General features: G+C 36.4%; 2 protein-coding genes across 3 annotated transcripts in view; one reads left to right on the top strand and one right to left on the bottom strand.

Annotated features, from left to right (window-relative positions):
• The first annotated feature begins 1,162 nt into the window (after nucleotides 1–1,162).
• Nucleotides 1,163–14,729, top strand: LOC138383871 (inactive caspase-12-like). The gene is given in 8 exon segments (XM_069468996.1): nucleotides 1,163–1,202; nucleotides 2,129–2,380; nucleotides 8,849–8,889; nucleotides 8,891–9,022; nucleotides 9,935–10,169; nucleotides 10,999–11,151; nucleotides 14,070–14,179; nucleotides 14,568–14,729. Coding segments are annotated over 8 exon segments (1,029 nt in total). The 5' UTR covers nucleotides 1,163–1,195; the 3' UTR covers nucleotides 14,667–14,729.
• Nucleotides 14,730–57,416: 42,687 nt separating this feature from the next.
• Nucleotides 57,417–72,089, bottom strand: part of LOC138383872 (caspase-13-like) — an 18,939-nt gene continuing 4,266 nt past the window's right edge. Inside the window, exons 2-9 of one of the 2 annotated variants that reach the window (XM_069468997.1) lie at nucleotides 70,075–70,332; nucleotides 66,308–66,417; nucleotides 65,372–65,545; nucleotides 63,965–64,199; nucleotides 62,774–62,953; nucleotides 61,251–61,360; nucleotides 59,634–59,737; nucleotides 57,417–57,948 (exon numbers count right to left, since the gene is read on the bottom strand). In XM_069468997.1, coding sequence (XP_069325098.1) covers nucleotides 59,639–59,737; nucleotides 61,251–61,360; nucleotides 62,774–62,953; nucleotides 63,965–64,199; nucleotides 65,372–65,545; nucleotides 66,308–66,417; nucleotides 70,075–70,332 — 1,166 coding nt within the window. In that variant the 3' untranslated portion in view covers nucleotides 57,417–57,948; nucleotides 59,634–59,638. The remainder of the gene's footprint in view (nucleotides 57,949–59,633; nucleotides 59,738–61,250; nucleotides 61,361–62,773; nucleotides 62,954–63,964; nucleotides 64,200–65,371; nucleotides 65,546–66,307; nucleotides 66,418–70,074; nucleotides 70,333–72,089) is intronic. The other variant, XM_069468998.1, reaches the window with a different exon arrangement.

Below are 72,089 nucleotides of genomic sequence, written 5' to 3' on the forward strand. Positions count from 1 at the left end.
GTTTATCAAAAAGGCACTTGCACTCAAATGTTTATAGCAGCATAATTCATAATCGCAATGATGTGAAAACAACCCAAGTGCCCATCAATACATGAGTGGATTAATAACATGTGGTGTATGTATACCATGGAGTACTAATCAGCCATAAAAAAATGGTGATCTAGTATCTTTTGTAACATCCTGGATGGAACTGGAGACCATTCTTCTAAGTGAAGTATCACAAGAATGGGAAAACAAACACAACATGTACTCAATAATAAATTGGTACTAATTGATCAACATTTACATGCACATATGGAAGTAAAATTCAATGCAAATCAAAAAGGTGAGAGAGAGGAGGAGTGGGTAAATTCACCCAGAATGGGTAAAATGCACACTATCTTGGTGAAGGGCATGATTGTAACTTTGACTCAAGCTACATAAATTATAGCAAACTATGTAACTAAAATGAGTGTACCCCCATAATGTTCTAAAATATATTTAAAAAAAGGAAAAAAAAAAAGAAAAAAGAAAAGAAGCTGGATGATGCTTTTCCATTTTATAAACTTCTCTGTTAACTGCAAACACATATCTAGTATTAAGAAAGAATTTAAGTGAAAGAGTCTCTTATATATTTATCAAGCAAAAATACATACTGCAGTCTCATGGATAAACAATACCCCAGTTGAGAAATAAGCAGAACTGGAGAACAAAAAGGAAAGACATTACTTATCTGGGTTTTTAAAGCAGTAACAGAAGTATCACCATTTGGCAGCCCTTAGCCAGCCTCTCTCCCTCCTTACCTTCCAAATTCACACTTCTGAGATTGAGCAGACATCAGTGAAGTGAAGACTTTCTGCTATTAGAAGCTGGTGGTGGCACAGAGACAAATAGGGGTTAATTTGATTTGTTATCAGTTTTAAAAATAGTCTGGAAGGCAATGCAAAGACTTGCATTTGAATGTGTATGCTTTCATTCTGATAACTTTGTTGTATCAAAGAGAAAAGACATGTTTTGCTTCCTGTTTTCCAAAGGAATGTAGTTACATATTAGGGCAGGGATTCTGATTCTCTTTTGGCAAAGAAAAAGAGAGTTTGAATCTCTGCAGTTTCCCACATAGGCAGTGTAAACAAGTTGGTCCACTGACAGGAGAGGAAGAGGGCTGTGGAGACAGCTTTCACTTTCAGATCTTCTGCCCCAGGGACTGAAAGCAGTCATGGCTGGTGAGTAGCTCCAGTTTTTCTGTTTATGACTGTATTTTGAGGGAGTTACAGTTCAGGAGAAAGGTGTCGAGGGGGTTTTCAAGAGATACAACTATTTTACTCTGGGGACAGAGGAAGATATGGGAGTACCACAATGAGCATGCAAATAAAGTATTATAGTTAATATGTAGCAGCTTCTTGAAGGAAAGACAAATGTAACAAATCTGGATCTATGTTCTTAAACTTTTCCTATGATTTTAGGCTTTTCCTTTAACTCATATTGAAATTTAACTCAGAAATTCTCACCCATTTTATGGATGTTCTATTGTCAGAGTGAGGAGCTCTGTAGTTGAGTAGAGTAACTTGCATTTCCTTCGTATTTCTGCTCTCTGTAAGACCTTTCATTTTCAGCAGCAAATGAATCAGCTGCAATTTGTGCTCTAAGTGTCTGCGTAACTGAGCTGGCCCCCGACAAATAGTAACAAAAATGTATATTTTGCAAGTGTAATGTGTTTATTTTACTGCTGTGCCTATCAAATATGTCTTTTTAAACTAATTATTGATAAAAGTGAAAAAGTGAAGGGATCACAAGTGATACAAGTACTAAACTAAGTCAGCTATCACTAAGTTCTTTGGTAAAATCGTTTCATTTCTCTAAAATTTTTCCCCATTTGTAAAAAAGGAGAGGGTTGGACAAGATAGGCGCTACACAAAGTGTGGTCCTTGAAACAGTGGTGTTGGCATCACCTGAAAAATTGGTAGAGTTCACAAAAGTTCATAGGCCCCATTCTGACCTATCAAATCAGAATTTCACGGAATGGGGTGCAGGAAGTTCTGCTGATTAGGCCTTCCAGGTGATGCTAATGCACACTAAAATTTGAGAACCACTAGCCTAGAATGGGACATCAAAGGTTCTGTCCATATCTAAGATCCTGTCATTCTCACAGCCAAGGGACCACCCAAAGAAGACCCAGTCAACAAGGTGAAGTTGATGGCCAGAAATGTGCTTGATGGCATTTTTGATGACTTGATGGAAAATAGTGTGTTAAACAGAGATGAGTTACGTAAATTAGGAGATGGTGTGAAGCTCATCATGAACAATGCTGAAAACCTGGTTGATGATATCACTGAGAAAACTCAAATGGCAGGCAAAATATTTATGGACCGCCTCTTCAAGCAAAAGATACCACTGAGTTTAAGTGAGTAGTAATGGCTGGCCCAAGGGCTAATAACTCCCTCTTTCTCAACTGTCATTATGCGGTTTTCTTTCTTCTTTATTTCTCCCGTTTGCAAGTGGAGAATAAATAATCCCCATCTCTAAGACCTTCATGACTATCTGTCTTATTTACCACCAAAATATACCCTGATCTACCCCAATTACTTTTACACTGCCACATACTAATATTTTCTTTTTTCTTTAACAGTTATTACCCTCAATCACTTCATAAAATTTACTTTTTCATTATGTTGTTATGTCTTCCTTTGCTGAGATATAAGCTCCATGAGGCAGGGATCTTTGTCTACTTTGTTCATGAATGTATCCCTATCACATAGAAATAACATTTGAGACATCATAGGTGCTCAGTAAATATTTGTTAAATGAATGAAAGGTTCTGGAGCCTTATTAAATTAAGCGATTGCCTTTACCTAGTCTGGGCTTCTCTTGTTATACAATGTGGACTCCATAGTCATTCCCAGTCATTCCTCTGCTTAGCTGTGGCTTAACCCCAGAAAGAAATGTCTGGAAATCAATATTCCTACTAAAAGAGGGCATAAGTAATTTGAGAGCTAATGGAACATAGGTGTTTCTTTCTCTCTAGAACATGAATTGGCACAATTTTTCTTTGAAAAGTAGTAAATATATCAAGCTTTGCAGACCATGTGGTCTCTGTCATGACTCAAACCTGCTATTGTTGCATGAAAGCAGTAATAGACAATAAGTACACAGTAAGTGTTGATGTACTTCAATAAAACTCTATTTACAAAAACAGGTGTCCAGTTGAGTTTGACCTGCAGGCCATAGTTTGCTGACCCCTACTCGGGAGTATAGTATATAAATGAGCATATTTCCAATTCTTACAACATCCCTTTAGAATTATTTCTGTTGTGGAAAGACTAACTTTTATACACAGATGTACTTTCCTTCCTCAGAATGAAAAATACTACTGGAGAAAAACCTTGATTAAAAATTTTTATTATTCCTTGAATCATGAAAGCAGAAAGATGACGAGCTCTTTTTCGTTTCATAGAAACTCTGCCTGCCTTTTCACTTAGCAGAAAGCTACAGTTCTCTGAAACAAACTTGGAGCTTAGAGAATGGGCCAAATCTCCATGCTTCATAGAGTAGTCCCAAGCTAAGCATGGTCATTTACTCACCAGTGCAAGGGGAAGAGCTAGAAGGGGGTATGTTCTAGAAGCTTATTAGTTCTGTTAACAAATCTGTTTTTCATATTATTTCAGCATATCCTTCTGAAAGTGAGGATGATGAATCTCAGGAAAACTCTGCATCATCTTCCTCTTCGACAGGTAACTGCCTCCAAACCTCAGATCACAATCAAAAACTCTTAGACCTCTGTTGACATGAGAAGGTATCCCAGTAAAGATCTAGAAAACCTGTGTTCTCAGTCAATTTTCATCTTTGGAAATGACCTTTAGAGTAGAGCATTGATTCTTACCTTTTTGTTCATTCCACCTCAAAATCTGAAGAAGAAAATGAAGAAAGTAGAGATGAAAAAAAGTGTGCATCAGCCCAGGCAATGGCTGTCTCTCCACCAGGTAAACTGCCACCAAACCAAGTGGTTCATAAGAATCCTCCAAACATCATTTGGGGCATAAGACAGCTCTACTGGGGGTGGGGTATGTTATAGTGGAAAGACCACTGCACTGAGGTTCAGACAGCACGCAAGCTTATCTCTCCCCTCTGCTTCTAATAAAGTCCCTCAAAAGTAAGGCTAGCACTTATATCCTTGCCCTTCAATTCTCCTCAGAATCCAGAAATGAAAGTGAAGATGAAGAAACTGAGCAGAGTGCTGGATTGTCTCAGGCATCAATTCTAGCACTGACAGGTAATTTCTATTCATGGACACATAATGACATTATTTGAGCTAAGGGAGATTTTAGAAAGGCCCTATGCTATGGAGTAGAAAGAGAACTGGAGTGAAGGCCAGGAAATCTATATATATTGACACCATCACTGCTACAGACTATGCTATGTGCTCTGATGTAAATATCCTCACCTTTCTCAGACTCATTTTTTTTTTTTTTTTTTTTTTTGAGGCAGAGTCTCACTCTGTTGCCCAGGCTAGAGTGAGTGCCGTGGCATCAGCTTAGCTCACAGCAACCTCAAACTCCTGAGCTTAAGCAATCCTTCTGCCTCAGCCTCCTGAGTAGCTGGGACTACAGACATGTGCTACCATGCCCGGCTAATTTTTATATATATATATATGTTTTTAGCTGTCCAGATCATTTCTTTCTATTTTTTTTAGTAGAGATGGGGTCTTGTTCTTGCTTAGGCTGGTCTTGAACGCCTGACCTCCAGCGATCCTCCCGCCTTGGCCTCCCAGAGTGCTAGGATTACAGGCATGAGCCACCATGCCCAGCATCAGACTCATATTTTTAAATGGGTTTAATAATATCTTTAAAATAACTTATAAAAAGACAAAGATATAAGAAACTACAAACTTCACAAAACAGAATAAGGATTTGGTTAAGCAAAGCACATGCAAAAGAAAAAAAGAAGAAAACAAAACAACTCAGTATGAGTCACACATACTATGTAGTCACCGAGGAAATTGATGAATTATTGGGCAACATTAAAAAACTGTAGTCGGTCTAGAAAGGGGGGTAGAGGTAATGTTGTCTTCTAAGTACCATATTTTCAAGTTTTGAAAAAGCATTACAAGGAATGAGAACCTTATAATCTTTTTTCATGGTTATATCGATTCAGCATATACTAATTGGAAACCTATTATATGTTGTTTTAATTACTGGGTTTATAGCAGTAAGCAAGATAGACAAAGGTCTTGCTCTTGTGGAGTTCACAGTATAGTTAGTGGGGGTAGATATATAATAAACATGTAAAAAAATAAATGCTATAATTTCAGAGAATGTATAAGAGAAAAGAGGATTAGGCCATAGAAAGAAATGTTGGGGGTGGGGTGGGGAGGGATTGATCAAGGGGAAGCAAGTGACAGGCTGCTTAGCTATGACCTCTCCATGGAGGTGCTATTTCAGTGCATACCTGAACTGTGGGAAAGGAGTTGTGCCAAACTCTAAGGCAAAAGAGTTCCACAGAAAGGGGAAATGAGAGCAAGGACTCTCAGACAGAAATGGTTGGTCTTGTTCTGTTAAGAGGGTCAGGGCCAATCTTACTGGAGAGTGGGAAATTAGAGGCAGTGTCATAGCAGGAGCTGTTTAGGAGTCAGACCCAGGCCATACTACTTAGAGCCTTTTAGCCAATGGGAAAGAATTTGGATTGTAATTGCAATGGAAAGTCTTCGAATTTTTTTTAAAGGCAACTGTTTTATTACAGTTGGCAATCTTTACACATTCCAGGCATGTCACCCAGCCTCTGCTAAGCCCAGCCCAGCCCAGCCATCTACGGTTAACATCCATCACCAAAACAAGTGCTTAAAGCTGGTATAAGTATTAAAGAATGCTTTCATGCAAGCTAAGTTTTTAATCCTAGCTCTACAATAAATTGACATTATACAAACAAAAGCAATGAGAAAAATAAGAAATTATCCTCTCTGGTTATGAATTTGGCACTCCCTTTTAGCAAAATGTAAATGAGGTAGTTCCAGCCGAGAATCTTTTCATCAGCCGTTAAGGTGAAAGAGAACTTTTAATCTCCCACTTTGCTTTCTCTGCCTCATTCTCTTTTTCCCTTTCTTCCCTTTTCTTGCCATCTGTTCTATTTTCTTTCCCATTGACATCTATTTCTCCTTTCTCTGTTTTTTCCCTCTTTCCTTCTGCTCTTTCTCTCTCCTTGCATTTACTTTCATCCCACCACACTGTCAATTCTTGCATCTATCTCCCTGTCAATGTTGAAATCATTACATGCCAATACAGCCAAGTAAATTGCAACTGCAAGGACATGACCTGATGTCTACAGCAAAAAATTTATAAATGATGAATTTTGCCTTCATTTATACTCCCTTAGAAGTTTTTAAGAAGAGGAGTGATAGGATAAGTGTAGGATCAGAAAGGCCAGTTGAAAGCTGTTTAAATATTTCAGTTAGGAGATAACAGCTTTTAAGCTGGGGTTATAGCAAAAGAGATGATGACAAGTGGTTAAATTTGGGATCTATTTTGGAGGCAGAATCAATGGAAACTAATTAATGGATTGAACATTGGATATGAAAAAGAGAAAGGAATCAAGGATGACACTAGGTTTTTGACTTGGCAACTAGGTGAATGGTACCATTTACTGAGTTGGAGAAAACTGGTGTACAGGAGAAACAGATTTCTAGAAGTGGACGAATATCAGGAGTTCTGCTTTGTACATTTAGTTTGAAGCATGTTACCTTCAAGGGTAGACATTCAATAGGCAGGTGGATATTCAACTGAAGAATTCACAATCAGGGCTGGGAATAAATCTTGGGATTCATTAGCATGTGGACAATATTTAAGATGATGAGGCCAGAAGATGACAGCTGGGCGAAAGTGCTAATAGAGAATAACAGAGTGTGCAGTATAGAACAACCTGATTTTTGGAGAGATGGCAGAAGAAGAACCAGCAATGAAGACAGAGGGATTTAGGAAGCATGGCTGGAAAGTGCAGCATCCCAGAAGCCTAGAAAATGTCTTCAAGAAGGAGGATGTGTGCCACCATGTGAAATGCTAAGAAAGCCACAGATGGTCAGTGGTAGCCTTGGTAACACATATTTTATTTAAGTGGTGAGAATAACAGCCAGATTGGATTGCACGCAAGGAAAGCAAGATGGAAATAGTGAAAACAGACAGTGGTTTTCAGCAATTGTGTAAGAAGTGAAGCAGAGAAATGTGACAGTAGCTGGAAAGGAGACAGGACCACAGGGAGGGTTTTTAAAGCGTGATTGGTATTAAGGAAGGCCGATATGCCAATGGGGATAACGTGGTAGTGAGAGAGTAGAAAATCGATGATGTCGAACATGGAGATGAATAAATTCCTGAGTAAAATCCTGTAGGTGATAGGGGATGGAATTCAGAGCATAAGTAGAGGCGTTTCTCTTAGATAGACAGGAGGAAGGACACATCTTTCTTTGTATAATAGTAGGAGGGAGAGTAGAACAGGTGAGTAGAGATGTGGGTAAATTTATGGATTTTGTGATTAAAAGATTAAATACTTCTTATGTAAAAATATTATAAGAAAAAGAAGTCTTGTTGCCCTAAGGGAAAACACAAGAACCAGGGGGTACCTGGTAGCTATTTTCAAGTATTTGAAGATATCCTTTCATTAACAGCAGTTATAAACTTTTAATCTTGCCAGATACCATTCTAGATACTGGGAATACAAAGATGAAAGACATCTTCCCTATCCTAATTCAGCCTCCAGTACAATAAACATAATTAATACACAACACAATAATTGTTTATATGGGGGTATTTACATAAAAGAATAGAAACATAGGGAAAGTCATAATGAAGTCATGGAAGAATTCATGGGGCTCTTATCAGGAAAGGTATTAGATGTTTTCTGTATGGTCTTGATGTAGGAAATACAAACCAATGCCTAGAATGTACAGACTTTATGATACAAAGAACTATCCAAGAATGCCTTCGAATATGTAACTTCCCAATAAATGGAGAGAGTGGTTATAATGAGATGTTGTAAGTGGTGTTCAAATATCTGAGTAGTGATTTGACTAGGCTCGATGAAAATTAGGCTTCCTTCCAAATCTGAGATTCTGTGTTTATGTTACTCTAATGTGTTGGATCTGAATGATTAGTCAATGCTGTGAGCACTAACAAAAACATAGAAAATTATGGCGGGGTCAGTAAGAAGCAGAAAGAAAAAGGCGGCTACCCATTTTTTCGATATGAAATAATTTTCTAATTTAATTAAACTTTTCAATATAATGGCAGTATGCATTCCTGAGTAATGATAGCCCAGCCAAGAGATTTGCATGATTGCAAGCCAGCAGGTATTATTGCTTCTTCTTTTTTTTTTTTTTTCTCTTTTAGCTCCTCAGGAAACCCAGTGTGTCCAACTCAACAAGCTGAAGCTTTGCCCTCGTGATCATTTTCATAAACTGAAGACAAAAAAGGCAGATGAGGTGATATGCTTTGGAATAGGGAGACACAAGAGTAGCCATTCAGACAAGACATTGGAGACTCACTAGAACATTTTAGTTCTTTGTCACAAATGCCTTAAGATCAGGACAAAGGGCCTAAGATGTTATCTAATCAAATGGTCTTCACATTACCTTTCCTGTTTCTTCAATCCCATCCTGGAACACATGCTAACCTCTTCTCCACCACCTAACCAAAGCCAAATTCCTAGAGTGAACACTCAGATCTAATATGTATTTTCAGTCTGGGATTTTGTCTCTTTCCTCATGAGGGTATATTTCTATTCTCAAGCTTTCTGTTCATCAACTCTATAATTATGCTGGTTTGTTTTGTATGAACTTTGGAGGCAAAAGGGAGGGTCCTGGGGCAAATCATTCTGTGTCTGTTAATTGTAGATATATCCAGTGATGGAGAAGGAAGGCCGAACACGCCTGGCCCTCATCATCTGCAACAAAGAATTCACCTATCTACCTAATCGATATGGTTCTGAAATTGACCTTTTGGGGATGCAAGACCTGCTAGAAAACCTTGGCTACTCAGTGATTGTAAAAGAGAATCTCACAGCTCAGGTAATGGCCCCAGAGAGAGAGGCAAACTTCTTTACCTTTTAAACAATTCTCAACATCTTTCTTGGCAGCAGCAAGAACAAATTATATGATATTACAGGAATTATATTTGCTCCAGAGTAGAATCTCCTGTAGTTCAGCCTTCTTCAATGCAAAGAAAATCTCATAGCAAAGATTTAGAGAAATTCTATATAGCTGTATTTTATTAGAAATGTAGGGCCTTTCTGAAGTTCTCAATGTGGAAGATGTCTATTACTTGACGGTCTGGCCTAGACAAAAGCCCTGGACACCGAAATTGCCTGATACCTATGGAATGAGCTTGTGAGACTTTTATAATATCAATATCATGTGTCTAAATGCAAAGGCAGGTATATGGTTAAAAAAAAAAAAAAATCACCCACACACATAGCAAGAAAAAGTTTTGATTTTAGCTCTGCTCTGGGTGGCTTTAGACAAACCACTTTAAACCTAACTTTCTGCTGTTCGGGTGAAGGAATTTGGTGTTTCTAATTTTTGTAAATAGAAAAGTATCTGTTTCTCTCTCTCTCCCTCTCTCTCTCTCTTTTTTAAAATCTTACAGGAACCCACTGTAAAACAGATTAAAGCAACATGGTCCGATTGGCATCTTGCCATCTCACTCACCCTTCATTTTACTCCATCTCTCAGCGTCTTCAGAAATCTAAGGTTCTGTTGGAAACCACTGGGCTAGATGCTACATGAAAACCCTACTAACTTTCATATTCTATACATCTAAATGTTCTGGTTTTATGTCACAACGCTATTTCTCTTGTAATTCCATTTAGTCCAAATCACCTGATTCCTCAGTGCCAGTTCATTTTTGTGAACTTCATCTGCTATTTGAGTACAAACTATGTATGGAGAGTTCCTCGGTAGTGACTCTAGAATCTCTTTCAGCAAATGGAAACAGAACTAAAGGAGTTTGCTGCCCGGCTAGAGCACCAGTCCTCAGATAGTACATTCCTGGTATTTATGTCACACGGCATCCTGGATGGAATCTGTGGGATACAGCACAGAATCCCTGAGCCAGATGTTCTTCCAGATGACACCATCTTCACAATTTTCAACAACCGTAACTGCCGGAGTCTGAAAGACAAACCCAAGGTCATCATCATGCAGGCCTGCCGAGGCAGTGAGTCTCGCATTAGAAAGTTATGTCTCAATTTGGGGATCCAAAGGAGATGGGGATCCATCTAGATTTGCCTCAGGCTTGTCCGTTTTGCCTCCAAAGTTCATACAGAACAGGCTAGCATAATTATAAATTGGGTGAACAGAAAGCTTGAGAATAGAAATACACCCTCATGTACTTTTTCTGCTACTGGCCTGGTGTTTAGCCATAATTTTCCCAGGGATGGGTGAAGGAAACAACATTTTAGTATCACTTTTAGGTCCATCCAGCCCTGAAAAAACAACAACAACAACAAAAAAATATTGTCTATACCATTTCTTTTAAAAAATGAGAAGTAGCCTAGAATAATGAGAAACGTCCCAAACAATAGGGACTATGTTGTCAACATGGTTATTCTAAACTTAGGTGGTCTCTGTATTGTTCCCTATCAGTATAGTTTTTCTAATAGTAAGATGCTTACATTTTTAATGAATGCCATTAAATGTACTGCAGTAGTCCCCAACCTTTTTGGAATCAAGGATAGGTTTCATGAAAGACAGTTTTTCCACAGACAGAGAGGTGGGGTGGGAGGCAGAGCTTGGGCAGTGATGCTAGCAATGGGGAGTGGCTGTAAATACAGATGAAACTTCACTCCCTGGGCCACCCCTCACCTCCTGCTCTGCCGCCCATTCCTAACAGGCCATGGGCTGGTACTGGTCTGCAGCCCAGAGGTTGGGGACCACAGTACTAAAGTAAAGGTATGATGGTAAAAGAGACATGCTGTATGTATGTGTGCATGTGTGCCTGTGTGTGTAAATACCACACCTTCCATAAGACATGACATCTCTCCCAGGAGGTATCGGGATGGTTTGGGTGGCGGCTGACTCAGGAGAAGCTCCTGCAGATACACACGGCCAGGTCCTGCAGCAGCGCTGTGTCTGGAATGACGCTATTACAAAGGCCCACGTGGAGAAGGACTTCATTGCTTTCAAATCTTCAACACCACGTAAGTGAGTTCAGAGAGGAGAATTTCTAAATCATTTATTAGTCTCTAGATAACAGGTTTGGCTATGATTATGTCACGGATAGGAGCATTTCTTCTCCAGTGGTGGTATATTTTAGGTGGAGCAGAGATTTAAAATAGTGAGATTTTCATGATTAGAAAGCTATAAATCTTGATTTGGGAGAAGCTTTCAAAGTGAGCAGAAATTTGGTGAGGATCTTGACTTGAAATAATCTAACTACAAATAATGAAGAGTTTTTTGTTTCATTTTTAAAATATTTCACAGAAATGCATTATTTTTTCACTATTTGGCCCCCAGATCACCTACTAGCAATTAAACAAGCCAACCAGTGAAACTATTATGCTTGCTCCATGTAACCTAGTACCTCTCAGCCTGTTTTTTGAATCTAGTCTTAGGAACTTTGTTAACATTTAAATGCCTACCTTTAGGATTGTGCATCCAATGATTAAGAATCTATCCTTCTTTGGCCAGAAACTTATAGTAGCAGGTAGAAATAGAGAATATTCTTAATCATTCATGGTCAATCCAGTAGAAAATCTCTTTAACAGTCATCCACAATACTGTTCTATCAATGGTTTAGATAACAAGAGAAATTTTAAAAACATAGTTTGCATAATTCCCCCAGTTCTAAGTGTTTTTGTGTAGTAAATACAAACTTTAATGTGCATAGAAATCACTGGGGGTGGGGGGCAGGTATTAAAATGTAGACTTCTTATTCAGTAGTCTGAGGTGGGTCCTGAGATTCTGCCTTTCTGAAAAGCTCCGTGGTGATGCCAGTGCTGCTGGTGCATGGCTGCATGTGAGTACTAGGGACCAGAGGACTCTCTTGAGTCTAGCCTAGGGAAGAGGAAAAAGGCCATGTAGGCAACTCCCACTCCGCAACTAGAATAACTCCACTTCTATTCATTTTATATATTGGAGATTTAATAAGATTTTATTTGAAAGAAGAGTGCTACACTTTTAGCTGTTAAAGGAAGTTAAAAAGGCATATAAGGCCTGACTTTGATTGTTTAATTTAGTTGAGGAATACAGTCTACCTCTATGCAAAATTCTTGCTTTCCCTTTTTTGTAATATACATAATTGTGTGCTAGGACTGGGCTAGGTGCAGGGCATATTATGCACAATTAAAGAAGTTACTGAACCTTATGGAGTTTATAGTCAGGCCAGGAAGGCAGAAGTTAATTGGGAGGAAAAACACAGGCACAATATAACTGAAATAAATAATGATCGTCAATTGTGATAAAAGCTTTAAAGAAAAATTTGTACTCACATTTGAAAAACGAAGGAGTTAACCAGGTCAAGGGAAGGAGAGGAACATTCTAGGCAGGAAAAGCAGTGTGCATGGAGGACCTGAAGACAGAAAGGAGTATAGAAGAGAGGGCCAGGTGGCTGGAGCACACAGCCAGGAGGGACCCCAGGAGGGGGCTGGAGGGCCAGAACATCTGAGGCCTCATATGATCCTTCACACTAATAGTACTAGGAAATTCTGGTAAGATTTAAGCAATGAAATGATAAGATTTTCATTTTTAAATGATCACTCTAGGGAATGGATTATAGTACAGCAAAAGCGGATATAGGGAGATAGGTTAAGATACCTTTGCAATATTATAGGCCCTAGGTGATAATGATAGTCTTGGGATGAGGTTAGCCATTGAATCCAAGAAATAATTACTTTATAAAATTAATATGATCTGGTGGTTTGGTAGATATGGTAGGTGAACCAGAAGGGATGATAAAGGTGACTCTAGTGTGCAAGTGGGTGATTGTGGTACAGTCATTAAAATGGATATCCCATGGGAAGGTTTGGGATGCCTTTGGCACATTTCAAGATTAAATGAAGAGTACAGGGTTGCACAGTTGTATTTTTCAGAGGAAAGATCTGCATTAGAGACAGAATTTTGGGAGACTCTGACCTAAGAATGATATTTAATATGCTAAAAATATATGAAATCACCTAGGAATTAAGATTAGTGTCAGAAAGTGTTCTAAAGCCGAGGTTGGAGGAACTCTAGAGTTCAATATCAGATATAGAAACATTAACCAGCAAATCTTCAGACACAGAAACATCATTAGCCATACAAAGTAAAGTCAGAGAATAAGAAGAACTGGGAGTATGTGTTCTCAGAATTACCAGTGAAGCAAGTTGGACTTCCAAGCAATTTATGATGGGAATGAGAGATCAGGTGAAGGTGAGGACTGATGAAAGACCATTAGTTGTACTGAGTTGGAAGACATGGTGACCTTGGGGAGAGCCATTTAGTAAAGCTGGTGTCAGAGGTAGGAGGGAGAAACCAGACAGGAGTGAACAGGATAGGAGGAAATGGGATAGTGAGTATAGACAAATTTGAAAATTTTGACTGTAAAAAGAAAGGAGAATTATGAAGCCAGCTAAAGATAAAGTGGGAATGAGAATAGTATTACTCATTTTTTTTTTAATGATGGAAGAGACTTGATCACATTGACATGCTAAAGACAAGTAGTCATTCAAAAATGTTTTATACAACATAAAAGTAAATGAAAAAAATTATGATATGAAACAAGTTTGCATAAGAGGAGGCCTAGAATCAAGGAATGTCATGAGGCAGATTCTTTTTTTCTTTTTCTATTATGTAGTTAGTGCTGAAATGACTTTGCTCTTTTCTACCACTTGCGATCCTAGAAGCCATAACTTTAGTCTTGCTTGCTAAAAATGTCAAGGGAATTTATGATTGAGGGTCCCTGATGATTTTCTCTGGGCCTGATACGGAAACCTGAATTACTATCTTTCTTCAGCTTTGGGTTTTGGCTCTTCCTTGAAAGCACTAAGATCAGAATTTGTTCCAGAAATATGGCCCTGGGAGTCTTCCACACTTATACAGAGGCCACATCCCCCAATATTTTGATACCTTTTATTTGCAGATAATATTTCTTGGAGGCTTGACTTAAATGGATCACTCTTCATTTCCCAACTTATCTACTACTTCAAAGAGTATTCTTGGTGTCATCATTTAGAGGAAATTTTTCGAAAGGTAGGGATATCCTTTTCAATTTTATGCCCCAGAAAGCTTTGTAGCATCATTAGCAAACTTTTGTAGGGAATCCTAAAGCTCGTAAGTCATCTTAATGCTCCTTCCTGTACTCCAAGTTTATTTTAAGAGAAAATGTTCTGAAATACTACATAGAAACTGTGTGGACTTTCCCAATAACATGATTCTGATAGCTTTGCTCACCCAGTGAATTCTTTTTAGGGTACTAACTCATTTGTGTATGTGCTATACCCGATGAAAAACTAAAAATATCTTCTGTTTATGCTACTTAGCTATAGCCTTAGTATACACTATGAATTTTCTCCCTCCTGAGAAAGGAGTCCAGATTTTCCTTTTAGAAAATCTCTAAAGGCTTTCTTTACTACTTCAGGTTCAACATTCATTCGAGACCCCAAATATACTAACCCAGATGCCGACCATTGAAAGAGTATCCATGACACGATATTTCTACCTCTTCCCTGGGAATTAAAACTCATTAGAAGGACCGCAGGTAAATGAATCTATCATAGAAGTAGGTGTGGGTATTCCCTGCTCAGAGTCTGTACAGAGAGTCTGCATAGAATGGAGGATAATGATGGAATGCTGGCTGTCCATTAGTTACTGAGGCTCATGTTATCTGCCTTTTCTTAGTGGCCCTCAGTGAAACCCTGGTGTAATTTGACTTCAGCCATAGTATAATGGGTGTATCACAAATGGCAAGTTCAGTGGTAGCCAGCTGGAAAATGCTTTAGTTCTAATTTCCTTCAAGGACCTGCTCAGTGAGTGGAGAATATTTCCTTCTGATGCATGCATAACATAAAATAATTGGAAATGTTAGGTATATCTGGTATATTTGTCCTCCTCACCAAAAAGGCAGTTTTTCTGAGTCGTATCCTTCCCTGTTTATGATGAGGCTTGCCTGTACCACAGTGTCAGCCAGCCTACTACCTGCTGAATCTATGCTGAGGCAATGAGGCCCTAATACAGATCTTCCCATTTGGGGATGACAGGTCCATTGCCCTTGTATAAAGGTATTTCTCACAATAGAGATTAGTTCTACTTATATCTTACCACTAATAGCCCAATTATTCATGTTCTCTTATCTCTACTTTTTCTAGGATAATGGAGGCATTGTGGTCTCTATGAATCTGCTATTTTTAAAAAGTTAATTTTTGATCAAGAGTATTCTTATACCAAACTTTTCAACTGCCCACCCTCCACAAACACAAGACCAAAATAACTCCCATATTGTTACTGAATTAATGCTTAATAAAATCTTTTAAAAATATGCTTGTTTTCTCATTTTTTCCTAAAAGTCATATTCATTGCAGAAAAATAATTAAGTATAAAAAGCATAGAAAAGAGAGAACTTTTAATGAATAATGATTGTTAACTCTTTTGAAACTCTGTAAAAAACTCATTTTTATATAGCTTATTCATTTTGTATATGCAATTTTGTCTTTTTTCTTTTATTATTTTATGATAACCATTACTACTAGTAATAAAAATGTCCTAAATATAATTTTTTAATTTATAATATCAATCAGGCATATATAGTACATTCTATTTGACCTTTACTCTACTTTTAAATGTTGTTTTCAATGCTTGTTTCCTATACACCATGTGATGAGGGATATATTTATGCTTTGTCTTTTGTCTAGGCTTAGGTGTATTTTCTTAGAATGTGTTCCTAAAAGTGGAATTACTGGATGCAAGTGTAAATACTTTATATCTTTTGATAAATTATTGTAAAAATTTTATGCCAAATTATATGCATATAAGAAATTTAAGATAATGACTAATAGGTAGAAAAACGTCTTAAAACTGTTACTAATTTAATTGGTAAAAGTAGTCAATTTCATTGGCATATCTTTTGTTGTTGACATCATCGATTGGACTTTCTAACTTCTTTATTAGCTAGTTTTTGTGTGAATTATTATTTTTCTATTTTATTTCAAGTTCTATATGGTTTCCTAATCAATTATATAAATTTTTATATATATGAATCATATTTCCTCATGATCATATGACATTTTTTAGTTGTTCAATATTAAATTTTGTGTATGATATTCTATGACATGTGGAATGTTCAGATTTTCAGTAATGGAATCTGTTTTCATTTCCTTCTGTGTTTGCTTCTAATTTTTTAAGTTTAAATATTGTATTACCACCTTTAATTTCTTACAATTAATTTTACAGTATTTTAAAATACCTTATCCTTCTATACATTGTATAGATTTACCTTTCTCTAAAGGATATAAATTTGTGGTGAACTGTGAGATGAGGATATTATTGATTTTTTCCAATGGATTATCAATTGTCAAAAATATAGCACTTGAATCAAGCTTCTTTTTCTTACTAATTGTAACATTGCCTTTAACATTAATTTAGGATGTGTTATGGGCTGTTTTTAGAGAATAGATAATAAAGATACTAAACTCTTGTATCTACTTTAGGAAATTTTTTACTACAATGGATCGAAACCCACTCAAAGTAGCTTCACAAAAAATTGACATAAGCATACAACAGGGAATCTGATATTCCTCCATGGTAGAAAACAAAAAATAACTGGAAATATGATCTAGAAAATAGAAAATCAGGTAATCATTTTCTCTAAGTAGCATCTTCATTGTGTAATGACTCCTTCTGTTAAACCCTACATTTAAAAATTACTAATTGTGATATTTCCACTAAATTAGTTAACTTCTCTGATACTAGTTTCCAGGAATGAAGTGGGTGCACTAAAACCCGACTCATATTGAGCAGGTGCAATATTATGTGCATGTACTGCCTCCCTATTTCATAGCCTGTCACATAGTGGGCAACTGTTTGTGGTAGAAATCATTAATGTTACATGCATTGCTTTATCTGTAAGGGCTTATGGTCTATTGTACTGTTAAAACTATCATTTGATAATCTTCATTAGTTCTCTCTTGTTCACTCTTTCCTTATTTTCTCTCATATAGTACATGCTTCCAGGTGAATTGTATTACTAGAATGATTTTATAAGTGTTCTGATAATTAAAGTGTGGCCTTAATAGGAACTAAGTATGTACACTTGATTATCTAGAAACACGTTTTATCAATTCATTGAGTCATATATTATTTTATTTTGTATCTTTAAACAAACATTTTTTTTCTAACCTCCTCAACTTTTAGGATAAGGATATTCCTAGACATATTACATTTTATTACTATTTAGTTTGAGAATATTTTTCCTCCATAGTTTCTGATTATTGTTGTGAGAGTACAGCAAATAAAAATGACAGGTTCCCTTGATTCTTAAATATGTATAAAACTTGTGTTTAGCAGCTTTATTGAACATTCACTGATCTGGAGAACTTTTGACTTGTTTTATCTCTTGAAAATTATATATGTAAAATTTAATATCTGCAAATTATAGATTTGTTTCTTCCTCACCAATATTCACTGTATTTGTTTTATATTCATAAAGTTTTATATTTATCATATCTCTAGATAAAGTAGCCAATTAAAATAATGATAGTGGTCATTCTAATTTATTTTAATATGAATGCCTCTAGTATTTCATTATTAAATATATGTCCTGTTGATTTAAACTAGTTTTTTTAATAATAATAAAATATATATTTACATTGCTATTTTTCAAATGGTTTGTCTTCCTTTCAGGGATGAATGTTATTTGAAGCCCCCATGTAGAATAGAATAGAAGAAATGGAAAGTATAATCTTTATATCTGTACTATTGATATGGTTATATTAATAAGTGGTCTAATATCAAGCAGTGATTATACTCTTAGTATGACATGTTATGTAGATTATTTATTCTATACTTGAAATAATTCTGCTAATATTTGACTTAGAAATCCCATATTTTTATTTATAGATGGGATTCTTATCTATCTTGATTTCTTTTTTCTTAACAAATAGTTATCAATTATTTCATGCTTGATAGAGGAAGGAAAATAAATTCCAGAACCAAATAGTATGCACTCATTTGAGGAAAATAGAGAATAATGACCCAGCAATTTTGTTGTCTGTTTTAGTAATGAAACTTGTTCATAGAATATTTGTAATAGTAGAGTAGTTTTCAGTGAATTACAAGTAATGTTTTTTATGAACCTTAAAATCTCTTAAAATGTTTTATACCTGAGTTCTCTTATAAGTTCAGTTATATATACATATGAAAGCCAGTCTAAATTTATACATAGGTAGTAACTTAAAAACTATCAAAATGTTTGTTTTTTAAATTACCAGTATATGTGTGCATATGTATATTCACTGTTTAAACTTTCAATCTAGATGAAGGCCTAGTTATGCAAAAACTAAAACCTCTTTATTTTGTTTTAATCTTAAGAGCATTAGAAGTTATGTAAAAATATCCAATTAGAACTGAAAGTTATAAAGAGGGAAGTGAAAATCACACAAGATGATTTATGTTCTCTAATTTCCATCTTGCTATCTCTCTCTTTCTCCCCATATACAAATTTGCAAATATATTTAGAAACATATTGTACAAGCTATGTTATGACCTGCTTCATAATTTTTCTTAAAAATAATCCCCTTAGGATTAAAGAGAATAAGAGATATGTGAAGAATCAGTGATATAAACAGTGTAAGTTCAAAAGTCTTGGGAAAGACAGTCTAGGGCAGAGGTGGGGGTTCCCTTATGTCTGCACCCCAGGCTGTCCTTTCTGTCACTCTGTGAGTGTCTTCCTTTCAAAGGTCACCTCTTGGTTCCAGATGGCTGCTGGAGCTCCAGCCATTGCCATCATTAAAAACACACTAGCCAGCAAGAAGAAAGAAGAGAAGAAAAAGCGCATTCCCCACCCTTTCAGGGAACCATTAATGCTTATAAGCCATTAACCAGAATTTAGTCACAGCACAACTCTCAGGTATAATGAGGGTGAGAAAGAAAATGTTTACTGCATGTTGCCACTTGCCTAGCTAAAAATTGTCAATTCTATTAGGAACAGGAAAGAACAATATTGGATCTCAACCGGCTGTGTCTGCTGGTCATTGCTGCCATATTATTATAATAATTGTTGCTTAATATTCCTTGTAAAGAACATACTAGGTTGATTTTACTAATTTAGGGAATTTCCAAATTTATTTTCTTAAGAACTATTATTTAATATAATAAAAATTCCCTGTACATATATATTTAAGTTTCTGTCTGAAAATATTATTGGAATCAACTCTCAGATCTGAAATTACAGTGTCAAAACCATTACAATTTAAATTTTCTATGTAAGGTATTGTTCAGCAAATTGTCCAAATGGGCATTCCCCATGAGCAGAATATGATAAGGCTTATTCCTCTATATTTTTACCAATGCGATGTATAATCAATCTTGTTAATTTGTCAAGCCAAAAACAAAATCACTTTAATCTTGCTTCTTTGCTTTATAAATCAGTTAAGCATCCTTCCGTATGCTTATTGGTCACTGTATGCAAGTTAAATATTAGCTGGGGTCTCCACTTGCCCACAGGTTCTACATAGGGTTGCCTTAGACTTAGAGGAACTGATTCCTGGGCTACCTCTCTGGCTTCAAACCCCATCAGTCTGTTCCTCTTACCTGAAAAGCACATTCTCATGTCAGAATTTGCTGCCCTGTCCCCTGAAATGATGCCCCTTCTCATTGCCATCCTCACATGACTTGCCCCTGTACTTGTGTCAGCCTTTATTGGCAAAATCTAACAGGAAATTAACTGACCAAGGAAAAAATACGATTTGCAGAATTCCAGCCCCAACATTCAACAGTGGAGTGTGGGAAGGGCGAAACTGAAGTTGATAAATAATAGTTTAATAACTGGTAGAGTACACTGCTGTGTCCCATGTAGCTTGTTAAATCATACTGCTTAGTGCCACAGTAGCATTATCACAAAACCAAAATCAGGTTGTTCATACCTGCATTATTCAGGATTTTATCAGAAAAGGAGAACCACCTGGAAACTGGTTAAATGGCCTACGTGAGGCTGATGTTTCCGTGTCTACGGCTGGAGCCTGACATTCACAGGGTAAGCTAAAGGTAAGTGAAGGGGGACTTGATGTGAAGGAAGCAAGATAAGCCGAAACCTGTGAGAATCAGCTAGAAACCAAGAGAGTGGACTCGTACCAGTCTATCACTGTTTCCACGCCTCCAGCTTTGGAGATGGATGTGTCCCTCAAGAGAAGCTAATGCGTAACTCATAACTGGAGCTTTAAATATTCATCTGACTCAGGAGTCAAAGAAGCTGAAGGAGAAACTCTGCTGGGCCAGGGGGAGCTTTGGGCCTGGCTGTTTTGCCAGGCCAGTCAGGTGAGGCGCAGCGCACCTGAGTGCAAAGTGGCTCATGTCCTTCTCTGGCCTTCCATGTCTAAAAAGAACATGGCTGCTGCTTCACTACCACCTTCCAAATCTCATGAAAAACCTCTCTTGTGGCCCAAGCTAAACCTGGAACTGCAGGCAAGGCAGTTCTGAGAAACCTAGTTCCAGTTTAGTTAAGTTGACACAATAAAAAACTAAAATAGTGGCCTGCATATACTATACTATAAATATATATGTATATATACTCAAATATATTGATTCATTGACTTCACTTATCCCTTTTATATTCTCTTTCTAGATGAAGTCATACAATTTCATGGTATTTAATACAATCTATTAGTATATGTCGATATATTCCCAACTTTGTAAATATTTGATAGATTTGTCTTCTAAGTTTCACATTAATATTTAACTAACTGTCAACTGAATATCTTTTTTGGGGACATAATTCCAAAATTGAATTTGCATTATTATGCTCCTCCACTCCCCATTTTATTCCTTTTTCATTCTTCCCACACTTTCTTAGTAAGTGATAGCTACACAAACTAGAAACCTGGGAGTTATCCTTGATATCTTTCTCTCCTGCAAACCCCACATAAAGTCAGATGGCTAATTGTGTTAATTGTTTCTCAATTTCATGCATTTCTCCACATCCTGTATTGTCAGCCTCGGCCAAGGCACTATTATCTCTTACTTGGACTATGACAAACTTTTCTTATTTCCTCTAAAAAATGCAAATTCTCCTTTTTGATAGTGGGAAATATTGGGGAATAGAAAGAATAAATTTTGTGATATGACACTGATCAAATTAGATGGATCAGCTAATGATATTCTGCAATAGGCATTTGCTGTATTGTTGAGAATATTCAATTCTGCTGTAGAAGACAAGAAAACAGGATGGATGGAATTGATAAGAAGTGCTAAACATAGATAATAATATGTTAGAAAGTAAGCATATGAGATATAGGCAAAACTCATAGAATAGGTTCTGTATACATAATGAATAAGAAGTAACTTATGAATTCATATGATTTGGTAAGTGTAGATATTAAGCTGGCAACCTGTAAGACAGCCAAAGATAAAATAAATAAAAAATGTAATGGGATAAAAATATGCTGCTTACAGATGCAAATGATGAAAAGACATCATACTGATGCCACCTCTAGACTGAGAATTTTATCACACCTCAAGTGGCTACCACTTGTTGACACCCAGTATGGTCCTATTCTGGTCCTACATCTGCTCTACCCAAGAAATGCAAATAAGACCAAAGGCTGCTAAACACGTGAATTGACAGCTAATCTTGCAACAAGCACACTTCCCCTGCATCTGTCTGAAAGAACAGATTTTTGTTCTTGGCTCAGGATAGCTTCCCTGACTCTCCTTTGCTCAGACCTTAACTCTGGTCCTCATCACTGAACCATCGCCTGTGAAGGCTGATGCAGGAAGAGAGAAGCAGCATTTGTGAACATTGTGAACCCCAGGACTCAAGGAGTGTGGTCCTTTCTTCCTGCTTGCACCTATCTAAGTGTATTATCTTACCCCATTTCATTCTGTTTATTTCTTGTTCAGTGTTTTAATCAATTTAGTAAGCCATATGCTTTTGTTATTTTAATCGAGTCTAAAGTCTTTTCTGTTACTTGACCTCTGGGATAGCTCACCAGTTAGTGCTTCTAACCAAATTCACGGTAATTTCTTACATAACAACATTCTCAGCTAACATAGCGGCCTTTTTGTCTTTAAAGACGACCTGGGAAGGAGGCAAATGCTTCTCAGCGTCAGAATACCAAGGCTATTATTTTTCAAGTCAGGTCAAAGTCTAATTTATAAGATAAATTTACATTCCTTAATGAGAGTAAAATATGTGTCCTTTCGAGGAAATATAATGTACTTGGAACTGGTGTGTTTGCCCTTAAGTAATTTAGGAACAAATTCACCTTTAGTCTTTACTGGTGGAGAGAAGGAAGAAAACTCTCTCACTCAAAGGAATAGAACCTCTGGCTTTTATCACAGTTAAAAAGTGTGGGCAGAAGAAAGCCTTCATTGCCATCCAACTGAAGTCTAAGGAACCAGACTTTGAAAAGCTCAAGAAGGAAAAGAGAGACTGGAACTCTTATGGGAGTTTAAGTTTCTGGAGGAAGGCAAGTAGGAGAAATGAGGTTGTTAAAGGCAGGCCTTCAGAAGATGATTTGAATTTTGGAGATAAAGATAAATTATATAAGTAACTGAAACCTACATAAAACACACACGCTGTTCTTAAACTAGTGTGCACATGGGCTTGCATACCCATACACACACATACACAGAGGCATGAGAGCAGGAAGGCACACCTCTCTTCTCTCTTGCTTTTTAATATGCTTTCATAACTCTGATTCTCAAAACTGTTTAATCCTTCAGCAGAACAGCGTGACTTTGGTCTGACATGCTAATCTCAGGAAAATAACACCCCCATTTTCTAATCATTTCAGAATTAGAAAGAGAAAGTATTGACCTTCTGAGATATAGGAAAAACCAAAGTGTTCTAGTCTTACACACTCAACCAGTCATTCAACACACTTATGACACCACATGTGTGGGGTTCTTTCCCCACACGCCAAGAGATTCTCCAGTGAACACCAGCTAGATGTCCTAGAATTTGATTTAATTCTGACACTATCCATCTGGATAGTATCAGATCCTAGAGCTTAAGGGCTCATTCCCAAAAGACTGCCCCCTACTGCAGAGACCAATCACAAGTAGTATGTTGTCACCTATACTTCTGACTGACAGCTTGCAAATCAAGGCCCACACTACTCCATTCTTGGGTCCAATTAATTTGCTAGAGTGGCTCACAGAACTCAGAGAAACACTTTACTTAGGTTTACCACTTTACTAACAATGTGTATTATAAAGCATACAAGTGAACAACATGATGAAGAGATACATAGGGTGAGATGGTAGGGCCCTGAGCACAGAAACTTCTGTCCCTATGGAGTTAGGGTGTGCTATCCTCCCAGAACCCAGATGTGTTCACCAATTTGGAAGCTCCTGAACCCGTAGTCCAAGGATTTTTATGGAACCTTCATCATATATACATGATTGATTATTAACTCCATTTCCAGCCCCTCTCTGCTCTCTGGAGAACAAGGGTGGGGATAAAAGCTCCAAGCTTATGTAATAATCATGATTTGGTCTTTCTGTTGACAAGCCCCCATCCAAAAGCCCACCAAGTCACCTCATTAGGACAAAAGACATTCCTATCATTCAGGAAATTCCAAAGGATTTAGGAGCACTATGTCAGGAACCAGAGTCAAAGACCAAATACTATTAATAGAATAAAAGATGCACCTACTACCTCTATCAGCAAGGGAATTAGGATCTCTGACTCAGGAACCAGGGCAGAGAACTTAGGAGCTCTGTGTCAGGGACAGGGGTCAGAGACCAATATGTACGTTTCTCATTATTTCACAGACAATTTCCCTATCTGAAGAAAACTATAGAAGAGAAGATGTCCCCTGACCATGAGAAAGCAGGAGACCAAATTACCTAATTTTTTTTTCTTCATTGGGCAGCAAGTGATATCTTCAAAGGATAGCAAGTGACAGAGAGGAGAAAGTCTGCTAAAGTCATTAATATTAGATACCCCCATCTCTTTTGCATTTCCCCATCCCCATCCTTGCCTCTAATTCATTCTTCCAACAACAGCCTGAGTAATCTTAGACTAGAATGCAAAGTCCTTAACCGGCCCTCCTGACCTCTTTAACTTCATTTTACACCGTTTATGTTCTATGAACCATACTCAGCAAAGCGATTTCTCACCTTAGGGCCTCCACATGCTCACAGGTAGTTTTCTCGGCTTGAAATGCAGTAACCTTCATTTCACTGTCCATTGGGCTAACTCATATGTCTCCTTTATCCAACATCTTAAGAGGTACTTCCTCACAGAGGACATCTCTGACCCCCAATATAAACTGAATGCCCTGTTATTTACTGCCATAAAAATGAAATTTTTTCCTCCTTCAGTGCATTTTTCACAATTTGTAATTATATATTTACCTATGTGGTTTTTTGATTAACGTCTGTCCTTCCCTAAAACTATAAGCTCCATTGGGGTACAGGCCATGCCTATTTTATTTCCATATGCACATCACCTACAGGAGTATATAAAACAAAATTGGCACTCAGAAATATCTATGAAATGGGAAAAATTCCCAGCTAAGGTGTATGTTCTCAAAAAGCATGTGGATCCATCATATTCAGTATACTAGAGATTAGGTCAGGTGGAAAAGAAATCAAATTATTTACAGATAAGAATTTAAATATCTTTTATGATTCAAGTTCAAAGTGTTTTATCTTCATGCCAAAGTACTAGATACACGTCAACAGATGCATATATACCATGATGCTTTCAAGAGTGTTAAATATTGATCAGGACTTCTAAAATAATAAAAAAGTTGTGATCGGAGAGATTTATTCCATGTCTCTTCAAGCCTATTTGAACCCACACAAAAAATCTTATGATAATGAGATTTAAACCCTCCAGAATGAAGTTCCAAAAGCAGAACTTGAAACATTCATTTCCATTCAAATCACTAGATGACCCTTCAGTCAATTCTGCACTGCCAGGGAGAGATGCCGATGACATGCAGAAAATTTTCAGACTCTTGTCTTCTACAATGATTTGATATAAGCTATGCCTGCCTTTGAAGGTGTTTAAAACCTGTCATGTTGGACATGATAACTATAAAACCTCATGAAAGACTCAGAAATATTTTCAAGTTCTGCTTTCTTTTAGAGTCAGTAGAACCTGTAATAATTATGTTAATTTTATTCTAACACATCTGGCTTCAGAAATAAAAGAAATCCACCCATGACCCAAGACCATAACCCACTACCCTCAAGACAAAAGATGTCCTATGCATAAAGTGGGTGTTATTTGTATCCTTTAGCTACATTTTCGTTTGTCAATTTCAAAACTAGCAAAGTGATATTATGCATATTTTAAGATTATTGGTTTTTATTTATCTACTATCAGAGTATAGATCTACCTAAGGGATAAATTTAGGTAAGGCACATTGTCTACTGTTCGGATTTGTGGCCAATAATTATGTTCCTCTCCTGCTGAATTTTGAATCACCTAAGAAGTTCACACACTATTCAAATAGATAGAAATAAAAATAGTGCTTTAATACTGATTATATCAGTGACCTAATACGATTTTAAATACCTTTTTCCTTAAAGTGAGATACCCTCCCGCAATGGCACTCTCCTCCCTGCTGCATTCACAGACCTTAATGTGGTAAAATTATTTCGTGAGGGAGAAAAGAATAAATGCAGTAATTCTCACTTATCTGCAGGGTTTTTTTAATTTTATATTTTATTTTGGAGACAGAATCTTGCCCTGTTGCCCAGGCTAGAGTGCCGTGGCATCAGCCTAGCTCACAGCAACCTCAAACTCCTGGGCTCAAGCGATCCTCCTGCCTCATCCTCCCAAGTAGCTGGGACTACAGGCATGTGCCACCATGCTCGGCTAATTTTTTCTATATATTTTTAGTTATACAGCTAATTTCTTTCTATTTTTTTTTTTTTTTTTAGTAAAGACGGGGTCTCGTTCTTCCTCAGGCTGGTCTCGAATTCCTGCGCTCAAGCAATCCTCCCACCTCGGCTTCCCAGAGTGGTAGGATTACAGGCGTGAGCCACCTGAGCCACTGCGCCAGGCCCTTGTCTGTAGTTTTGCCCTTTACAGTTTCATTTACCCAAAGTCTGAGAGAGAGACTGTATTCACATACATTTTATATTGTCATAATTGTTCTATTTTATTATTAGCTATTATTGTTAATCTCTTATTGTGCCTAATTGTTAAATTAAACTTTATCATTGTTCCTAATTATTAAATTAAACTTTATCATACATATGTATGTATAGAGAAAAGCATAGTGTATTTAGGGTTTGGCACTACCATGGCTTCAAGAATTCACCAGGGATCATGGAACATAACCCCAGAAGAGGAAAAGGGAACTTGTGTACTTTCTAAGCACATGCCACTCCAAAACAGGCGAGGAAGAGGCCAAAATAATTATATGCGGTATGTTCTAACGTCACAAATTAGATAAATTACTTTGCTTCCCATTGTGAAGGGTGACAGAAGGACAGAAGAAAGGGCAGAAGCCCCCTCCTAGTGTCATGTCTCCCGGTTAGTGGAACAGGGGCTTCCTTTGTAGGCCAGGGTAGAAATTCAGGAAGAAGGACCATAGTTCTTTTTCACAATTTGTAATTATACATTTACCTATGTAGTTTTTTGATTAATGTCTGTCCTTCCCTAAAACTATAAGCTCCACTGGGGTACAGGCCATGCCTATTTTATTTCCATATGCACAGCACCTATCAGAGTATATGAAACAAAATTGGCACTTGGAAATATCTATGGAATGGGAAAAATTCCCAGCTAAAAATGTAAACAACATTTTTCTCTTTTCCTAGCTATCTCTTTCTCCTCAGCTTATGGTTTAAACATTTCTTTCTATTACAAGCTTCCCTGAGCACACAGATAAGTCTATGTCACTTTACCTAAATCCATGGATTGCTACCTACTGCTGTTTAAGAAGAAAGTAAATGGGGAAAACGTAACATTTAAAATTTAAAGGATTGTAAATTATATGAAGAAGGAAAAAATTGTATAGCACCCTATACACACAGTTAAAGAAAGTTAAATAATGGTTTTTAAATTTTACAGTATTAAAGGAAAACATAAAGGTGCAAAAAAGCAACACAAGCAATCTTTGTTACATACAAGAAAGTAATATACATATACATTTTATATATTAATATGTATATAAAGAGAACAAGATTTCCTGACTACAGTGTATATTAAGAAAAGCAATTTAGTCTCTCATACTTTTTTAAACAATATGATCTATAACTGTAATAATTCTTGCTTTTCATCACAGTTATCAATGGTTTGAAAGTAGCTATGTTTGGGCCTGAAACATTACTAGGCTTTTTTTGTTTATATTTGTACCTACATCTGGTTAGACAGATGAGTGTCCAGTTGAGGGATCAAGTTATCACAGAAAAGAGAGGTATATTAGTTGATTAACAAGTTAAAATTAAGACAGAAATATTCAGATATATATTTATATGATATTATATATAATATACTCTAATTATATATAGTAGAGTAATTATAATGTACTCTAATTATATATAATTAGAGTAGTTCCCCCTGGTTCCTGACTAATAATCTTTTGGTCTCTATGGATTTTCCTATTCTGGACATTTCATGTAAATGGAACCACACAATATGTGGCCTTTTGGGTCTAGCTTCTTTCATTAAGTATAAGATTTCCAAGGTTCTTCCATTTTGTTAGCATGTATCAGTACTTCATTCCTTTTTTTAATGACCAAATAATATTCCATTGTATGGCTATAACACAATTCCTTTATCTGTTAATCAATTAATGGCCATTTGGATTGTTTTCACTCTTTGGCTATTGTGAGTAATGCTGCTATGAGCATCCATGTGCAAATGTTTGTTTCACTTGAATTTATGTTTTCAAATTGAGCCTACTTGTTCACTTCTCTTGGAAATACCTAGAAGTTGAAATGCTGGGTTATATGATAATTCTATGTTTAATTTTTTAATTAGTCTATTGCTTGTACCAACTGTTATCACTTGTCCCAGCCAGCAGAAAATATTACATTTACCTTTAAAAGTGTTTTTATTGTTATTATTATTTAATTTCACAAATGCCACTAGGTAGCCTCCTTAGCCCTGGGAGAATTCTGAGTTAGGCAAAATAAAGACAAGCTCTTTGAGCCAGGCCTTCAAGGAGTCACCAATAGGTCAAAATAAACAATCACAATTCTTTGAAAATAAGGTCTACTCTGCACCCTCTGGGCCCACGTACCTGTACTGGGAATGTAGGCTGGTGTCTTCAAGGCCACTGCCATGGAGGGGAGCAGGAATGGGATGGAGGTAAATTATTAATAAAATTCTACAAAGCTCTCTTACTGAGATTCAGCTGTTTTGTTCTGAATTCAGAACTTCTCTGGTTGCAGGAGGCTTTTGATTCGTTTCTAGAATTGCAAAAATGTTGATTCTGAAAGTTTTTGGCAGTTTATTCATTGCCTTGTTCAAGGGATAGAATTTTGAAGTTCCTTACTCTGCCATTTTCAATAACATTGATTTCCTGTTCATATTTTTGTAACTTCTTATGAATCTATAATTGTATTAAAATGAAAAGTAAAAATAAACTGGGTCTTCCATATATATTATGAATTACTGAATAAACATGAGATAAAAAGAAATAAAATGCTAATAACTAAGAAATAACTACTATTTAAAAATTACTTATTTTTGCATCCTTCCAACAATCAAAATAATAAACTTGAAGTATTGCGTCCCTTTTCTTAAAAATTTTGGTATGGTATGGTAACACAAAAACATTAATTGTTAGTAATTTTTGTTAATTTAATGTGGATTTATTTTACTCTTTCCTCAATATTATAAAACATGAAGTGTTAGTTGCTATCTTCAAAGTTACGTAAGCAGGGCTTCAATCCAAATGCAAAAAGTATAGTTTTGTGTGTGTCTTTTTTTTAAATCTCTGGAGATGGCAATTAAAAAAAAAGTAGGGCATACATTTTTAAAGGTAAAAATAGGTAAAACAATTTGAACAATTAACTCAGCTGCTTGTCAGTATGTTTTTATTTTATTTCTTTTTGAGACAGTGTTGTTTTCTATATTTGTATGAGAAATATTTAAATTGTAGTTTCTCTAAAGAGGCATTTATTTCAAGTGTGTAGTAAGTGCTGATTCTGCAATTATTGCTAATTGGAGAATTTCCAAATTGCCTGAAGTGTTGAGAGCCTCATGATTTTGTCGTTATTCCTTTCTCCTTTACACTTCAAATTTGTGGAATGCTAAACTAAAATTAAGCTTTCAACTACATAATACTACTGCTAAACTTTCTATGCTTTGCAGTCCAGCCACTATAAACTTAACAGTAAGACTTTGCATCTCAATGACTCCTCTATGCCAGTTAGCTGGAATCATGTAAAGATTATTTGTGTACTAAATTTTCCTGTCCCCAAAACAAACAAACAAAAACCAGTTTTCACTTAAAGTATGAATTTAAAATATACATTTGAAAATTAAATCACAATACATATTTTATTAGGGAAAAGATATTTACTTTATGTAAGTCATTTATTTTCACAGATTCAATTATATTTGTAATATTTTATGGTAATTAAAATAACATTGAAAATAAATCATAGTAATTAATATCCTTTCCCTAATTTCATGGAGAATCAAATGAGAAGAAATGATGCTGATGAAAGTCAACTTATTGTATAAAATTCCCAAGAATAGCAAAGACAAGTCGTTGCAGCAAAGATGGAAACTTGATAAAGATTACAGGGTTTTCCTTTACTTAGAGAATATTTGAGATTTTCTCTTTATTATCACAAGTTGGCACAGCCCTACTTACATAAAATGTAGCCAGATGATATAGCTACCTCAAATTCAAAAGCAATTTATTATCTTATACTAGTAAATAGCTTTATTTAATCCTCAATCTTTTTGCAGAAGTAAATGTAGTAATAATTAGGCTATTTTAATATTAATTCTATTTATTAAGAGAACTGTATGAGATATTGAAGGATAGGGAAAAGAACAATAAATGGTATGTCTCATCACATAACCTGGAATTTAATAGAATATTTACATATGAAAACATAAAATCTAAGGTAAAATGAAATTTCGTAAGTGAGAACTCTATGCAATGAGGCAGGACTTTTTGTTTGCTTGTTTGTTTTGCTTTTTTAAAAATACTTCATTCCCTTCTATATTCCAGGTGCCTGGCATTTACTGAGTAGATACTTGATAGATGATTGTTTAATGAATGAGGTGCCATGGTGGAAACAGTCATTTGGGAAAGGTTTTATTCCCCATGTCCTTTCTTTCCCATATGCACTGACTACACCTCTGCGTGGAATGGCCATGTGATGTGCTTCCCTGCTCCCTTTTAGCTTGGATAGCTTCTTACTACCATCTTGGTCTGAATGTTAACTTATTATTTCCTAGTAAAAGCCTTTTCTGATACTCCTAATTCTCGTATAGTACATCTGGGTATCATCACCTTCATGTCCCCTATCATAGCATTTATCACTCTGTATTTTAATTGTTGCTTAATGGTATATCTCACTGTTAGACTAAAAGCACAAGGCACACAATGTCCATTCATCCCTGAATTGATTACTAGCATAATTCCTAAAACAGAATGTAGGCTCAGTAAAGATTTGTTGAACAGATAGATACATTAGTGACAAATAAATGAATAAATGAATAAAATATTTTTATATTCTCTAATCTGTATAAAAGACATAAAATACACATATATGAGCAATTAGTGTAAAAAGTACAGATATATTTATTTATTTATTAAAAAAATTGGAAACCTTATATTTATGAGATATTCTGCTATGTGCCACATATAAAATGACAAAAAAGAAAGAGGTTAATTCTTTCTTTTCTAAAATATAAAGATCAGTTATTAAGTACTGGCCCACAATGTGCTTATGAAACAGTGCCTTTCACTCTTTCATGTATATTAGGGAAATCTACTCTCTATTGTGAGCAACACTTTTTTTTTTTTTTTTTTTTTTTTAACTTAAAGCCATCATTAAAGCAGGAAAGTCCTCCTTGGCATCGCCCCTCCCCCCCCAAAAAAAATATACACTATGAATATTAGTGTGAAAGAAAGGTATTAATAAAGATTTTTTTACCTTTTAGGGTACACAAAAGAGTTTATTTCACACATCACAAAGCATTATGTTCCAAACATTACCACTGGATATTTCTTAACTAATCAATCTTTTAGACTTGATCTTTTCTTTGGGCATTTAATATTCTTCCTGCCCTTTCTTAACAGAACAATTTGTCTCTGTATCAGTTCATTCAGGGCTAGATTCCTGGATTTTCTGAGCATGCCTATTAAATGTGTTAACAAGAAAATGCTTATGAAATATTCAGAAAGGCTGATATATCTACTGCCACTGTCTGATGTCCAATCTGTCAGGAACAGAGACCACTGTTGAGCTCTTAATATAGCACTATCTCTAGAGAACACAAATGTTGGTTACATTGAATCCCTTCTACTCTGGAAGGGACAAGGAGTCATCATGATTGGAATCAACGTATCTTTTTGGTTAAGTTTGCTTTTCCTACTCACATTACCTTAGGATTTACTGCATTGAGTTTCACCTTCTTCCTTAGCTCAGCCCTGTTTTCCTTGTCACTTACATCTCTTATTTCCAAAGAATATTCCTCCATAAACTTCCTGCAATTCAATTTACATATCAGAGTGTACTTTCCACCTAACCCAAACTATGTTAGGCTATATGTATGTATAGACTATAAGGCACCATATTAATAAAAAAAAAATGAATCATAAAATAGTTTTGTAGTAACATGGAAATGCCTGGAATATAAGTACTACTATATATAAGAAAGAGAAAATATGAATAAACTAGAGAAAATTACATGATTCTGCCTACAATGGGGGTGATGGGAAAGGTAGAGGAACAAAACAAAAATGAAACTGAAAATGTATAGATTTAGTATAATCTATTTGGCTAAAAAAATACCACTTTTAAGACAAATGCTGTTGTAATATTAGAGATAAGTAAGGGAAGGTTGATACACATATTATAGATAGTATCTTTAGGTTTTTTCATTTTTTTATAAATTAAGCTATGTCACAAATGACTCTATGGAACATATTCAGCAATTATCTATTTCAAAACTTAAAAAGATTCAGAGTCTTTATGGTATATTTTAGTCTGATTGCATTGTAGATTGACGATCCAAGATAGAATTTTGAATAAAATGAAATCAAAATAGTTAATGTCAACTAAAAAAAACCTTAACTTTAAAGATATCTTAAATCATTAACATTTTATTACCCAATGCTTAATCCAAAAGTCCATTTATATTTTTTAGTCAAAAGTGAGCTAAAATACCTATATATGTAAATTTGCTTCTAGGTATGCATATATATAGAGGGAAAAATGCTTCATTCATCCAATCATTAAACAAATGATTACCTAGTGCTTAGGTGAATATAGTTACTATATAATATTTACTAAGTATATTTTATGTTCCAGGCAAATTGCTAATAGATTTGTATACATTATCCTAGTTCACAGAATGCACTATCCTATATTGCAAAGTAAGTCTTTTTATCTAAGTTTCAAATAAAGAAACCAAGGTTTAGAAAGTATATGGAACTTTTTCAATGTCACATAGCTGAAAAGGCTTGAGCTGGGATTGAAATCCTGCCTCTGGAGCCTAACCTAAAGTAAATGTCAATAAGGCATGTAATCACCTGATTAAGTGAGCAAAATAGAATGTGATAGGCATATAAAGTAGACACAGGGTCAAGGAAGTTTGGAAGACAGAGACCAATTTTGTTTTCCTAAACTGGTAGTTGAAGGGTATGCTCACTGAAAAATTTAAAAAAAAATTTAATTGAGTACTTGAGAAATTTATCATACAGAAGAAGGCCTATGAATATGCATGCTCACACATAGATAAAATATACTATCTTAACCTAGTCTAACACAAATCCTGTTTTTACATTAATATCAGCTTTGGCTGGTTGAACTACACTCAAGTTTGAAAAGTCAAATGAGTTGATCAACTTGATTTTAGGGGCAGTTCAGGGGCTGATTTCACATGTTAGATCGATTAAAACTAATACAGTCCCAAAATAAAGTTTTATGTTTGAAAGTGTTACAAGATAACATTGGACCTATTTTCTTTTTCATTGTTTTTGTCCCATTCCTCCCATTCAATAAACTAGGCAGGCACCTTGCTTTCTAGTTGCTAAGGAGGTTTGTGGCAAGGTTTCTTGTCTTTGGCTTCCAAAAGCTAGAGAAAATACAGAAAGAAAGAGAAATATTTTAGACATTAAAATCTCCCCCATGGCTGAAAGAATAGGGGGAGGAGAACTGTGAGCATCAGAGAGTTGACGACTGCTTCTTTTAGAGGCTGCAGGATGTGGAAGACCACAAAGAAAATGTTGTGGTGTGCCAATACACGCAGTTGCAGCCTGGAACTCCCTGCCTCATCAGAGATCCTGTGTCTCCATAGGACACAGTAGAAGAGTGGCAGCTCTGATATGACTGGGCAGGCTGGGACGATGGGATTACTAGCAACACTCAATGCAAACAGAGACCAATTGTCAGGATACCCCCAATACCCTGGCTCCAGATAAGACCACAGAACTTCACCATACCTTAAAGGCTGGAATGGCGGGGTACAGTCCAAAGAGTAAGTTTAATTTTCACCTAATTTTGTGGAATCGTGTTTAAAGTAAAAAATGTTAATTTATAAGAAACTAAAAAATTTTGTGTAAATAAGAAAGTTGTGCCTCTTTCATGTACAGATACATAAAAGTAACTGAATAATGACTAATGCATTTCTATTTCTAAATCAAAGAAATTAAGAATAAAAGTCATTGTATAATTATCAAGTTTTATATTTCAAACTATATTTTATATAATATTTATAAGATTCACTCGCTTGTGTTTTTTCTGCTCCAGTAGTTGTGATTTTCTTCATCCATCTGTCTCTCTCCAGTTTTGGAGGTCAGTGGTTTGCCCTATGGCCTCACTTCTCTGACAGATCTGAGAAGAGTTGTGGATTTATTGGTTTGTTCAGTTTTTTTACCTATTGTTAGAATAAAGACTTCCAAATTCCTTACATGCTAGACTGGAAACTAAAGGTCCACATTGTGATTTGAAAGAAAACAAAAACACTTATGTTCAAGTAGGACAGTAGAATCTCTGAGAGAGCAATTCTGTTCTACAATATTCTGTTGGAGTCTCTCAGTTCAGACAAGAATCTTTTTACTTCTCTAATGTTCTCTTCCTTTTCTATGACTTTCAGCCTGGGTTTTGTTACCAGTCATTGTCTCTTCACTTCCAAAGCAAAGACAGCAGATGTCATTGGCCTGCTTAAATATTAATTTTTCTAATCTTTGAGCCAGGTCAGATTTTGATGCATCTTGCTCTCTCTGCCATTTTATAAGATATCTGAAATTGTTCTGAGCTTGCTGAAAATTTCAGCTTCAAAGAGTTTTTCTTTAACAATAGCCATTTTTTTCCTATGTAAGGACAGACAGCATGACTCTTTGAAATCGAAGAAGATGACATACATACTTTATAGTGTTTTGGTAAAACTCTCTAACTCATCTCCAGGGTGTCTACATGACAGGGTTTTACCTTGAAAAGATGTCCACAGACTTACATATTCATTTTGCTCTGCTTATTCACTAAAATTCACTAACAACTTGGAATCAAGTTTATTTCTCTCTATAAGTACATATCTCAAAAAGGAGTGCCTAAGAAAGGCATTACTCCACATCTTACCAGATCTCCTTCAAACTGGATTATCTTTTTTTCTTTCAGTTAATGACACCATTATTGTATTTTCATCTGTACTGCATATCCTATCATCAAACAAAAAAGTGCTTGTTCTGTCCTACCTTGTTTTGGCTGCTCCTACAGGACCTCTGAATGATTTGCTTGTATTTGTTTACATGCCTTTCTCTCTAAATAATTTTTGAATGCCAGAAAGAACAGCAAACATCACTTCCTATTCATTTTTATCTTCATGATCTCTGGCATATTGTTATTGAACAAATAACTTGAATAACACTTAGTTTTGTGACTTTGGGAAAGATATTTAACTGTATTAGCCCTCAGATTCCTCCTTGTAAACTAAGGACAAAAATGCCTTCTCAGCTTATCTCATAGAGTTTAAAGATTAAATAAAATAAATTATGGGAAGATGCTATTTTAATTATAAAATATTATACAGATGTGAGTGGTATAAGAATTAAAGAAACATGTAAATCGATTCAAATTACCTATGTTGCTACTTTTCTTTGCCAGAAGGAAATTTTATCAACTAAGCTACTAAAAAAGAAGAAAAAGAAAAAAGAAAAAGTTTAACTAGGGAGATTCACTATTAAGTGATAAAACTAAATTAAGTTACATGCCTAACAGTACGTAGATATAAATTATAGTTCCATTATTCTGAATTGTGCATTTAGACAAATATATAGAAAGACGTTCAACAAGTGCCGGTGCACTTTCAGGTGAGGATTGTAGTCATTTTTTTTTTACATTTTTATATTATTTATATTTTGATAGTGCAAATTGATCATTTTACAGATACAGAAAAATAAGTTTCAAAAAGAAAAAATACTTAGGGAAAAAATCTGGTTCCCTTTGATACATTCCTTTCTTACCTCTTATTCATTCCTCAGAACTCTGCATTCTACTTCATAGCACTTTATGAAATACTCTCATAAAGATACCAATGGTTATTTAGTTACCAAATGTAATATACTTTTTTAACCTCTTTCAAATTACCAAACACCCCTGAGCTATGTAACTACTCCCTTTCTCTAAAATCATTTTTTACCATTGGTCTCAGGGGCATATCTTTCTTCTTGCATTCTTTTGCTTATCCAAATGATCATTCAACTGCCCTCTCTTTAGCTGACTTTCCTTCCTCAGTGTTGTTAAAATATAATTGTCAGAAGGGGATAAAATTGTAACTCTCATACAGATATAAAAATAAACACATTTTACAATCCACTCATTTAGTGTGTTACCAGACACATGGTTCAAAAGAGAATTTAAAAACAGGCACATTTAAAGATCAGGAATATTGAAATAAATATGTAAATAGAGGCAAAACTGGTTTTAACGCAGGGTGGAAGTGAAGATTATTGAATCTTTACTGGACTTTGCATGTCTATTAGTGACCTACAATTTATAAAGTGTTGTAAAATATCTCAGGCCATGAAAGACTGGAATTAAGTAATTCCTTGAAGGATGTGCTATTGTAGACAATGTATAGTTTTCTGTTGAAACATATGTTTTTCCTACAGTCTCCCTTTATATATCATTGTTTCCCTAAATTCTGACCTTTTCTTTTCTCATTCTACTTATATCCTCTGCTTGTACATGTTTAGTTTATATATGTTAACAAATTACCCAGATTTTCCTTTTTTAGAAGCACAAAGGAGCTGGTTTGATGGCCATTCAACTTCTTATGTTAATTTTTATTACAATAATAAGGCTTTACACTTGCGTGGCAATTTCAACATTTTGAAATCCTATCACATCCCTTATTTCATTTAATGCTCACATAAACCTACACCCTAGAAGAAGTTAGCATTTTGCAAACTGGGTTAATATATTTGCTCAAAATATTATGTGACTTACCCAAAGTATTAGTGGTATATTGAGGTTTAGAGGTCAGATCTTCGGATGCTGGAAAATGGTGGATTTGGGGTGACCTCCTAGCCCTCTGCTCCCGGAGTAAGGGGTGAAGAACGCAGACAGCTATACACGAGTGGATCGCTCTCCCACAAGAACAGCATCCTGAATCTGCAGAGAAGCAGTGAGGGACAAGCAGCGCTGGAAAAAAACAAAGGTGAATTGGAGAATGGACCGCAAAGTCTGGAGAGCACAAGATATACAATAGGGACTAGAGCGTGGGATGGCCAGGCCCATCCGCAGGCCAGGGCAGTGTGATCTGACCCACAGGAGGACTCTGCCTCCACCGACCTCCACACCCACTCAGGCAGGGAAGCGCCTGAAGTCAGTGCGAAGCTGTGGCACAGGATGACAGGCTACCTGAAGAGACATTAGCGGGAAACATTTGGAACTCTCCAGTGCTCTGTGCTAGGTCCGCACTGGGAGGGGGAGACACTGGTCTCAGTGGACACTTCCCAGGTCCTCAGGAGGAGTTTGGAGACAGGCATCTCGCCTCTGGGGGTCACCGGGACCAGAACAAAGGAGGTGAACGCCAAAAGGGAGGCTCTGCCCCTGGAAACCCCTGAAGATTCGGCTGCCACAGGGAGGGACAGAGAGTGCAGGACCCTCTACTGGACTGACATGAGACAGTGAGTCAGGGAAGCAGTGGGGACAGCCTGCCAACCCCAGCACCCACTGCCCCTTTCCCCAGCAGTCACTACCAGTGCTGGCTCTCTGTGGGAGAGCAGCCGCCATTTTGGGGGTCCATAGCCTAGAAACGCCCTGGCGTTTTTCGGTTCTGGGCACCGCCCATTCCCCAGCCCAGCACAGCAAGCTCAGGAAATGGTCTCAGGCAACGCCCCTGTCCCGCCTGGCAGAGCAGGCCCCGCCCTTGGAGGAGGAGAGTAACAAGAAAAGTCGCTTTCTGAACATTCCTACCCGAACACGCTGCTTCCCTTTTTGCTCCCGTAGAACAAACTCCGCCCTTGGAGCTGCGGAGTAAGGAAAGAAACCGCTTTCTGAGCTGAGACCCGCTGTGGCCTCAGGCGGATCCCCTGCCTCCGCCCCGCCACTTGTCTTTCAGGCCAGCAAGAAGGGCCCCACCACTGGAGGTGCGGAGTGAGGAGATGGGCCGCTTTCCGGGCTGCGTCTCAGGGTGGCCTCAGGCAGGCTCCTCCCGGCCCAGCTGCTTGTATTTCCCGCCAACAAGACAAACCCCGCCCTTGGATGGGCGGAGTAATGAGAGAAGCTGCTTCCTGGTCTGAGACACACAGTGGCCTCAGGTGGGGCCCTCCCCCAGCCAGGCGGCTTGACTTTCTCTCCCGCAGGGCAGACAGTGCCCTTGGAGGACGGGAGACACAGGAGAAGACGTTTTGTGGGCTGGGACACGTGGCCCTCTCAGGCACCTCCCCTCCCCCTGCCTGGTAGGGCAGACTCCATCCTTGGAGGCAAGGAGAAGGGAGGAAAGTCGCTTTCTCTGTGCGACTGGTGTGAATCTGTGGGACCTTGGAACTAAGCAAAAGGGGCAGATTGTTGATTCTGTCCAGCAGGTTGGTTTTGATCATCTCATGAGAACATAACACTAGGGGTCACCCTTGGTGCCCAGGCTGCTGCCAGCTTTGGGGCTTGTGGACTGGGAAGGAAAATCCTGGCCAGAGTCCTCAGCAGTTGCACCAATTGACAACCCCCACCTGGAGCTGTCTCACAAGTGTGGCCAAAGAGCCCTGAATAACATACTAGCAGCTCTCCCCTAGCAGCAGATCAAGCTACCACAGAAGTATACACTGTCAGGCTTGCAGGTACCTGTTGCTCTTACTCCACTTAAAGTGGCAACAGGGCTCAAGAAACCCCTGGAGTGACAAGACATTTCCCAAAGGTTGGGGCACTTGTATACCCCATTCAGGGGCTTAGAGCCCAACACAAAGGCATTGTAATACCTTAATAATCAACTCCTCCATGCAAACTACAAGCAACAACAGAGAAGGTAACCCCATAGCTCAACACAGTGCCTTCCATCTCAAACTACTGGAGGGCAGTGGAGTCGCACACACAAGAGGGATTCACCACCTGGGAGCTTAAGCAAGGGGTCCAAACTCACTAATCTCCTTTGGCAAGAGGTGAAGACAACAGGCCAGAGATAACCCAAAAGGCCAAAACACCTCTAAGCCAATACAGGACCAGAGCGCATCTCCCCAGTACTGTGAAGGAACGTCCCTTTGGAGACTTGGAGATAAGGCAATAAACCAGCCCCAGCACCCCCAGTTCTCAACAAAGTAGCCTGATGAGAAAGAATCAGTGAAAGAACAAAGGAAACATGAAAGACCAGTGAGAAAAGTCATCCCCAAAAGAAAACATTCGATCTCCATCAATAGATATCAACTTACATCATATGATTAAACTCACAGAGGAAGAATTCTGAATATGGATTGTAAGAAAACTCAGGGGAATTGAAGAGAAAATAGAAACCCAACATAAAGTAGCCACAAGAACAATACAGGAAATGAATGAAAAATTCTCTAAAGAAATTGAAATACTATGAAAACAACAAAGAGAAATTTTGGAAATGAAAGACACATTTAGGGAACTACTAAAAAACACAGTGGAAAGCCTCAAGAACAGAATGGATCACGCAGAAGAAAGAATCTCAGAGCTTGAAGATAATGCCTATGTTCTAAACAAATTGGATGAAGAAAAAGAACAGAGAAACAAGAGACAAGACCAAAACATACAAGAAATGCAGGATTAAGTAAGGAAGCCAAATATAAGAATCATAGGCATCCCAGAGAGAGAAGAAGAAAATACACAAGGGCGGGAAAACTTATTTCGTAGAATACTGGAAGAAAATATGCCTGGCCTTGCCAGAAATCTAGATCTCCAGATACAAGAAGCACACAGAACTCCTGGGAGACTCAATGTAAAAAGGCAATCACCACATCACATAGTTATTAGGCTGACCAAAGTAAACACGAAAGAAGCAATCTATTGAGCAGTGAGGCAAAAACAGCAGATAACCTACAAAGGAACTGGAAAAGGAAGAGCAAATCAAGTCCAAAGCTAGCAGAAGATAAGAAATAGCTAAGATCAGAGCAGAACTAAATGAAATTGAGAATAAAAGAACTTTACAGAAGATCAACAAAACCAACAGGTGGTTTTTTGAAAAGATAAACAAAACTGACAGTTCTCTTGCTAGATTGACAAGATCTCGAAGGGAAAGGACTCTAATAAACTCAACTAGAAATGAAAAAGTAGAGGTGACAACAGACACCATGGAAATATAAAACATTATCTTTGAATACTATAAAAACCTATATGCCCCAAAACTACATACTGTGGAGGGAATGGACAAATTCCTGGAAACATACAACCTCCGTAAGTTCACCAGGAGGAAATAGAATTTCTGAATAGACCAATATCAAGCACAGAAATTGGACCAGCAATTAAAAACCTTCCAAAAAGGAAAAGTCCCAGACCAGATGAGTTCAATTCTGAGTTACCAAACATACAAAGAAAAACTCAAATCTATGCTACAGAAATTATTACATAACATTGAGAAAGATGGTATCCTCCCCAAATCATTCTACAAAGCCAATATCACCTTGATACCAAAGCCAAGAAAGGACACACAAAACAATAGAAAACTACAGACCAATATCCCTCATGAATATAGATGCAAAAATCCTCAACAAAATTTTAGCAAATCCAATGCAACAGCATATCAAAAAAATAATTCGGGGGGGAGGGGAAAAAAATAATTCACCATGACCAGGGGGGCTTAATCCCAGAGATGCAAGCCTAGTTCAACATATGCAAATCTATAAGTGTAATTCACCTCATAAATAAAAGCAAGAAGAAAGACCATATTATTCTTTCAATAGATGCAGAAAAAGCATTTGACAAAGTCCAGCACACTTTTATGATAAAAACTCTGAACAAAATAGGCATAGACGGGGCATACCTTAAAATTATTAAGGCCATATATGATAAACCCACAGTCAATATCATACTGAATGGGGAAAAATTGAAACCATTCTCGTTTAGAATAGGAACCAGACAAGGTTGCCCACTAACTCCACTTCTATTCAACATAATGCTAGAAGTCCTTGCTAGAGCAATTAGATAAGAGAGGAGAATTAAGATAATCCAAAAGCAGGCAGAAGAGATCAAACTATCACTCTTTGCTGATGGTATGATATTATATCTAGGAAACCCTAAAGATTCAACCAAGAGACTCCTGGAATTGATAGATGAATTCAGTAAAGTCTCAGGATACAAAATCAGTACACACAAATCAGAAGCATTCATATATGCCAATAACAGTCAAGCCGAAAATCAAATAAAAAATGCAATACCTTTTACAATAGCCTCAAACAAAATTAAATATCTAGGAATATATTTAATGAAAGAGGTGAGAGACATATACAGGGAAAACTGAAACACAGAGAAAACTATGAAACACTAAGAAAAGGAGTTTTAGAAGATGTAAACAGATAGAAAAATCTACCTTGCTCATGGATTGGCAGAATCAACATTGTTAAAGGCCGGGCGCGGTGGCTCACGCCTGTAATCCTAGCACTCTGGGAGGCCGAGGCAGGTGGATTGCTCAAGGTCAGGAGTTCGAGACCAGCCTGAGCGAGACCCCGTCTCTACTAAAAACAGAAAGACATTATATGGACACCTAAAAATCTATATAGAAAAAATTAGCCGGGCATAGTGGCGCATGCCTGTAGTCCCAGCTACTCGGGAGGCTGAGGCAGTAGGATCGCTTGAGCCCAGGAGTTTGAGGTTGCTGTGAGCTAAGCTGACGCCACGGCACTCACTCTAGCCTGGGCAACAAAGTGAGACTCTGTCTCAACAAAAAAAAAAAAAAAAAAAAAAAAAAAACATTGTTAAAATGTCCATACTACCCAAAGTGATCTACAGAATTAATGCAATCCCTATCAAAGTACCATCATCATTCTTTACAGATCTAGAAACAATAATTCTATACTTTGTATGGAACCAGAGAAGACCTCTTATAGCCAATGCAATCTTAAGCAAAAAGAACAAACTGGGAGGTGTCAGTCTACCAGACTTCAAACTGTTCTACAAGGCTATAGTAATTAAAACAGCATGATACTGGCATAAGAATGGAGATATAGAGCTTTGGAACATGACTGAGAATCCAGAGATGAAACCATCCTCATGTTGTCATCTAATCTTTGACAAAGCAGACAAAAATATACACTGGGGAAAATAATCTCTTTTCAATAAATGGTGCTGGGAAAACTGAATAACTACATACAGAAGATTGAAATTAGATCCCCATCTCTCACCTCTTACAAACGTCAATTCATGATGGATAACAGACTTAAACCTAAGACATGAAACCTTAAAAATCCTAGAAGAAAATGTAGGGAAGACCCTTTCTGACATCGGCCTAGGCAAAGAATTAATGAACAAGACCCCGAAAGCAATCACAGCAGTAACAAAAATAAATAAATGGGACCTGATCAAATTGAAAAGCTTTTGCATAGCCAAGGAAACTGTCATTAGAGTGAACAGATAGCCTTCAGAATGGGTGAAAATATTTGCTTTCTACACTTCTGATAAAGGGCTGATCACCACTGTGATCTAGCACCTCTTATATTTTCCTGGATAGAGCTTAAGCCCATCCTCCGAAATGAGGTATCACAAGAATGGAAGAATAAACACCATATGTACTCGCCATCAAATTTGCACTAACTGATCAACCCTACAGTGCTTTCACGGTTGTAATATTCATTGGGGGTTGGGGGATTGGGGTAGGTAAACTCACTACTAATGGACGTGGTGAATGATATGGTGGGAAAGGGCAGGCCTCAAATCATGGCTTGGGTGTGGCAAAGTCATAACACGTAACCAAAATGTTTGTACCCCCATAATATCCTGAAATTAAAAAAAAGAAAATCCTAGAAAAACATAAAAATACATAAAAAAAAAAAAAGAAGGCAGATCTTCTCACTTTCTGAGTATCTTGTTTTCCAGTGTTTCACAAGATAAAAATTAAGTACAGTTGGGTTGTGGGTATTTTAAAAAAGTCTTTTCAGATTATTCTAATGTGGTTGGCAGTTGTGGTTGAGACCTACTTCTCATAAAGCCTTGAGAATTGATAGGTCAGGATGTTCCTGTCAAGTGTACTGTTTCTTACCAAACCATTTATTCATAACAGTTTTTGCAGTGTTGTTTGCAGACACCAAGAAAGACTGTAATTCAAAGGACAGCATCACAGCTATTTATTTGGAAAACTTGAGTAAGTGAATAAGCCAGGCACAGAAAGACAAACATCATATGATCTCACTTATATGCGGAAATTTAAAAAGTTGAACTCAAGCAGAGAGTAGACTGGTGGTTACCAGGGGTTGGGGAGAAGCAGATGGTGGTGTTGGAGAGATCTTGGTTAAAAGATACGAAACTTCAGTTAGGAAGAATAAATTCAATAGATCTTTTATACAACATGATGGTGTAGTGAATAACATATTGCATTCCTTAAAATTGCTAAGAGAGTAGATTTTAAATGTCCTAACCACAAAAAATGATAAGTATGTGAAGTAATGCATATGTTAAGTAGCTTGATTTAGCCATTTCACAATGTATACATATTTCAGAACAATGTGTACATGATAAACAGATATTTTATTTTTCAATAAAAAATAAATACACCATTATAAAAAGAGTTTATGCTTTTGTAGTTAAGAGGAAATAAAGCATTATTCTGCACCTGAGGTTTATAGCAATGCAATGTAAATATCTGCTTGTCTGTATTTCATAAGGCTATACACATATCAACAAAACCTTATTTATCTGGGACCATCTGTGTTCTTAATATCTGTTAACACAGTGGTCTTCAGATGGTAGCCATTAGCCTTGCAAATTGATTTATTTAAACAGTATTTAAACAAGAAGAATTAATGCTATAAAAATAAACCTTTTTACATAGACAGTAAAAAAAAGAAAGAAATATCCATTTGGACTCTATCTCTCAAATAACTACCATAAAGGGGTTTTGTGTGCTCTGCTTCATCATTTCAATTGTTTAGCATATTAATCTTGAAAACCCTGTTATCACTTTTTATTGCAGATTAAAGGAAACTTCCAAATAATATCTGATATATGTCAAGTTGCTATTAAAAAGTATGTTGTATGCACACACATGCTTGTGTTGTTTTATTTTTTGGCAATGTAAAAACATACTATATTCAGTGTTTAAGACAAGACAATAACAACATTACCCGTTCCCCATTCCCAGACATGTAAAGCTATAATCTTTTCTTTTTTTTTCTACAGTGATGGTATCGGACTACAGAATCCTTCTTCTGAAAAGTTATGGTATCCTAAAACAGCATGAGTATACTTTAGAAAAATGCCACAGCTCTTGATAGCCTCTTGTCTGTGTTCTGAAATGTAACAGTATGCTCCTTGTCTACCTCAGGCCAAAGTTGTCATTTGCACTATCTGGGCCACCACATTCCCTCTGGCTAGAGGCCTGTCTTGTGTGTACCAGAGGCTTCTGCTAATGCTGGTGTGTGCGGTCGGTCACTCTGCATGGATTGGACTTTTGTCATCTACTTGGGGATTAAATGCACAATATGTCTAGTTATTTTTTCTTTGTTAATATATTAAATCTGAACGAAAAAAACTTCAACATTGCCATGTGTGAGGCCCAATTATTCAGAAACCAAACTGTAATTATATATAGATATAGATATGAATATTGTAAGGTCTAGGAAACTTTAAGGCCAAGTCACAAATTTATAAATGCAAGAAAATTCAAGGCCGGGCGCGGTGGCTCACGCCTGTAATCCTAGCACTCTGGGAGGCCGAGGCGGGTGGATTGCTCAAGGTCAGGAGTTCGAGACCAGCCTGAGCGAGACCCCGTCTCTACTAAAAATAGAAAGACATTATATGGACACCTAAAAAAAAAATCTATATAGAAAAAAATTAGCCGGGCATAGTGGCGCATGCCTGTAGTCCCAGCTACTCGGGAGGCTGAGGCAGTAGGATCGCTTAAGCCGAGGAGTCTGAGGTTGCTGTGAGCTAAACTGACGCCACGGCACTCACTCTAGCCTGGGCAACAAAGTGAGACTCTGTCTCAAAAAAAAAAAAAAAAAAAAAGAAAAAAAAAAAGAAAATTCAAGATCATTAAAAGATTCATGAATTGTGTTGTTTTTTTTGGAACCAAAAGAAGCTTCATATGGATTTATGGTGCTAAAACTGTACCTAGGGACATGATGATTATACAATGGCTGGGTTGAGTTAGATGAAGCATCACGCACTTGGCAAAACACATTCATCAAGGCCCTCATTCTGAGTTGCCTTTAATTACTTTATTCCCAGGGCAAGTACACGGGAGCACATAGAATTAGCTTTTAATCTCCTAAGGAAAATTACTTCCCAGTAATTTGATTATTAAATATTATAAATTGAGCAATTACATAGGTCTGTCACTTTATTTGAATTCAAAAATACCAGTCAGCCAATCTTGTACCAAAATCCTAATTTAGCACCTAGTAAAATCTGGCTCCCTAATTAGACAGACAATGGCTAAGGACCGGAATGCCCCTTTCAGACTTTCCCCTTCAAAGTGAAGGAGAAGGGAGTGGTTTGAGTAAGGAGTCCAAATGAACATACATTTCTTCCAGTGCAAATGTGAATTTTGAGCTAGGTAAACAGAAAGTCCTATTCAATTTTGTCAGTCTGTGTTTCTATGATTCTCTCAAGAGTTACTAAAAGGAAATTGTGGTAGATTATAATTAATCAATAGCCATCTGTAATGCTAAATCCTCCTCTTCAGTTGGGCTGAGTTACCCAAGTCATTTGTTTTAGGGGAGAAGGGAGATGTGGAAGAAGTTGAGAACTCCTCTACCCCAGCTCCAGGCATAGACCCTCAAACTTACCTGCAAATCAAGATAGGGGGCCAGATTTTACTAGGTGCTAAATTAGGACTTTGGTACAAGATTGGCTGACTAGTATTTTTGAATTTAAATAAAGTGAGAGACCTATGTAATTGCTCAATTTGTAATACTTAATAATCAAATTACTAGAAATAATTTTCTTGGGGAGATTAAAAGCTAATTCTATTTGCTATTACTTAATAAATGCTTATACAGGCCAACCACTATTCTAATGTTTTACAAGAATTACTCACTTATCTCCATAACAATCTGGTGGGAGAGATACTGTTGTTATTCTCATTTTACACAAAAGCAAATTGTGGCTCAGAAAGGTAACTTTCCCAGGATTACACAGTAAAAGTGGGGAAGCCAAGAATTACAAGCAGATGCATGGCTTGGTCTGATATCCTTTTTTTGTTTTTTTTTTTTTTTCATTTCAGCTTATCATCATGGGGGGGTACAAAAGTTCAGGCCACATACACTGCCCATGTCCCACCCATCCCCCTAAGTCAAAACTTCAAGCGTGTCCATTCCCCAGGCAGTGCGCATTGCACTCATCCTGTAATTATACCCCACTCCCCTCCCCCATATCCTGTTGATAGTCCAGCATTTAGTGGCTGGTGCAGATGAATTCAGCAAATGCACATTTTCCTGCCTAGTTATTGCCTGTAGCATAGAAAAGAGGCAAATTTGCCTGGAGGCTTTCTTCTAGAATCAGTAGCAATTTCCTATCCATAAGAAAAGAGGTACTTCTTCATTCCTGGCCACAGAGATGAGAAAATGTACATCTTAGCCTCTATCACTGATAGCAAAAGATAACCAAGTGGCCAAAAATATGAGAAAAACAAGCTTGAGCATCTTCAGTCATGGACATTTCATTGCCTTTAATTTGGAACTCTTCAAGCGGCTTTTGTGTTGTCCTCACTCTTCTCATTCCACTTCCTCCACCATTGGTGGGAGCTATGCTACTCATGGGGGAAAATATCAGGCCTTAAAAGGTGGAATAGCAGCTCCCAGATTCGCTCATCAACTCGCCAGAGCTGCTGTAAAATTCGTGGCCCACTCCTAGAGACACATCTTGGATACCACTTTATTTGTTCTAATTTTGAATCTATCAGCTTCCTCGTCTTTTGGATTGGCCTAAAATGCCTTCCATCTGAATTATACCTTTAGGTTCAACAGCAAAGTTCTATTCTGTAAAAAAAGACCTATTGAGAACCCAGGGCTTATGTTGAACACTGTCTAACTAATAGGAATACAGAAATGAACATCTAAATACAGGATGTAGGTGAATTTATAGCATGAGGTCTTACCTCTAGTCTACCACTGTTAACATGAGCCCATTCTTTGAGGGCAATAAGAACAGCAACAACAATAAAACAGAGCTGTTTTATGTATTGAGTGTTTACTATGGGCTAGATATTATAAATACTTCGCAAAGTTTATCTCAATAAATTTTCATAATACCCAAATAAATAAGCTGTACTACTCTAATTTTATAAATGTGGAAACTCAGGAATAGAGAAATTGAGTCATTTGGCCAAAATCACCAGCCTAAACTTCTAACCACTGTGGAAGATAATGGCATTAGCAGGAAGATGGGAACATCTTTCCTTAATCTTACTATCACCTAGAAGCCAAGATGTAGTTCCTAAATAAGCTCATTTTCACTTCGGAAATTATAAAGGACTGGTGTGGAGGAGTAGAGGTACAGCAGAACCATGTTTTTGCTAAGTAAAGGTGTTATTTGAGCTGTGAGTGTCATGAGAGTAAGCAATTGCAAGGCACACTGAAGACTTGTCTGCATGGGCAAGTAGAAGGAGCACCTTATCTAGTTTTTTCGACAATTTGGGGCATCTGAGAAGCAATTGACAAAAATTCCTTTTCTGCAGGAGCCTACCATTTTAGCTTATTTGTAACATCTTTTGTTTATGATTGCTCTGTGCTGCTTCTCGGGATTACTTTTAAAATTAGGTAATAAAATAAATCACTATTCATAGTAGTAAATAGCCCTATAAAACCCACTCTTTGATTTCGCATTATCCCCTGACTGTTCTTTCTGACTTCAGGACATTCTTCTCTGGCTAATTTTGAGTTTGATGGTTGAGTCCATAGTTGTACCATGCAGCAAGTTCTTGCACATTGCAAACATCTTCAGAAAAAAATGTTCAGCTCTGCTGAGCGGGGTGGTTGTTTCAGGTGTATTTATCTTTCTAAGCAGGAAGCAGGAGAGTTTGCATTTATCAGTTATGTTAGGAATCACATGTGGATGTTTGAGATAAATGGCACCATAACTTTGATCCTCACCACCCCTCCGTGGCAGGCTGAGCAATTGCCTAACCCACGTCTGCACCTAGTTCCTTACTCTGTGGATTTCTAACAAATACTAAAGCCTTATTTTATAGAGGTTTATGTGCTCTGCCTCGTACAACATACATGGAAAAGAGTTGTTTGCTCAGTCTTCATTCAGATTATTAGTTTTAAGTATCTGGAAAGCAACATGTCAATCATGTGGAAATAGTCATGTGATTTATTGGTTAATCAGTCATGTTGACTTTACTGAATCATTTTTTATAATATTTTATTAAATTCTTATAAAAGTCATACTGGTCTCTTTTTAATATAGTCAAAAAGCTGATATGTTTTAAGAAACTTTTCTTTAAAATAAAAATACATATTTGATTACCATTTTTTGTCACCTGAGACTCACGATTCCTTCAATTTTCCAGTATTCATTGAAAATGTAACCATGGAATCAGAGAAAATTCACTAAATTCACTAGATGAAGCATTTTATTAGTGAAAATGTTCTAGAATTCAGGGCAAATGTAATTTTAGGTTTGAAATCAGAATGATGCTGAGGACAGCATTCTTCCTCCTTGACCTTTATCTGAAAACAGATTGCTTCAGGGGTTTTGAAGAATAAAATATGAAAAAAAAGTGGTGTGTCAATTTCTACAAGATAAGCAAGGATATTAAATGTAGCCTGATTTGAGTGATAAATCATTTTTGTACTCTTATCAAAATAAATCCTGCTTATTAGAATTCTTAGAGTTCTTTCTTTTGACCATTTCTTGCACCTACTGCTTATAGTGTGTGAATTGAGAATGTTGAAATCTCCGGAGGGACCATTAAAAAACATACATTGAAAATAAATAACCCTAAAATACTTGGATTAAAATTTAAATTTCCCATGGTAAATTAAATTATTCCTTAAATCTTCACACTGATTTTGGAAAGGGAAGCTTATATAACAGAAGTTGTTTATGGCAATACGTGGGCAGTGGAACAATATATAAAATGCAGTGAAATAAAAATTTAAGCCACCCTCATATTTTCTTATTTGTAGAAACAGATTAGGAATTTGCTGAATTACAAAAATGAACTCAAATTGAGTCAGAGACAAATATTACATTCCAAGAATAACACCATGATGCACAAGAAGATATTGTTAGAAACTCTGGCATGAATAAACTTTTAAAATTTTATTATTTACAATGTTTCCTGTGAGCTAAGATTCAAAAATGTCATGTTTCCAAATCTTCTCCATCCCTCCAGATATCATTCTACAGGATTTGGGAAAAAGAAATTAGAATTCTCAAGAATTGTTGGGAATTTCTGAAATCATGTAATTCTGAAATTACTCTCAACTCTTTACAAATTATTATGGATATCTTTTAAAAATGTTCAATACATAAGAAATTAAAGTGTCATGATATTTACAAGGAACTGTAGTATAAGGTGACTACTCAAATACTAAAAATTACCAGTGATCCTTATTGGATAGTATTTGAATAATGTAACATTAGGATCATCTAGCAAGTTTAATATTACACAGTTTCGTGTGTTGAAATTGCCATTTTAAGGTATTACTTTGTTTCCTAATCTTGTTATTTATTAGACACCTTATTTGCAAGAATGGCTCATGGTTAGCTGAAGATAGGACCATAAACACACTCTTATCACATGACAACAGCTACAGGTAAGACTAACCAATGAGGTCATGGTCGCCTCTTTCCTGCCTGCTCCTGGAAATGGCAACCTTAACCTGAGGCTCTGTATGTCAGTTTTGCTTCCTCCAAACCAGTATAGTCTCTGTGTTGATTTTTAAGGTTTAATTCTCAAAGAACCATCACTTTCCTGATTTCTCAACTAATATTTTTCTTAACATTTAAGATTGAGGAAAAATATAAATTTCCTGAAAAATACCACAGGGAAATCTACATGGAAACACTAAAAGATAATATTTTTAAATGTATAACTGTGATATTAAAGTAGTGGTATTATGGGTTTTGTTATTATTTAATTTTTATTTGATATTATATCATCTTTTCAATAGAAAAAGGATATTCTTACTGAGATAGTCTTAAAGATTGTAAGAAAAACTACGAATAACGCTAGTTATTGCAATAGCAAATTATAGGTATCAATAAATGCTATATGAAATGAGTTTCAGGCAAAATTTAAGTGAATGATTACAGTACTCCAAACATAGATTGACCTTTCTTACTTTAAAGATCTTCTAGCCAATCAATCTTGTAGCTTCTGTCCTCCTATACAAATATAGCCTATCCTTTAAGAATTGGCTTAAACTACATATTTGTGAAGCTTGTATTTACTCTCTCATCTGTAGTGATTTTCTACCCTGAGTCCTATATAGCTTTAGGTCTTCCATCCTTAGCCATTTAGAAAACCTTGGATTGTCCAACTTTTTCAACAGATTTTAACTAACTGAGCTCCCACCAAGATTTTACAAAATGGCAGGGACCTACGTTAGATTTCTGACATGGTTGCAGCATGTACCACAATATCTAATGATATAGAATAAGAGTTCAATAAAGATTAGTTGGTAGAGTCAGATCCTCTAATAGTCTACAATTTCCTTGATAATTTGCACAAAATCTTTTTAACAATTTTATATATCTTTAACTTAGAAAAAAATGTAGGCTGTAGTTATTGAATTAAAGAGAATTTCAATTCAATTGGCTGCCCATCAGATGACCTCCTTCTCCTCCTTCTCCTCCTTCTCATCCTTTTTCCTCTACTAATATGGAATTCCTGCCCATGTTTTCTTAAATATGCTCTTTTTTCCTAAAATCTGTATGCTTCCACCCTTAAATTCAAGACTTCAAAAAGGTCCTCCATTCTCCACTATTATAATTTTTTTTTAAATGCAAAGTAACTAGATTGCCTCTATATGAAAGTAAAATATACATTTATGATACATGGCCATTCAAAATGACAGTCATTTAGTTGTTTGTAAGCTCTGGCAGCTTACAAGGAGTTGGCTCATACTGTATCTCAATGAGTTATACAGGCTTCACTTTCAGTATGTATGATTGACTGTGGGACTTGGTATTGAATAAAATAGCTGCTACAGCTGCTCAAAACAGGTATAAATCAACAGTTTTTACTCTTAGTGGCATGTAGCAGTGTGAGAACCTAATTTTCACTGGAAGGCAGTATGTCCTTGCAGAGAAAGCTTTGCCCTGGGTAAAAAGCAGGGAGCAACACAAATGGATCTACAACACATCTCTAGCCATAAGTATTTCTCTCCTTTTTCTGGAATCAGGGCATAAATAAATTGTCAATCTCTATTCTCTAAACTAATGTATTCTTCCTTCTCAAACACATATTCACCTAAAAAAAATACCCAAGGACATAATGAAGTTTTTTTTTTAAACAGGTGTATTGAAGTGAAATTTATATCTCATAAAATTCACCCATTGTAGTTGTGCAGGATAATTTTTATAGGGATAACTAGATCATCTTGGTGAGACAGAGAGAGAGACATTGGAGCAAAACCTCAAGGTAATATTCTTCACATGGCACCGTAAAACAGCTAGCTACCTGACCTCCTCCTAGATGAAGCCTTTTACCGCATCCTTTGACAAACTGTATACTCTCACCTAGATTTTTGAAACTTACCTGGAACTGATAGCTACTACTGCATTATTTACTTCACATAGTTGTTAGAATCATCCAATTAGTATGAAGGTATTTTAAGAATAATGCTATCCAAATGTATTATAGCAAATGGTGTTCTTAAATGATTTTTTTCCCCAAAAGAATCGATACATTAAAAACCTTTAAATACACAACAAATACAGTATCTCATGTAAAACCTTCTGGGCTAAGCCAGGAGGAAATATAATGACAATATGTCTCCAAGAAGGAAACCGAGGCGGGCAAGACAAGCTTCAAAGTACAGGCTCAGATTCACAAAATCTCTATGAAACCACTTCAAAACTACAATATTTTCCATCTGCGAACTCAACTACCCATCTCTCCAACCATACACTAGGCTCTGTTCCATGACTGAGCCAAATTCTACAGTTTCCGAGCTACAGCATTAGAATGTTGCTTCAAATACAGCAGGATTAAGGAAATGTCACAAAATACGAGATTGTTCTGGAGCCAAGAGAAGTCTTCTCTCTTTGCACATAGTATTAGATTGCCTCTCTGATTCACTGAAATAGAAACAGAAAGGAAGAAAAAGAGAACTGAGGAGTCAATAATTTGAACTTCTCTTAGCGCCATCTCCTAGTCAGCATTATGATGCTCATTCAAAAGCATGGACTCTCAAATGTTCTCAAACTGCAAATACCCCCAGACACGCCCAGATGATTTAAAACATCTATTATAAATCCTCAAAGCAAATGGAAAAAACAGCATTGTATTTATTGTTTAAACTGAGTCCATACCTTTTTTGTTATAAACTGCTTACTACACCCTAGGAATACCTCAAGAAGAAAGGACACGAGAAGTTTTAGGGGTAAAGGCCAAACAACTAGAAATTTGAGGAAACTGATTTACTTAGTGCAAATGATTTTATTTATTGATAACATGGCAAACAAAGTTTAGAAATTCTGATATGTCCATCATCTAGAAATTTATTCTCACGAACTAAGTTGGAGACACACATACGCGTAAGCAAGCCTCGCTTTTCTTTGAGAGACCTGTGAGATGCAATGTCTTGGAAGCATGGTTCACTAACACTGATGTCATTACATCTTTTGGAATGTTTTCAGGAAGTTGACTTTAAAAAAAAAAACAGGGTTAAATAAGTTATGACAAAGAGTAAAAAGTTTCTTTATTCTAATAATTACCTTGACATAAATGAATATGTGTAATTTTAAAATTTATATACTAGTTTAATGATTTAGATGAATCTTATTTGATACAACTTCTTTAGGAATTTTAAAAATAACATTTCTTTTCTTAAAGAAATTTTTGTATTTGAAAACTTGGCAGATAAAGAAAAGGTAGAATAAAAGTAAAACTTGTTCATAATGCCACACTTCATAGATAACCACAATTAAATTTGAAGGTGTCTTCCATTTTATTCACCATAGATGTATATCGTGTGTGTACAGGTGTATAATTCAGTTTACATTTTGTAATTAATGTTCTGTTAAAAACATATTAAAACTTTTTCCATAATGTTAAATTTTTCTTTCTAAAACATAAATTTGAATAGATTAACAGCATTCATTGTATGGTTATCCCATAACACTATCCTTAATGAATTTCTAATTTTTAAAGTTTATTTGGTTTTTAATGTTTTTATTTAATCAGCACTGATAAAATAAATACAATTTCGATTAATCTATGAAAATTTTTGATTATAATTTTAGAGTATAAATAATATAGTTATTTGATCATTGAAACCACACTTTAAGACTTTTGATTTATTTTCTTTAAATTGATCTCTAAAAGTTTTTACCACTTTACAGTTCCACCTGATGGTGTAAAAGAAAGTCTATTTCAATATATTTTTGCCACTTTTGAGCACTATCAATTCTTTATTCTTTGCTAATGTGTAAGAAAAAATTTTTTAAAGGACATCTCATCATTGTGCTAAATTATGTTTCCTTAGCAAAGTGGTTTAAGAACCTGTTTATTACAGTTATTCAGTGCTAAAATTGTGAACCAACTCTAAGTAAATTTGGAAAATTTAGTTGTCCTTTTATGTCCCTATTGCCTCATCTATAAAGCAGGTTTTACAATAAAACTCACCTCCTATACCTGCTAGTTTAATTTAGCACAATGCTTGGTACATGGTAAGGACTTAAATGGTAAAAATAATTTTGATGTTACTTCTAGAGTTACTGCTATTCTAAAATTGATTTGAATTACTCTTTACATTAATTGAATATGTTTATTTATTTATCTGGAATTACACATACATTTTTAAAACATTTCAAAATTATGGGAATTTTCTTTTTCATTACTTTGTTAAAGTTCTTTACTTTTAAGCTGCATTCACCTTTTTCAGTGTAATATTTTGGTATAAATATGTTATCGCTATTTGTTTTTATTCTTTTAATATGATATTTTATGAACTTTACAATTATCTAATTTTCTTCAGTGAAATTGAGTGAATTTTTCTTTGTTGATTATGGCTTTGCTTGTACACTTACAAAGGTTTTTGCCATACTAAGATAAATAATGAATGTTAACATCAAACCACAATATCTAATTAAAGGATTGTATGTGCTAAGAAATCTAGGAGCCAGCAAGATGCCCTGAGAATCTCCATAGTTACCATTAGAATTTCTGAAAGAGATCTCCAAATGCATTCAATCCTATAGTATTACTGTATATGAAAACAATCAAAGTGTTAATCAAAATATACATTTATATCTATTGAGTGGTAAAATTCAAGAGCATGGTAATAAAAAGTCCTAATAGGGATTATGCCAAATGTCAAAGGATATGCTATAAAAGATTCATAAATAGTGAGTAAAAGTATACATTAAAATAAAGCTATCCAAATAATGCCTCTGTTAAATTGTTTAAAAAGATAGGGTCACCCTTAGTCTCTATAAGTTAAAACAATTGCTATCAGCATGTCTGTAAAAATTTAGAATAACTAAGAAAAATCTTTGAAGGTTGGTGTTCTAGTTTCTTTCTCTAAGAACATGCATTAAAATAGTTAAATTTTTATTTGTTTCTGTATGATTAATTTTAATTTTGAGGAGCAGATTTCTAAAGCAATAAATGTCTCATGGTGCATTTTAAATTTTTTCGTCATGTATATTAAACACATAGGAGATATGTTTCTTTCCAGTTACTGGTTTTAGATTCAACAACAGCAGAGAGACATTTCAGAAAATACTGCAACAGAATTCAAGAGACTGCTAGGTCTTTGATCATCATTATCTCTGAACCATGATCATTCCTAGACCTTAAAATGTTTGCATTTTAGTTTAGCCTCAAGACACTACATAGAAACCATTTTTCATATAGTGCTAAACAAGGAGACTCAAATACAATATTTTCTTTCTTATTTTTAATAAAGTTACTATAAAATTTAAGAAGAAAATAAAGCATTTTGCTCTTTTATAATGTGCTTAATGGAATGATTATTTGTGACTATTAGATAGCATTTTATGTGAATACTATTTCACAGATAATACTGCTCAAAGTTATAAAGGTTAAGATGAGAGCATATATTATTTGGAAAGAACTTGGCTCCATCTGTGTTAATCACAAAGTCTTCCTGGGATTATTGTTGAATAGTTATTATGGTAATGATCTTTTTCTATATAAATCTAAGTTAATTAGGTATATAGCAGATGACAATAAAATAATCATGGTAGCATTAAAGTGTTAACAGGTTTATCTAGGAGAAATTAACTACTTTGCAGCTAACAAAATAAGCATAGCCAGATATTTTTATATGCTTACTATGTGAGTATTTTTCTAAGTATTATACATACTTTAAATCATTTAATCTTCACAATGATTCCATGAGATAGTGGTCATGTAATCTCCAATTAACAAGTAAGGAAAATGAAATATACAGGAATTAAGTAGCAGATCTGAGTTCACATAGCTAGTATGAAAGAGCCCAGTTTTGAATTTAGGCAGAAAGATTCCAAGATTCACTCTCTTAACCACTTACTATCCCGACTCTGAAAAAGAAAACCCATCATATTCTTTATTTGAACCAGATCTTCAAATTAACTTGACAGAATACATCTCCAAACTGTGGATGAGCACCACCTGTCTTATGCTACAGACATGATTCTAACTTTGAACACGACAGTCTAACCTAGGTAAATTTTTCTAGCACTCTTAAGATGTTCTATATTTCAAAAGGTAGAAGAGAAATAAGGCAATTGTTGAGGAATAGAGCGAGTAAGGGAAGATGGCTGAATCACCTTCCAAAATCTTTCCCATACAAGTTTTTGACTAAGCCTTTGCATTCAGTAAAACTCAAATTAATATAGTCAACATACCAAGGCAATTTTGTGTAACTTTTAAAAATTGGCTTCAACTTTTATCATTTCCAGTTTCTCCATTCTCACTTTTATTAAACTGCCTCAAATGTATATAAATTTTGCATGTATAATATTGTGCAATTATGTACATTATGAACAAATAGCAAATCCATAATTTGCTCTATAATCTCCATTTCTCATTCTCAAATCCTTATTTGAGAATTACAGAAGACTTTTATTGCTTAAAGGACACATCTGAACATACTTTTAAAGGTTTTTGACTGGATCCTGGATCTTTATAGGGTAAAGGCTATATCTATTGACATAGTATAGAAGGACTCTCAGCATACTATTCAATTAAATATTGAAAAGAGCAAAAGACTCCTACTTGTAGCCAATGTGGAGTAACAGGGACATGATCCACCATTCTTCACAAAACATCCCAAACAAAACAAACGAACAAAAAAAAAAAACCACAGAAAAAAGTACAAAACTACCATTTTCATGATACTGCACACCAGACAATGAAGGATATTTATCTCTGACAGTTGAGAAAAAAACTAGGTGAGCCCTAGAATTGTTTCAGTTTATTGCTTAGAGAGATATTCCAGGTTGTAGTGCACTGAACAAGAATCTGGACCGAGTCTAGTGCTTGTCTGAGGTTAGAAGAAGGAGCTGGTAATATGGATATGAAAAGCTGGCTAGAATTTGCAGGGGTAAGTGCCAGAGAGAAAGAGTGAGAGAGAGAGAGAGAGAGAGAATACCTGGAAACATAAAGTTCCCTCAAATCTTCAGCTAAGTACTTATCGTGCATACTTATGAGGTAAACACAAGAGACCAGGAAAAAAACAGCCATAAGAATTACAAGGAACAATAAGGGGAGCTCAGGCTGAGCCAGGAATAGTGCCATCAGGGCAGAGTAGAAACATAATTTATGAAACATTAGGCACATGGGTAGGGTACAAGGAAAGAGATTGCTTCATAGGTGAGGTGAAATTAACTGTAGACTAAAAGCTTTTCTGGTCCTACCTAAAACAATCTTAAAAATGAAACCAAAAGGATTAAATTATTTCCACATAAATTAACTGCTCAAGGATATATGCAGAAATACAAAAATACCTGTCCCCAAAGAAGGTAAAATTAGCAGTGGCTGGCATCCAATACAAAATTGCCAGGTATAAAAAGAAACAAGGAAATACAATACATATGAGAAGAAAAATTAATCAATTGATGCTGACCCTGAAAAAATGCACAGGATAGAATTAATAGATTAAAGCCAGCACAATAGTTATTAAACTCTATCCATAAATTACAGAAGATAAATCGAACATGTTAAGCAGGGAAGTAGAATTCAGATATTGGAAAGATCTAATTCAGGGTACTAGAATTGAAAGCAATGCCTGAAATAAAAAATATACTCAATAAAATTAAAAGTAGTTTTTTTTTAATCCTTCATTTATTTTTATAACATTCATTAGTTTACTATAGGAAAATAGAAAGAAAACAAATGAGCTATAATCTTACTGCTCAAGAATTCCTCTTGACATCATTTTTGGAAATTTTATCCCAGCTTAACGCACATACAGAAAAGAGTACAAATCAGAAACACACACCTTCATGAAGGTTCACAAATGGAACACGCCTTTGTTAAAAAAAAAAAAAAGACAAGTAAACATTATGTAGGAAAATATTGACGATATAGCAATAGAAACCATTTTTTTAAAAAATAGTTTGTTTTAAAAAAAATTGATGAAAACTGTAAACAAAGAGATCCAAGAATCTCAAGGAACCCCAAGCACAAGCAAAATTAAGAAAACTATACAAGACATATCATAATTAACTTCCTTAAATCCAGTGATGAGAAACTTTTAAAATAGCCAGAGCAAAAGGCACCCTATAGTCAGAGGAAAAAAGATAAGAACAGCAGACTTCTTATCAGAAAATAAAAGGTTAAATTAATGTGTTGTACAATGTACTGGCAAAGGTGCTTCCTGAAGTTTATAAAGGAGGGCTGGGCTACCTGTGGTTTCCTGCAGGAAAGAGAAAAAATAGAAGGTCATGATAGATATTCCTTGTAGCCTTCATCCATCTCTCATCATGATTTTTCTTTCATCCTCTTCCATGAGCTCTTGTTGTTTCCCTTTACTTCCATTTATGACCTATGCAGACTATTCACCAAAACGTACTCAGGATAATCTTTGTAAAACCTAAGTTAGAGTATTTTACTTCTCTGTTCAAAAGCACTTAAAGCATTTCTTAACTTACTCCAGATGAAACTTTTAAAAGATTTACCATGTTATCACCAAGGCCCATGGGATCAGCCGCATCCCCATTTCATTGAAATTTGTCTCTGTCATTTTCCCCACTGCAGTTCTCGTTCACTCACAATGTCTCATTGCAGTTCTTTAAACATGTTTAGCACATTTCTGCCCCAGGGCCTTTGCAATTGCTTTATTCTGTGCTGGGACACTTTTCACTAGTTCACTCCCTACTCTGCTCATTTGTATTACTTTCTGACCTCTGTATTTACCTGTTTATGTATTTAGAGTCTGTCTTTATTCACTTGAATATAAGCTTTCTGAGGGTAAGGAATCCTTTTATTTTGTTCACTGGTATATTCCAAGCATCTAGAACAGAACCTAGTGCATGGTAAGTGTGGGCAAATATTAATGAAACAAATATTTCAACGTCCAAATGTGGTCTTATTGGATGAATTAGGCACCAACTGGAAGCTGTTCAGTGAAATATTTATGCAGTTTTGCAACTAAATTGTCAGAAACCAAGAGTAAAAGTTTATGTGAGTAAATATTTGAGATATTCGGATAAATGTTATTATTTGATATAAAACACAATCTTAAATGTGTTTCTGAGAAGGTGATTAATAATATGCTTATTACATAGTATGATATAAAGTAGTTACCATTGAAAAAAGTAGTCCTTGGGTCTAAGCTCAATGTACCCATTCTAAAATATTTTGACCAAATCCAAAAACGGTTAAGTGTTAACATGGGAGCCTGAAGGACTTTCTGAATAGTAACTGAGGGTCTAAAAAGCAGACTCCGTGATGTACACTGTGAGAACGGTCTGAGGACAGTCTGAGAATCAGAGCCTACCTCAATATAAACGTTGCAGTCCAAGGTATTTTTTTTTTTTTTGGTCTGGTAATGGTAGTTAGCTCAATGTTAGTCATGTGACATCTGCACTCAGAAGGCCAAAGTCCTGCTTTCTCCATAGTTAGCATCTCTGTTTATTCTGCTTTTTTTTTCCTCAGGGTGTGATGCAATGTTTGGTAACTCTGTGTGTGTGTATGTGTGTGTGTGTGAGACAGAGAGAGAGAGAGAGAGGAAGGAAGAGAAAGAATGAGAGAGAGAAAGAGACAGAGAGAGAATGAGAGATAAATCAATATAAGCAATAATGGAGGCCTGAGTACATTTCTATTTCAATAACTACTACCATGATCTTTCATTGTTTATCATAGCCTGCTTTGGATTTCCTTACCTCTTTGATTTATTAATTGCTTAATTAATTTACTACACAGTTGGAGAAATTCAAATTCATATAAGTAGAATAAAAAATATCAAAAAATCAATAAACTAAATCAACGAAGAACACTAATTTCACCATCCAAGCAGTCAGCTGCCATTGGTATTGGACCTCACCACCATCATTACTCTCCCATTTATTTCACCCACCCACAGCAACTCTCCATACTTACTATGTTCAATTTCCAGGAAACAGGTAGAAATATCTTGTCATGGATAGTCGTTCAATGGTGGGCATCTGGGCTCGAACACTTGGTGTTTCAAATGATTGCTGTACCTAAAATGAAAAAGATGCTCTAGATGACATATGACTCTTTTGAAGTCAAAGAAAACATCATGTCCCATGAACCAGGAAATTCCAGGAATGAGGGGTGCACCTGGGGTTGATGGGACAAGCTCATGGATATTCTAATTCTCAGCCAGGGCTACCAGGCTCTTTGAATGGACACTCCATGCCAGAATGTATTTTTTAACTCAAAATAAATGTCTCATTCCTAATCCAAGGCCTTTCAACCTCTATTTCCTCTATTTTCCATTTCTGACCTATAGATGTGACAATCAAGTATCCCTTGGATCTGTTCATAAGAACTACATAAGGAAGCTCTCCCATGTTCAACCCCTACCAAGGCTGACTGCTCAATTTAGGGAGACCTAATTCCCAGGATCTTGTCTTTAAGGCCCAAACACTGACTCTTTCATATCCCCACCACCAAGCTGATCTCTGAAGTCTTTTGCATGGACTGATCAATGAGATCCCACTTATTAAATCCAGTGTTTCTAGTCTTTGTCTAGAAACACCCATGAAACTATAATATCTAATTTCTATTCATCTGAAGAACTTAACATTTTAGATGCCTCTTCACAGGAAACCTGACTCATGTTACCAAGGAATCTTCTCTAATCTACCAAAGGAGTATTTCTCTTTTCCCAACATAGTGTAACTGTTCTCTACAATTTTGAATTTAAAAACAATTATACTTTCCCATGTTCTTAATATCAATCCTATTTCTCTAAAAAAAGGAGGGAATGTATTCATTCATTCATGTATCTATTTATTTAATGGATATTAATTGAATGTGTGCTATGTGCCAGGCATGTTGAGATGTTGAGCAAATCCCTGTCTTCCTGAAGCTTGCATTTTACTGAGTAAATACAGGTAAAAAATTAGATGCATAAAGAAAATAAAACTGACCAGGTGCTGGTAGAGCTATGAAGAAAAATATACAAGGAGGAGGAGGAGGAATAAGGAATGTACCAAGTTGGGGAAGCAGTATGAAGTCTTCCCCTTTGGACCATTCCATTCAAAGAATGTATTATGTTAATTTTCTTTCACATGTTTTTATGGATCCTATCCCAAACCATGATCACACATTTGTTTATTGACTCACTTTTTTAGTGTTCACATCGTTCACAAACGTGTGAGTCCGCAGTAGGCGTATGTACTCGTGCCCCATTTATCCCCCTGTCACCAGGATAGGGCCCATTACAACAGACCACCCAATCCATATTTATTTAATACATCAAGCAATGAAAATTAATTCAAAATACTTTCTGTGTTTTGAGTTTTAAGAACTTACAGCCCATAACATACAAGTTTATAGTTTATATCATTTTGGTCTCCTGATGGGATATATTGACATCTTTTTCTAAACCAGATTTCAACACCTAACTGACATATACCAGCTACCGCTCTACTTTTGCTTGCCTGACAAAGTCACTTGAAATGTGAATAATGATAAATTATTCCAGAGCAAATAAATGAATGACTAATAGCAGAAAGAGAAGCTTACCTTCCGAAATACTTCCTGTAGGTGACAGCACCAAGAGTATTTCCGAAAGTATGTGATGAGCTGTGTGATGAAGAGGGAGCCCCTTGTGATGTCCCTCCAGGACACGTTATCTACAATGATAGAGAGTGGTGTGCCATGGATTATGGTCTTCACTATTTTTTGTTTTTTGTTTTTGTTTTTTGGACTTTTGTAAAAAGAAAAGCATAGCTCAGAAAGTATAATAACAGATTTAAGGGTAAGAATTTATAACCTGACATTAACTCATTTGCTACAGAGAGAAAACAAAAATACTGCCAGAGGTTGAACTAAAAGGGAAGCATGTGAGAATTGCAAGAGATTGCATAGTGATTTTATTTGGATACTTGGAGCTGACATTGTACTATGTGCCTTTTGTTCATTCTCTTAGCTTTGACATAACTGTAATTATCCCACTTTACAGATGAAAGAATAGAAGCTCAGAAAGATGAAGGAAATTCCCCATGTTCATACAGTAAGCGACCAAAAATGGCCACTGGATCCAGGGTGGTTTACAGGTTACACCATGCTGTCTTTAACAATACGAACAACAAAATGGATGAAAGAACTAAAGTTTCAGCTGTAGAAGATGAATATATCATAGAAATTTACTGTACAGCATAGGGTCAATAGTTAACAATACTGTATTGTATAATTAAATATTCTCTAAGAGGGTAGATGTCATGTTTAGTGTTCTTATCTCACACACACACACAATAATGTTAACCAACAGAGAGCTGGAGGAATCTTTTGGAGGGAAGGGATACGTTTACGACAGATTGTGGTGATGGTTTAAAGGGCATATACTTATCCCCAAACTTAATAAGTTGTATAATTTAAATATGTACAGTTTTATGTATGTCAATTATACCTCAATGAGGAGGTTTAAATAAATTATAAGAATTAAATAAATTAAGAATTTGCAAATTAGAAACAGTCGAATGTAAGGCTCCTTAGCACAATTACCTAGAGGTGAAATGGAACCACTGTTCCCTGTTTTGGACCTAATCGGTCCCACCCTATCATTTTCTATTTCTTTCAAAGGGCATCCACGTTCCTACTGGGGCATGAAATGGCATCCCTGTATGTAGAACCAGATGGGAAATATGGGGGAAAGGGCTTGGAGTTGAAATTTGGGAATGGGAAGCCAGTCCTGGGATCCACAAAATCTCTACTAAAAATGTTAAATGTAATTAATAAAACACTAAACCAAGCGTTTATGTTTAAATGGTCTTTGGCGAATGGGATTCCTTTTACTGAGTTGCTCTGATATTTGGTATGCATTTGATTGCAAAGTTTAATACTCAGAATAAAAGTACCATTTTTAAAAGTGTGTGTGGGGGGAGGAGAATCTGTCCTTACAGTAAAGAAAAGATAATGTAAAGTACATTGTCAGAACCCCAAATTTCAGTCAGATCATTGAGAGACGGGGCCTATCTTGATTTTCCAGAGTCATTCAAAGGTGGCCTCAGGCCCAAAAATCCCTGATGCCACTAAAAGTCACGTACGTGGGGTGGAGGAGCAGAAAGCAATGAAGTCCTTCTCCACGTGGGCCTTGAGAACAGCATCTTCCTCCAGGTTCTCTGGTGACTGTGAGGAGCTGGCTGCCACTGGGTTCTCAGGTGACTGTGTGGAGCTGGCTGCCAAGGCTTCTGGAGAGTCTCTGACCCACACTTCCCCACGGTTTGCTGGGGAGACATGAACTTGCTACACACCTCTGAGCCTCCCTCAGTGTGACTATCACAGTTGCCCACCTTGTTCTTTTTGAATGTTCATTTTAACCATTAATAGTTTCATACACACACACTCAGACCACTTTGCCTTCTCTATCTTATGCCATTGAGTAATGTGACAATTAATAGTGACATCATCCTATAGTTACTAGTTCTTAGCTACATTATTTCTGCTTTTTATTTAAAGAGAGCTCCCAGGCTGGGCGAGGTGGCTAATGCCTGTAATCCTAGTACTCTTGGAGGCTGGGGTGGGAGGATTGCTTGAGCTCCAGAGTTTTAGATCAGCCTGAGCAAGAGCAAGACCACGTCTCTACTAAAATTAAAAAATTAGCCAGGTGTCATGGCAGGCGCCTGTAATTCCAGCTACTCAGGAGGCTGAGGCAGGAGGATCGCTTGAGCCCAGGAGCTGGAAGTTACTGTGAGCTAGGCTGATGCCACAGCACTTTACTCAGGGCATCAGGGCAACAGAATGAGACTCTGTCTCAAAAATAAATAAATAATTAAATTAGCAAACAAACAAATAAATAAATAGAGCTCCTAGGAGCCATGACCTTTTGGATGTCAGAAAAAAAAAAAAAAAAAAGAAGAAGAAAAGAAAAATTGATAGCAATGGCTCCAAGTCCTCTGATCCCCATACTCTTTAACTTTCAATAATTACATGGAAAAAAGATGCTGTTATTATGTTACATGATGGCGTAACACTCAAAAGTAATTATTTCTGTTTAACTTCAATTTAGGGATTCTGATGATCTCCTTCACCACTTCCCCTGGATTAAATTGTATAGACATTTCTCAGCTGACCAGACAATCCTCATGATTCCAGCCCCATAGACAGAGTTTCCTCATCATTCAGTGCAGTGGATTTGCACTGGGTGGGTTAAGATTGTTCCCCCTAGATATAAACCATGCATCAAAGTTCTCTGCAAACTCCTTCATAACTGTTGGATTTTCCATCTGAGAACTCACCACCTCTGCAGGCCTGGACAATGATGACCTTGGGTTTGTCCTTCAGACTGATGCAGTTGCGGTTGTTGAATATCTGGAAGACGGTGTCATAAGGCAGCACATCCGACGTTCCCTCACTGTGCCTCGTTCCACAGATTCCATCCAGGATGCCATGAGACATGAGCACCACGAAAGTGCTGTCCGAGGACTTGTGCTCTGGTCGGGCAGCAAATTCCCGCAGCACTGACTCCATACCCTGGAGAAGAACAACGTCTCACTTCAATAGAGCAAGCATTGCAGCTATGTGACCTCCTAGATTTCCCATGAGCAGCACAAGAAACTCATGTAACATTCTGTCATGGTGCCTTCACCTAGTGCTGACTCAGTTAAGACAGCTGTTGTCTTTTCCTTCTTAATAGGCAGTGGGTCCAACTTTCTCCTGCTGCTGCTGCTGACATACTAGAAACTGTCTTCTCCATATACTGTCTATGCTTATATGTCACTTGTGTTACTTTTTTTCCTTTTGAGCTATATCTTTTCTCTCCTTATTTAACAATCACCATGTGTAATAAAAGCATCACACTACTTTCCTTCTCAAACCCATCCCACTGTGCTTAGAATAAAATCAAACCTCTGGCCTGACCCTGCTCCATCCTCAGGTTAGCCGCACTGGTCTTTTTGTGCCTCTCATGTGTCAGTTTCCTTTTCAGTTTAGCCCTTTCACATGTAGCTCCCCCTACTTGGAAGGCCTTTCACTCACATCCTTCCAGAGCCATCTACTTCTGGTAGTTACAACTCACCTCCCGTGGTATCTCCTCACAGAGGCTTCCCTGGACCACCCCATCGAAGGTGCCCCCCCCCCAATTCTCTCTCATGTTTCTTTTTTCCTTTTCTGTTCACTTATTTTGACTTTCTTATCACGCTTACGTAGACACACACACACACACACACACACGCACAAACACACACAATCTCTGAAATTGTCTGTTTGGCTTATGTTTGGATTGTCCCTCTGCACTCTAACCTAGATCAGTGTGAGCTGGGAACTTCCCGTCTCACAGAAAGGCCTATCCCAGGTGGCAGGAAAAGCTCCTGACATCGAGTTCAAGGCTCAATATTTGTGTTATGAGTGCACTTCTGCTTAACAGTCACCGCTCGAGTTGTCTGGGGAATCTCGGGGCCGACTCCCAATCACCTCACTTTGGAACTCAATAAGAATTGTGAAAACACACGCCAATCACATTTTGTCCAGTTTCATGGAATTGGGATGGTTGGAGCTCAAAAGAGGCGTGGATAATACCTTCGTTTTGCCAACACACACAAAAATACTGAGGATGTTAAAGCATTTGAGGTTTTCTAAAACTGACTAGTTAGTGGAGGGATGTGTGTTGAATGCGTGTGAGTTTGGGGTGGGCGAGGGGCCCTTACCCTGGCTGTGAGTTTCTCTTTTACATCCACACTGTAGCCCAGGCCCTCAAGCAGCCCCTTCATCCCCACGATGTCATGGTCAGCCCCATTCCTCGGCGCAAGATGGTCAAACTCTGTATTGCATATGATGAGAGCCAGGCGAGTGCGATCCTTTTTCTCCTTTATGGGATAGATCTGCAGGAGGTGGATATGCAGTGAATTTGATTATGCCCGAGTCTATTTTGAAACCCCATACGCCCAGCAGTGTTGCTTTATTAAAGCCTCGTACAGCTACCCTCTCCCGCAACCTCTACCAGAAGACCCTGTCTTCCTCTCTCCCAAGAGCCCAGAGCAAGGACCAAGGTATATTTGAAAGGGTAACTCAAGAATCTTGTGAAACTATTAATAGAATAATTCCTACCCATCCTTCTTCCCTTTCTTCTCTACCTAGTCAAGTATTTCTTAGCATTCAAGGTTCAGATCAAATTTTATAAAAACAAAGAAACATTTGTCATTGGCTCCAGCAATTATGAATACACATTTGGTAGAATTATTATTCTGACACTATTTTTAATATACTAATTCGATCATTTTCATGCTTTATTTACATTTTTAAAATATGCTTCATATCTAGGCCTTTCAACTAGATGCAAACAGCTACTATTCAGCCATGTTATCTTACAAATATTTTGATTCTATGGCTACAATTGAAATTGTCATAAATCCTAAATACATATATGAACAAAGAAATGAAGAACAAAAGGTGTCTGCATTTTATCATGGTGTTTCAAGAGAACTGGAATCTGCCTAGAGCCCCATGATCTCCTCCTTGCTGGAAGCATCTGTGAAAGATGTTACCATAATCTTCACTCTGAATTACTTAGTGCTTTAAGAAATCATGCATTTGGTGAAAGCAATTGTTTCTCTCTTCGCTATCTCATGCATAGAACACAGCACCTCTCCAGCCCGTTCTTTACTCAGTCTCAGGAAGTCTTCATAAGGGCAAAGCTTGAGGGTATCTGTAGGTTCCGCTGACTCAGCTGGTTCAGCCTTGATTGCCGGAGGAGCTGCAGGATATATCACATTATATTAATTGTGATTTCTGCCTTGGTGACCCAACTTATCACCTCAGAAGTTTGAGAAAGAGGGAATTCTTGGAAAGAAGACTGTTTTGCACTTAGGGGTTATAGTTATATCTAACCCCTTATGTAAGGAGATGCATCGTTACTGGAAAAGAAGATAGAAGTGTCCGGTAGAGAAAGCAGATTCACCCAGAAATGCAATAATAGATTCTGATAATTCTGGAGAAAATACCTTGATAACTTGGAGTCAAATCTGGACCCAAAAGTCAAAACAGTTTGACTTTTCCAATGGTACTAATCTAGGGTATTCACCCATCCATGTGGACTTTCCACTGTTTCTGAGCAAGAGTATATTGAGTAAATATTTATCAGAGTGCCATCTATTAGAAATATAATGTGAGTTTCACATACAATATTAAATTTTATAATATTGACATTAAAGAAGTAAAAATAAACAGGTGGTATTGATTTTAATAATATATTTTATTTAACATAATACATCCAAAATATTGTCACTTCAATATGTGTTACTAGCCACAATTAAAGTTCTTAGTAGCCACATGTGGCTAGTGGCTATAATACTGGATAGTACAACAACCGGATTTGGAGTGACAGTTTCCTCCTAACCCATGCAACACATACATATACAGACACTTAACAGAATCTTGAATCCTATACCACCAACGTATTATTTTTTCAGAACTATATCCTGAATTATTCAGCTTCAATTATCCCTCATCAAATTGTAATGTCAGCTATTTAAAGCAGAAATGCTATCTAGTAACAAAAAGTGCTGTGTCCAGCATCAGTGTGACAATTTTTTTTAAAAAAATTCTGACATAACTCTGAATATCTTGCCTCCAAAGTGCTGAATGACCAACACCAAATTTTTCAAGCAGTGCTTTATAATGCAAGGAAATAATACCTCTGTTTTGGAGATGTTTGTTTCTGAATCACTCTGATTTATCCCCTAGAGAAATGTAATATCATCTGACATTGCTTGACCTCATTTGACTGAGATTGTGCAAGAGAGTAGGAAATTCCAGAGCCCTCCCTTGAAGGAGGAAAAAAGAAGGAATTCAGAAACAAGAATTAAAGTTTGTCAAGGTCTAAACAATGACATTTGTTGCCCTGAAAGGAATGGACAGACCTGTTATTTCTGTTCAGTTATATAAGCCAACCAAGACATTCTCTGATTAATTTATTTAAATAAAAAAGTAATATTATATTGTGTGACATTTTCAGTTTTTATATTTTATAATGTCTTTTTCTATTTCAATTATCTGTTTTCATTAGTTTTTTAATAATGTTTTTTAAATAAATGTCTTTCTTAAAAGTATGATAATGTGTGAACTCTAGAGATAGAGCAAGTTATAAGAGTGTGTAAGGATACCAGACTTTCTGAGCAATTTTTTTCATAGATTAAACAGTGATGCATGCCCTTTTCCCCATTCTGGGAAATTCTGCCAACATGAAGGCATCCAGGGTCCTGGGATATTTCCTGATCATAGCATATGGTTTCTCATCCATAGTTTCAAGTTTCCTGTTTATTTACAGGTTTGGAGAACTTTTTAACATAGCAGTCATCTCCTAGTGACCATTGTGTGCCTATGTATAGATACAGTATTTTTAGATAAAATGAGGAATTAGACAGACTTTCTACCTTATATCCAACAGTAACATTAGCATGAAAACAGATTATTTCATTATAAAATAGTAGCTAGTATAATGCAGTCCACTGCCCAAAGAGAGATTTTATTAGCCTGGCAGTGCAAGAGAAAGAAATGAAGAAATTAGAAGTTTAGATAAAAATTTTAATTTCTGAGTCTTATCTGTTACCCAATGAAATGCTCAGGAATCCCTTTAAATTGACACAAAAGGGAAGATACTAGTACAAGGTAAGACAAAGCTTTTTCCCTTGGCAGGTTGGGATTCAAGTGTTTATCTCTCGGACTAACAGTGGTTGGCACATAGTATGTTTGTATGAATAAGGGTTCGTTAAATGAAACATACAAACAAATACTTGTATCCTTCCTATCCCGCAGTCCATAGTCCTGGAAAAACCTCAGCATTATATGCCGGAAAACCTCAGAATTATACCCTTGGCCTGGCCAGGACCTTCACCTATTCTAATAGCCCAGCCCACACGGCTTTCTGGCCTACTGGGCCAGTTCACCTAAACCATCCTAGGATCACTCTGGAGACTTCGAGTGCAGATAGAGCCCAGGGAGCCACTGGACCTCTCCTGAGAGAGTCTACCTCTGCCTCCTTCCTGCCACAGCCTCTGCTGGTCAGATAGCTTATTTCAGCTTAGAGTTTAATGCTCATTGTGACTTCTGGGGCTGCTAAAATAATTTTGAAGCCCTTATTACTTAAATTCTAATCCCCTTTGCTGCATCATCTCTGATTTTATAAAATCAAGATTTTTCCAGGTTTGAGAAAAAGCAAAACACCTACAAAAGGACCAATTTAAAATATTAATAAGAATGCAGCCTAGGTTACAATCTTGGACAACTATCATACTAGGATGTGCTTCCTAGTGGTGCGAACTTTCCTTTCCGCTAGAGAAGGCTTATTGAAAAAGATCATTTGATATAGTAAGGTTACAATAATTTCATTATCATTTATCATTATTCGTAAACACTAGTATTTGAGGGCTGCAGATTTCATCTTAAACTGTATGGCTAATTCAGTCTGTCATTGGCGCACTTGGATTTGAGAACATTTAGGCTCTAATAATACTCATAATTCAATCTGGGTCAAAAGTTTTGAAAAGTTAGAAAATTTTATACATTTTATAGGGGTTCTCCTGATCATATTTTTATAACTCACAGAAATAGGTAAGCACTGGAAAAGTCTAAATCTTAGTGCCCACATAATAAGTGCAGTAGCTAATATTTATTGCATATAGATCCTTCATTTGTTTATCCTGTATTAATTAGATGTCTGCTCTGTGCCAGGCACTCTACTAATTACTGTTATTCATTGTTAGAAAAACCAATTACATTCTGGTGGGAGGTGCTGGTAGATGTTAGTTCTGTTTACTGAGATAGAAAGGGGATAAAAGTGGAACAGACTTGGTTGGGGGAACATATGTTAGTTTTATGAAGTCAGTGGAACATTCAAGCAGAAATACTGAATATGCAGCTAAACCTAAATAAGTCTGGAGCTCAGATGAAAGCTTTCTGGATAAGAGTTGATATCTTGAGAATTGTTAGCATATACCTGGCATTACTATGTTCCTAGCCTTACATAGTTTTGTGAGGAAGTACTTTAGTTGTCCTCATTTCACAGATGGTAAGACTAATGCCTAGGGAGCTAGGAAGGTTAAGGAACTTGGGCAAAGTCACATAGTTCACAGGTGAAAGAATCTAGGCTTAGGTTTAGGTATCCCTTACTACAAAGTCTCTACTAACTATCTCTATGAACTGGTTATACACAAGGGCTCAGCATTTTATCTAATTGGAAACTGGAGCCCATTCCATAAAAGACAAGGTGGCCTCTAAAAGGACAATGATAGGTTTAGTGAAAATGGTACTTTAGTAAAGGAAGGATAGGGGGATCACAGAGGATGCTGCCTGGGCTTGGAGTTGAATAGAATCTGGGAAATTTGAGATGCTTACTACACAGATTCATTCTTACCTTCTATGTGGGTGGGCTTTCCTTCCAAGTGAAGGCAGGTATCCAGAAGTACTTGAATGGCTTCTTCTTTTTTGTCTCGGAGAGAGGATACCAAAACCCGGGCCTTGTCTTGTGCTTTGGCACCATGATACTTTTGCTTGTCTTCTTCCTTTACTTTCAGCACATTTTTTTCCACCAAGCTATCGAGAAATTCATTGACGACATCTTTGCCCAGGGCTTCCAACAACTTAAGAGGATTTTTTTTTTTGTGGTCGTCCTCTGCCAGAAATAAAAGACTCCTTCAACTGTGGGCACAACCTATAGAGTTTAGCCAACACTTGAGATATAGATCTCTTTAATGTGAAAGACCCCTAAGGATACACTACAGGTCACCATCTCCCCAACAAATTACACGCCTTTTCTGTTGTACCTGTAGGGTTCTCTTACCCCACAAAATTCATAACAGGCTGTGTTTAACAATTCATTCCCACTTAAGGTTTTTGATAGCTTCTCATCTTTCTCCTGTGGCACTGGGCCTGGTAGTAACTTCCCAGACATTCATTGTGTTCATATTTCTCTTTCTCTTGCTCACAGCCTATGATGGTGAGGATCTACCTGAAATGTGTGTTCCTGTGAAAATCCATATTCTCATGTAAACTGGAAATTCCTCCTGGTAGACTGCAGGGTCTTTCCTTTTCTCTCTGTTTGGTTTCCTTAGTGAAAGCACTATGTGTTCAAATTTGCATTTTTTACACATAACCCATAGCCACATCTTTGTACTCAAAATGCTTTAAAGCATTTAATATGCTTACTAAATACATGAATTGATGAATAAATGGATGAATGCATCTAGAGCCCTAAATCTTCAAGATCTCGTTTTCAATCAAAATTTAGAATTGATGACTGATCTTCTCGGATGGTATATTAGGTTGACATTGGGTTAATGTGTTCCTGCTTGGGATAATTGTAATATTTTATAGGGAAAGGTAGGTGTCACAATAATACAACAAATATGATTTGGGCAGTGTGTATATGGAAACACTGGATAGCTCATCAATTAACTCTATAAAAATGGTTATCCAGTCCATCTAGATGTAAGGTAATTTTGACAAAAAATGACATTTTTTAAAGAATACATGTCAAGACAATGAATAAGAAATTTGGCTTCTTATGGATTAAAATCAAGGGGTTCAGAATTCTGAGCCCCCACTCTTAAATTATCAAATTGAATTACATGACACTTGGTGAAGAGTTACTTAAGAGAATACAAACAATACACTTACGGGACTCAGAAAAGATTAGTAAATTCCAGAAGGTAAGATCATAAATGTATTTTAGAAGAGGTGGCAAAAACACTGATCTTAAAATAGATATACAAATGTTAGAACACAAAGTTTAAATATTTGCAAACAGCACCCATCAATGATCCATCAATCCCACTATTGGGTATATATCCAAAGGAAATTGAATCAGTATGTCAAAAAGATATCTGCACTTCCATTTTCATTGCAACAGTATTTTTAGCAGCCAAGATATGGAATTAACCTAAGTGTCTGTGGATGGATGAATGAATAAAGAAAATGTGATTTATATACACAATGAAATACTATTCAGTTTTAAAAAAGAAAAGAATCCTGTCATTTGTGAGACCATGGATAAACCTGGAGGACATTATGTGAAATGAAATAAGCTGGGAAAGGCACCAAAAGACAGATACCACAAGATCTCAATTATATGTAGAATCTAAAAAAGTTAAACTCATAAAAGAACAGAATGGTGATTACCAGGGGCCAGGAAGTGGGGCAGATAGGAAGGTTGGGGAAAAGTGGGTCAAAGGAACCAAAATTTCAATTAGATAGGAGGATAAGTTCAAGAGATCAATCATTGAACAGGGTAATTATAGTTAATGATGTATTATATTCTTGAAGATTATTTAAAAGGATAAATTTTAAGTGTTCTAACCACAAAAAGAAAGATGAGAATATGAGGTAATGCATATGTTATTTAGTTCAATTTAGGCCTTCTAAAATGTATAC

The sequence above is a fragment of the Eulemur rufifrons genome, chromosome 6 (assembly GCF_041146395.1).
Source record: "Eulemur rufifrons isolate Redbay chromosome 6, OSU_ERuf_1, whole genome shotgun sequence".
NCBI classification, from domain to species: domain Eukaryota; kingdom Metazoa; phylum Chordata; class Mammalia; order Primates; family Lemuridae; genus Eulemur; species Eulemur rufifrons.